We start from the raw sequence: 61,562 nt of genomic DNA, 5'->3' as shown, positions 1-61,562 counted from the left end.
CAGTTGGGTTACTGTTTTTAATATTAGAATATTTATATTGAATATGACCTTGAAATATACAAAGCACCATGAGTATGAGATTGGCAATATGAAGTCAAAATAAATGAACAAATTCATTGAATAAAATGCCAAATAGAATCATCTACCTCCAGTAACTGGAAGCTGTTTACCCAGGTGGTGGTGTAGCTCACTGGTGAATGTATGTTACAGAGTCTCCTCTGTGCCCAGTCCACAGAGGATATGAATTGTTAGCTTTTGCGTTTAGCTCTGGATGTCGCTGGTTCAACTGTCTGCCAGAGGGGTGACCATCACATGGGTATGAATAATTTGTTCAAACGCTGGGGTGGTTGGATGTCGGTGGTTTCTCATATCCTGGAATCTGTCACTTGAAAAGTGCTTTGATCCAGAATGGAAAACTACTACCAATAAGGCAAACACCCAACTATACATGGAAAAAAAATCAGCGTTTTGAGAGGGACAGAAAAAAAATAATACAAATCTTGCTTTCTGAGAGTCTGAAAAGTCATCAGATTTCAGTGGTAGCCGTGTTAGTCTGTAACAGCAAAAAATAATAATAATGAGGAGTCCTTGTGGCACCTTAGAGACTAACAAATGTATTTGGGCATAAGCTTTCGTGGGCTAGAACCCACTTCATCAGATATTGAGCAGCTACAATAATTGTCCCTTTATATGAGTCTAATGGCTAAGGGTTGCATGAGGATGCCATTACACTGCTAGCAAGGGCTGACATTTAGTCCACTTCCCTCTGCAGTTTTCCAGATTCTCACATAAGTTGTTGTTATGTTAAGCCTAAAGAGATCTAGAAAGAAAAAGCAGGGCAAGGGTGGGAGAAAATGTGTGCAAGCTGGAAAGAGAAATGCAGAGACAGAGGAGAGACACTGAAACAATGAAATAGAATTCACTTCCAGAATCATTTGCGGTGGCTGCTCTGGAACCTCTTCTGAAGAATGGCTAAAGCCAGTGCAAAGGCTGCTGGGAACAGCCAAAGGAGTGGTGGGGTGGGAGGCATTACATTTCATCTTTAGTTAGCTGGGCAATGCACTTTGGGCCAGCCCTGGTTGGCAGAGTGGTGTCTAAGGAATGATGGAGTAAAACAAAGGTTGGAGAAGCAAGAAGCGATTAAAGTCCTGATTTAACCAGGAACATAAGCACTGCCTAACTTCAAGGATTTTCAGTAGGCCTACTCTTGTGCCTGAAGCTCAGTACATGCTTAATCCAAGTGGGGAAGAAGAGTGGAAAGCAATGAAGGAAGGTGAGGAAAAGATCGAAAAAGGCAGGGAAACTAAAAAGAGAGGGAAACGGATTGAGGGGGGAAAAAAGAGAGTAAAATGTAGGTGCCTGTTGTGAAGTGCATGAGGATGGAGGAATGGATAGTCTTCATGGAAGCAAGGTCAGAAAGTGGAGAGAGGGGAGAAAGAGTAGGAGATGAGTCAATGAATTGTGGGGAAGGTGGAGAAGGGAAACCGCAAAGAGAAGGGCAGTGGGGCACAGATAAGTCATTTTAAATTAAACTTTTAAAACTGCACATTTAAAACTACTGTAACATTAGAGAGATGAAATACCTACAGAATTAATCTCTAACAAATAGAAATGACATTTAATACATTACACATAACAAAAGATCACTGTTTAGTATTATATATGTATGTTAAACAGTCACAGCTAAATGCTATCCAAGTATTACTAAAGCTTTTTAATGCAATATTTGTGGAGGAGCATTTCAGACAAGTTTCAGACCCTATCTAATCAACATAAGTGGACCTGAGTTGGTAGATGCAGGGAGGGGGGCTGCAGAATAGAGAGCCAACACTTTCCCCTCACACTTCAACTCCTGATACAACAACTGCTTCAAACCTTTTTACAACTGCTTTGAGGATAATTTGTTCCAATATTCCAAATGCAACAGCTGGTTTTCAGTGAAAGAACCAGGGAGAGGCTTTTGCATAAATATTTTGGTACTAGATAATGGAGAAATGAACTACAGAAAGTATGCAACAATTGAATTACTGCTCAGTTATGTATATGTAACATCTGGCAGCGTGGGACAATCCTTGACTTTTGGGAGCCTAGGTAGTTTCAGGAGGACATCACTAATCACTACCCTTTGCCTGTCTCAATATTGTGTATTCCTCTGATGTCAGTGGCGATCAAAAATAGGATAGTAAAGCTGGATTGTGAGCACTGGGTGGCTAAACAACTGATCTGTTCATTTCTATAGGGAAAGGCTAGAGAGAGAAAAGAGAAAAGGTGAACTTTTACTGAACTGTACTTACACTGTGCATAATACAGATTGAGGGATATATTTTTCCTGTTTCAGTGTGGATAGAGAGAAGAACATGCCCTCAGAGTACGCTGTGACGCTCTTTTAAAAGCACTGTGGCGGGGTGAGGACTCACCGGTGTGGCGCCTCCTGTTGGTCATCCTGGTCGGACCTGCTGCCTTTGCCTATCTCTGGGCTGCCCCTCTGAAGCCCCAGTCCCTTTTCATAGGCCCTTTTCAAGGTCTGTAGCCTGGGGTTTTATCAGGCTGGAGCTCCCGAGCTCCCTCTGCCTTTCCCCAGCACTGCACCATACCTCAGGTACCCTTCTGAGCTCTCAGGCAGCCCAGTCCTTCTCTCTCAAAAAGCTAGAGAGAGAATGTCCTCTCTTCAGGCCCACTGCCCTCTTATAAGGGCCAGCTGGGTCCTGATTAATCTAGCCACAGCTGTGGCTGCTTTCTCCATCAGCCTACCTTTTCCCAGGTGTGGCTTTCTCCAGAGCTGCTTTAACCCCTTCAGGGCCGGAGCAGGGTGACCACCTGTCATAAACAGATAGCTAAGGGTTAATGTCTCTTTCACCTGGAAAGGCGTAACCTGAAACACCTGACCAGAGGACCAATCAGGAAATAAGACTTTTTCAAATCTGGGTGGAGGGAAGTTTGTGAGTGAGTCCTTTGTTCTGGTCTTGTGCCTCTCTCTCTCTCGGCTATGAGAGGATTTCTGTCTCTTGCTTTCTAATCTTCTGTTTCCAAGTTGTAAGTACAAATATAGTAAGGCAGTAAGGTTTATATTGTTTTCTTTTGTATTAACATGGGTATAGTTGCTGGAGTGTTTTGAATTGTATTCTTTTTGAATAAGGCTGTTTATTCATATTTCTTTTAAGCAATTGACCCTGTATTTGTTACCTTAATACAGAGAGACCATTTTTATGTACTTTTTCTTTCTTTTTATATAAAGCTTTCTTTTTAAGACCTGTTGGAGTTTTTCTTTAGTGGGGAACTCCAGGGAATTGAGTCTGTGCTCACCAGGGAATTGGTGGGAGGAAGAAGTCAGGGGGAAATCTGTGTGTGTTAGATTTACTAGCCTGACTTTGCATTCCCTCTGGGTGAAGAGGGAAGTACTTCTGTTTCCAGGACTGGAAATAGGGAGGGTGGAATTCCTCTGTTTAGATTCACGGAGCTTGCTTCTGTGTATCTCTCCAGGAACCCAGGGAGGGAACACCTGGAGGGGGGAAGGGAAATGGTTTATTCCCCTTTGTTGTGAGACTCAAGGAATTTGGGTCTTGGGGTCCCCAGGGAAGGCTTTTTGGGGGGACCAGAGTGCCCCAAAACACTCTAATTTTTTGGGTAGTGGCAGCTTTACCAGGTCCAAGCTGGTAACTAAGCTTGGAGGTTTTCATGCTAACCCGCATATTTTGGACGCTAAGGTCCAAATCTGGGAATGACCCCACCCCACTACAAGCACGTAATATTTAACAGATACCTAAATATCTCAAGTTTATTATTGATGTACATGTAACTTTGCTAAGTTATAAAAGATGTGTAAATATAATATGCAGATAGCTAGGTACGTACTGCATATATGTTCAACAGAGGAAAAATTGGGCATAGATCAAGGACTTGTATAATCATCTTAAAACTGATGGCATTTCAGGACACATTGTTCTAAAAATGGGCAAAATTGTACAGAGAAAATTAGAGCTGGCAGAAAGGTAGGTCTTGATCCTGCAAAGTCTTACTCATCTGGAAGTACTTCGGTGAGTTTGAATTTGCATGAAGATAAGATGCATCCATTTTCAGAATGTCTCCTCCCATCTGGGTAACAAATGTTCAGGTGTGATTTTTCCATCTTGATCCCTCCTGAGATTTTAGCAATCAGGTCACCCAATGATAGTTTATAGCGTAAGAGCAAATCCTGGGGTGGAAAGGAGTTGGTAGGAGACAATACTATATCCCTTCTTAAAAGTGCAAAGTAGTTCAATATTTCTGTGAAGAGGATAGAAGAAACAGGGAGGCCTTCTCCATTCCCCACTTAAATACAGTAGAACCTCAGAGTTACGAATACCAGAGTTACGAACTGACTGGTCAACCACACTCGTCATTTGGAATTGGGAGTGTGCAATCAGGCAGCAGAGACAAAAAAAAAGGCAAATAATGTTCAGTACAGTGCTGCATTAAATGAAAACTACTAAAAAGTAAAGAAGTTAAATAAAAAGATTTGACAAGACAAGGAAACTGTTTCTGTGCTTGTTTCATTTAAATTAAGAGGTTAAAAGCAGCATTTTATTTCTGCATAGTAAAATTTCAAAGCTGTATTAAGTCAATGTTCATTTGTAAACTTTTGAAAGAACAACCACAACATTTTGTTCAGAGTTACGAATATTTCAAAGTTACGAATAACCTCCTTTCCTGAGGTGTTTGTAATTCTGATATTCTACTGTATTTACAATTCAAGCCCTCGATACTCTACGTCATTATCAACAGGATACAGACCTTTGCTCTAGCTGTTATGAGTGGTTTTGTTATTTTTTGTTAATTTTGCAACTGTATGGTAAGTGTCTGTGTCTGCTTCATTTTTCTTTGCCTTCAAGTGTCCAAACTGATGTTTCATTGAAGATGCCACAACCTGCCAGTGAATAAACATTTAAAAATCCAGAAGGTTGTTTCACTTCTAATATGTTTAAAGGGCTTTGACTTAAAAAGCAATGGACAAACAAAAAAGCCCTTATCCCCAACCACCCCAGGCACAATCTGAGGTCAGCAGTTTGGCAAAGCACATGAGACAGACAAGACACAGAGAAGTAAATCCAAGAATGGGCCTCCTTCACAGAGTTCCAAAGCCCCTAAGGACTCCCACCCCCCTCAGCCTCTTTTCACCCTTGAAGTCATATGCTAAACACGAGGATTTAGGCAGTGCTAATCCTCCTAATGAGGGCTTCTCCCACCTTTTATATAAATCCTTCAAATCTTGGCAAGCACCACAGAGCAAAGGCCTTTTGAACCACATCCATGGCAGTTAGAGTCAAGGATTAAACAAACACCCCAAATGCCAACACCATAAGCAACGAGGGAAATTATCTCAGGTCAGTCAGTCAGAGCTCAGTCTGCTGAGAATCTGGGAAGAAGTGCAGTCCTCCTCTTGTCCAGAGGCTGTTCATGAAACACTCTCACTCCTGTCATTGATTGCTAGAAGCCAAACCCGGCACAGAGCGTGGTCTCTGCAGCAATGACCTCCCAGCTGCAGTGGACAAGATGGCTCTGCTCTGTTCTCCTGGGCTACCTGAGCTGCTGCTGTGCTCCGCAGGCTGAGGCGCAGTTCCCCCGTGTCTGCATGACAGTAGAGGCACTGCTGGCCAAGCGCTGCTGCCCAGCCTTGGGGCAAGAGCCAGGCAATGTGTGTGGCTCCCAGCAGGGCAGGGGATCGTGCAGGGAGGTGCAGGTGGATGCCAGGCCATGGAGCGGCCCATACACCCTCCACAACGTGGATGACCGGGAACGATGGCCCCTGAAGTTCTTCAATCAGAGCTGCCAGTGCACAGGTGAGAGGAGGAGGAAAGGGATGGACTAACTCTGCTCCAGATAAGAGCAAATCCCTGATTCTGGAAAAGGGATCAGGAAGGGTTATCCCTCCCAGCTGCACTACAAATATGGCCAAGCCATACTCTACCGGTGAGAGAGGAACATGAGCTGGCCTAGACACCAAATAGGGTTAGAGCATGGCTCCCTCTCATGCCTGAATTTTGCTTTTTCCCTCTGTACTTACAGGTCAGGAACTCCCCACCATTATTACGTGGTTTGGCCGTAAGGCTGTTCCATCTCCCCTCTTCCCATGTTTAAATCTGTTTTGTTAGGTAGGAAAGACAGGGTTTGTGACTATAGAAATGTGTATGGATGAAGCTGTACACCTGTATCAGCACATGCCGAGTTGGGATTAATTACTGCCAGAGTAATATTTTGCTCTGTCTGCCCTGAAAATGTCATGGATGTCAGGGATCCCAGCTGGTAAACTTAGTCCTGCTTTGCAGTGCTGACAGGCCCTAATGGTCAGAATTGTGCTAAAGCCAACAGCACTTAGTAGTGCTTTAATAATAGTGCTAAAATTTGGACACATGCCGGGATTTAGTACAGTGCTTACAAGATAACTGATTCCTGTCAGCATTGCAAAATAGAACAGTGGTTTAACTTCGTGGAGAGAAAACTGCACTGTAGTAGCCTCCAATGCAGTTGCATTTGCAGTGCAGACAGAACCTTAGATAAGCAGTCCCATTGACTTCAAGTCCTGAGTACACTATATGAACATCAAGCCCTCAATATCCTATAGCACACTGACTTCAATGGGATGATTCACCTGCCTAAGGACTGCAGAATTAAGCCTTAATCCTGCAAACACATATGCATGTGCCTAACTAACTGTATGTGCATACATAAGCTTTTAGAAGACTAGGGCATTTGACTGTGAACTCTTCTCTTTTTTTCCATGCTATTATATAGAGCTGTGTGTAAAAGATAATGTTAACAGAACACTATTAAGGTTGAAAAGTCAGATGCTTGAAAGTTAGGAAAATGCCAGAATTAAGTTTGCCTGTGCAAACTTAATTTGCCCCCCACCCTTGTGCGTATGCTTTATGATATAGTCTTTAATTACACGGATCACATACTAATTTTTTCACAGGACTCCTGCATCATTCAGTGCACAGGACAGACAGAGCTCACTGAATGAGCAGCTAGTCAATATGTTGCTATATCCTTGTTTTTCAATGTGTGGTCCTAGACCTTATTTACTATACATTATTCAAACCCTTCACTGAAGACAGAATTATTACTTCCCTCATGGGCCTCTCTATGGTACTCATCACTGTAGTATCTGAGTGCTTCAGAAACATTAATTAAAGTTTCTCTCTAACACCCCTGTGAGGTGTGGAGGTGGTATTATCCCTATTTTACAGATGGATAACTGAGGCCCAGATCCAAAAAGATACTTAGGCACCTATGTCTGACTTTTAGGCTTTGCCATGATCCACAAAACCCCTGCTCACTTGTTGACTAAATTTCTACTGTTGAAGTTCCTTAGATTATAGACTCATAGACTCTAGGACTGGAAGGGACCTCAAGAGGTCATCGAGTCCAGTCCCCTGCCCTCATGGCAGGACCAAATACTGTCTAGACCATCCCTAATAGACATTTATCTAACCTACTTTTAAATATCTCCAGAGATGGAGATTCCACAACTTCCCTAGGCAATCTATTCCAGTGTTTAACTACCCTGAGAGTTAGGAACTTTTTCCTAATGTCCAACCTAAATCTCCCTTGCTGCAGTTTAAGACCATTGCTTCTTGTTCTATCATTGGAGGCTAAGCTGAACAAGTTTTCTCCCTCCTCCTGATGACACCCTTTTAGATACCTGAAAACTGCCATCATGTCCCCTCTCAGTCTTCTCTTTTCCAAACTAAACAAACCCAATTCCTTCAGCCTTCCTTCATAGGTCATGTTCTCAAGACCTTTAATCATTCTTGTTGCTCTTCTCTGGACCCTCTCCAATTTCTCCACATCTTTCTTGAAATGCGGTGCCCAGAACTGGACACAATACTCCAGTTGAGGCCTAACCAGCGCAGAGTAAAGTGGAAGAATGACTTCTCGTGTCTTGTTTACAACACACCTGTTAATGCATCCCAGAATCACGTTTGCTTTTTTTGCAACAGTATCACACTGTTGACTCATATTAAGCTTGTGGTCCACTATGACCCCTAGATCTCTTTCTGCCGTACTCCTTCGTAGACAGTCTCTTCCCATTCTGTATGTGTGAAACTGATTGTTCCTTCCTAAGTGGAGCACTTTGCATTTATCTTTATTGAACTTCATCCTGTTTAACTCAGACCATTTCTCCAATTTGTTCAGATCATTTTGAATGTTGACCCTGTCCTCCAAAGCAGTTGCAATCCCTCTCAGTTTGGTATCGTCCGCAAACTTAATAAGCGTACTTTCTATGCCAACATCTAAATCCTTGATGAAGATATTGAACAGAGCTGGTCCCAAAACAGACCCCTGCGGAACCCCACTTGTTATACCTTTCCAGCAGGATTGGGAGCCATTAATAACTACTCTCTGAGTACGGTTATCCAGCCAGTTATGCACCCACCTTATAGTAGCCCCATCTAAATTGTACTTTCCTAGTTTATCTATAAGAATATCATGCGAGACCATATCAAATGCCTTACTAAAGTCTAGGTATATCACATCCACCGCTTCTCCCTTATCCACAAGGCTCATTATCCGATCAAAGAATGCTATCAGATTAGTTTGACACGATTTGTTCTTTACAAGTCCATGCTGGCTATTCCCTATCACCTTACCACCTTCCAAGTGTTTGCAGATGATTTCTTTAATTACTTGCTCCATTATCTTCCCTGGCACAGAAGTTAAACTAACTGGTCTGTAGTTACCTGGGTTGTTTTTATTTCCCATTTTATAGATGGGCACTATATTTGCCCTTTTCCAGTCTTCTGGAATCTCCCCCGTCTCCCATGATTTCCCAAAGATAATAGCTAGAGGCTCAGATACCGCCTCTATTAATTCCTTGAGTATTCTAGGATGCATTTCATCAGACCCTGGTGACTTGCAGGCATCTAACTTTTCTAAGAGATTTTTTACTTGCCCTTTTTTAATTTTATCTTCTAAACCTATCCTCTTCCCGTAAGCATTCACTATATTGGACATTCCTTCAGACTTCTCAGTGAAGACCGAAACAAAGAAGTCATTAAGCATCTCTGCCATTTCAAAGTCTCCCGTTACTCTTACCCCCTCCTCACTGAGCAGTGGGTCTACCCTGTCCTTGGTCTTCCTCTTGCTTCTAATGTATTGATAAAAAGTCGTCTTGTTTCCCTTTATTCCCATAGCTAGTTTGAGCTCATTTGTGCCTTTGCCTTTCTAATCTTGCCTCTGCATTCCTGTGTTGTTTGCCTATATTCATCCTTCGTGATCTGACCTAGTTTCCATTTTTTATATGACACCTTTTTATTTTGTAGGTCACGCAAGATCTCGTGGTTAAGCCAAGGTGGTCTTTTGCCACATTTTCTATCTTTCCTAACCATCGGAATAGCTTGCTTTTGGGCCCTTAATAGTGTCCCTTTGAAAAACTACCAACTCTCCTCAGTTGTTTTTCCCCTCAGTCTTGATTCCCATGGGACCTTACCTATCAGCTCTCTGAGCTTACCAAAATCTGTCTTCCTGAAATCCATTGTCTCTATTTTGCTGTACTCTCTTCTACCTTTCCTTAGAATTGCAAACTCTATGATTTCATGATCACTTTCACCCAAGCTTCCTTCTACTTTCAAATTCTCAACGAATTCCTCCCTATTTGTTAAAATCAAGTCTAGAACAGCTTCCCCCCAGTAGCTTTTTCAACTTTCTGAAATAAAAAGTTGTCTGCAATGCAGTCCAGGAACTTATTGGATAGTCTGTGCCGCTGAGCACATGCACTGCTGCCTCACTTGTATGTGGATGCTTATTTCCCACCTAAGCCCTATTGAAGTCCACAAACTGGGGGAAGATAAGCAAAGGAGAGTGTATCAATGGGGTAGGTATGCTCAGAGGCTGCCTCACCTGTGGGGCTCAACGTGGCAGGTATGCTCAGAGGCTGCCTACTGGATTGGGTTCCATTCAAAATCCAGCCAGTGGAGGGGGTGCCCCCCCTGTAACTTTTAGCTCACTGGTTAGACTGCTTGCCCAGGATGTGTGAGACCCAGTCTCAATTCCCCCTGTGGCTGATGGAGAAAAGTTTTGAAGAGGGTTAACCCACCTCTCAGTAGAATACTTTAACCCTAAACTATGGGAGATTCTGATGTTTGGGTCTCTCATTATCTCCTGGTGAAGTTGTTCCACTGTAGAAAAATGATTAACAAGTTATTAGAGCAGGGAGATTGGCCCTAGGTCTCCCTCCTCTTAGGTGAGTACCCTGACCACCAGGCTACAGACTCATTCCTTCTCTGGCTCCTTTGTTGAGCTAGGCCAGAGAGATTGAGGTTAAAAGTATCCACTAGGTCTGGATGCCCAGGTTGAGATAATTGAGACCTGATTATTCAGAGTATTTGCATTATGTAGCACTTTATATTTTCAAAGCATAGCTCCCATTGACTTCAGCTGGAGCTGCCAGTGCTCTGTGCTCTTGTAAATCACACATCCAGAAAATGGAATACACAGTTAGTGACCACCTGTGAACTGTCTGGTTTCTGACTTGCCCAGCATTATCCAGGAACTCTGTGACAGAGGCAGAGATAGACTTCAGTTCTCCAGGACAGCATTCAACTGCCTTAACCATGAACCTGTCCTTCCTCTTTTTTTGGTTCTCTGCCTTATTCACTGCACACCTTCCACCTTATACAACAAATGAGACAGAGGTCCTGCAAACAACAGCCTCCTTAACTACACAACCCTGCTCCTTCCCCAGAGCCGGTCCATCCTGAACACTGAATCAGGCTGGGGTACTGTGGAAAAAATAGTGTGTGATCATGTTTATAAAATCTGTATCATAATACACATGCACAGGCAACTTTAACTCTGGCATTTCCTAACTTTGGAGAGTTTGACTTTGCAACCTTAATAATGTTCTTTTAATGTAGATTTGTGTGTGTAATTTTCTAGGTATTTAAAACCCCCCAGCAATTCCATCATGTGGAAACCCACATGGGCCATCAGCAGGAGTAGAACCTTTAGATCCACTGCTCAGCCTCTGCTACTTGAGCTAACAGAGTAATTTATAGCAGTTGTAGCACGTCATCCTCTATGAGGGCAGCACTAGCAGGTGATGAGAAGCTCACTAGGCCAGTGAGTTTCACAGATATTTGCTGACAGCAGAGGAATGGTGAGACTCTGGAATCTTGGGTTCCACTCTAGGTTGTATAGGAGAGTGTTCTCTAGTGGGCACAGACACTTCTACCTGTTCCCCTCAAGCTTGACTCCTGCTGCCCAGTCTCCTTGCCCAGCTAGTCCCAGTTCTTCCCTCATAGCTCCTCATCCAGCCTCTCTCTCCCCACTCCAAACTGGCTCCCAGTGTCATCACGCTCTGGACTTCTCATCCATTCTCACTGTTCACCCCACTTCTTGCTCCAGTCTCTCTGTCCAGGTTCACCCACTGCACCATAACTCTTTCACAGTTCTGTCTTGTCTCCTCTCTGCATGACCCCATTCAAATTGGAGAATTGATCTGAAACTCACAAGATGAAATTCCATAAAGACAAGTGCAAAGTACTACATTGAAAAAGAAAAATTCAAATGCACAACTACAAAATGCAGAGCACCTGCTAGGTGGTAGCACTGGTCTGGGGTTACAGTGGATCACAAATGGATCATGAATCAACAATATGATGCAGTTGCAAAAATGCTACTATAATTCTGGGGTGTATTAACAGGAGTGTTGTATGTAAGACATGGGAGATAATAGTCCTGCTCTACTTGGACTGATGAGGCCTCAGCTTGAGTACAGTATCCAGTTCTGGCTGTCACACGTTAGGAAAGGCACATCCATGACATAAAGGCCATTCCGCTGCCAAATTTCAAGTCCCTGCTCCAAAGCATGGGGGTGCTAGAGCTGTCAAAAAAAAAAAAAAAAAAAAGGATGGCAGAATTTTTTAACATGAGAAATACAACATTTTCCCCTAGCCTACCCTCATTCTCATTCAAGGCTGAGCATTTTGTTTGAATATTTAAAAAAAAATTCAGCCTCAGGCAAACATCTGACATGGAAAATTTGAGTCCAAACAGTTGAAATTTCACAAAGTTATAAGCAGGGTTTTGTAATGGGAAGTGTTGAGCAAACTTAATAATTGGTGGCACTACCAGCCCTGTCTAAAATAATAGAAGGCTTATCAGTATAAATCAGTTTTTGTCTCTTGGTCTTTGGCTAGACTGATAATATTAATCCAAGTATCGGGGGCAGCCATGTTAGTCCGTATCCATAAAAACAACAAGGAATCCGGTGGCACCTTAAAGACTAACAGATTTATTTGGGCATAAGCTTTTGTGGGTAAAAAACCTCACTTCTTCAGATGCATATTAATCAGGCATTTCATATTTTCAAAACACTTTACAATAATAATAATAATACATTACATTACTATCTCTCTTTTTATTTTGAAAGATCCCCAGAAGCTTAGCAAACTGAATACAGGTGTCATAGATAGTCATCTGGGTCGTGATTTAGGCAAGCACTTGGGCAAGTGTTTGAGTTTAAGCAAGTGCTTAAATACTTTTCTGTACAGGCAGGCTTTCCTGGATCAGGGCCCTAGTGCACAGCATGCTTACTTATATTCAGTGTGCGGGGTGCACATGGGCAAATGTGAGAGATTGTGTGTGTGTGTGTGTGTGTGTGAGAGAGAGAGAATTCTGGCCAAGAATAGCTTTACCAATCTGACTCTTACTGCAAATAACATGGAATTTTAAATGTGCTTGTAGAACAGAGAGGATCTTGTTTTCTAAGATCTCATGCAAATTATGTAGTGATTTATCTGCTCTGGTTAGGAGCTTTGTCTTATATAAGCAATTATATCCCCCTGAAAAAAAAAGTCCCGATTGTTCACACTTGCTATTTGGTCACCCTAGCTGTGGTAGAATATCTAAGTTGACTGAAACCTTTAATTCTAAAGAATTTAAGTATTCAAAACCTGATGCTTTAAAGTTTAAGGAAACAAGTCCCCAGTCTTACTCATATGCTTAACATTACTTGTATGAGAAGACCCACTGAAGTCAAATCCAGCTGATGTTGGACTACTTATGGAAGTAGGGTTACCAGATAGCAGCTGTGAAAAAACGGGACAAGTAGGGGTGGGGACTGGGTAATAGGTGCCATATAAGAAAAAGTCCCCAAAAATGGGACTGTACTTTTAAAAATGGGACTTATGGTCACCCTATATGGAAGTAAAGTTAAGCATATGAGTAAGTGTTTGCAGGTTTGCGTCCTAAGCTAGCTGACTTGAACTTGACATTGTTTAATCCTTTGTTCTTTCTTTGGAGCAGTCATTTTCCTCACATCTTTACATCCAGCTTTTCTCTTTGCCTTCATTACTGCACTATTTTTCTTCTCTTTTATCTTAGATTCCTTTATACTCCTCCTCTTTACAGTTTCCATTCTGTAAATACAGCAGTGATCAAACACAAAAACAGGAACAACATTTGCTACTCAAAAGATGACTTTAAGAGAAGTCATCTGGACACTATTTAGATTCAGCCAGATTGATACTGAATATAGCGGCTCTTCCAGGGGAATGATAAAAGGTCTGTGCTGACTCAGGAGTCTGATTGGTTTTAATAGTTTCCACAAAGTGATTGTTGGTTGCTGTGTGCATGCTTTTCTCATTCTGCAAATTGGTCCAGTTGCTGAGTGTCCAAGTTTGAAAATTTTTGGCGGGTAACATTTTGTCTTGTCTTCATCAAGTCTCTTAGGCAGCTAGGGTGTAACTCCACTTGCTATGTATGTATGATTGTACTGGGCTAGAATATGCCCGTTAGGCACAGCACATCATTAGTGGCAATTTGTAAGCAGCACTGAAGAAGAATTCTCTAAGAGGCCGTGGCTAAGATTTTCAATGTCCATACAAAGGTCTTGTCTTTAACACACGCTAGAGGGGTGTAAACTGTAGAGCTCTCTAAAGTATTGTGCTCTAACTGCTCTGTGTAGACCCTGCTTCTGACACAGTAAAAGAAGCCTAGTATGCAGTAATGCAGTACTGTTTCAAACGGAACTACAGCAATATGCACTAGATACCTTTTAGAGTGCATCTGCAAGATCTACGCTGGGCAATTAGAGTGCAGCACTTTAGACCACTGTACAGTTTACCCTCTCTGGTGTGTTTTTCTTCACAGTGTAGACAAGCCCTTATGTATCCAGATAAATTGCTTGATTTTACTAATTGCAGAGTACCCAATGGCTCCCACTGTGGTCACTTTTGGAAATTTGGCCGCATCTTTTAGTTGCCTATTAGGGAGTTGAACTCTTTTGAAAGTACACACTACCTCAATATAACGCTGTCCTCGGGAGCCAAAAAATCTTACCGCATTATAGGTGAAACCGCATTATATCAATCTTGCTTTGACCCCCGGAGCACTGCTTTACCGCGTTGTATCCGAGTTTGTGTTGTATTGGGTTGTGTTATATCGGGGTAGTGGTGCATAACTGTTTTGAGTGCTGAGCGCGTTTGAAAAACACTAGTCATTGGTTTTGAGGGGCCCAGGATAAGTAAACTAATAGTTTTCTGAAGTGTGATTGAATTTTTTTGTTGAATCATGCACTTTACTTAATCATACTTACTTTCCTTGTTTTAATTCTAAGCAGATATAATGCTCTAGTTCTATTTCGTTTAATGTAATACTAAACTGTGATCAGTGAAACCCAATGCCTTTCCTTCTTTCCAAAGAGAATTGTGGTCAAAGAACCTACTGAAAAGCTGCTTTCAAAACTTGCTGTCTGTAAAGGATTGACTCAATATGCTGGTAGATGCAAAAATATCAACTCTTTAAAATGGATGTCAAGAACATTTTGACAGAAGTTTAACGGAAAGATAACATACAAACATTAGTTATTTTCAGATGTAAACTTCAAATCAGTTGCATGCTTTTTCCAGTTAATTTAAGTGCACCTACTGTACCTAACGTTTGACTCAGCTTTTGCAAATTCTTAAAATGGAAAGGAGTGATTGCAATTCTTGAGACAGTTCCTCCACTAGAGAGGGGGAAAGAAGCTCATTCCTATTTGAATAAGCTGTGTGTTTTGAATCAGACAAAGCACTTTGGTCTGCTATAGTGTGGCCAGGGAGGTTGAAGTGTTCTTCTACAGGTTTTTGTATATTGCCATTCCTAATATCTGATTTGTGTAGGAGAACACTTCAATCTCCCTGGCCACACAATAGCAGATCTTAAGGTGGCCATACTGTAGCAAAAAAACGTCAGGACCAGACTTCAAAGAGAAACTGCTGAGCTTCAGTTCATCAGCTCAGGATTAAACAAAGACTGTGAATGGCTTCCCAACTACAAAACCAGTTTCTCCTCCCTTGGTTTTCACACCTCAACTGCTAGAACAGGGCCTCATCCTCCCTGATTGAACTAACCTCGTTATCTCTAGCTTGCTTCTTGCTTGCATATATATACACCTGCCCCTGGAAATTTCCACTACATGCATCCGACAAAGTGGGTATTCACCCACAAAAACTCATGCACCAAAACATCTGTTAATTTATAAGGTGCCACAGGATTCTTTACTGCTCTTGCTAGAATAGAAATCTCTAGGGAAAAGACAAACTAACAAACTCAATTCCTTTGCATTTCAGTCTCAGTTTCTTTTGTGTATTGATTAATATAGACACATTTTCCTAATCCCAAACTCTTTCTTAACATAGGAAACTTTGCTGGCTATAACTGTGGTGACTGCAAGTTTGGCTGGACTGGCCCCAGCTGCGATGAAAGGAAGCCAATTCTTGTCCGGAAAAATGTCCATGCCTTGACTGCAGCGGAGAGAGAGCAGTTTTTAGATGCTTTAGACCGTGCAAAGAATACCACTCACCCAGACTATGTGATTGCTACACAGCACTGGCTGAGTCTCCTTGGGCCCAACGGAACTGAACCACAAGTTACAAACTGTAGTATTTATAACTACTTTGTGTGGCTTCATTACTACTCAGTCAGGGACACTCTATTAGGTTGGTACTTTTCTTTACTAAGGCATTTAGAATGTAAAGAAGGTGGTAAAAATGTAATCATTGAACAAAGGTAAGTAATTCGAAAAGTGATCAAGTCATGGTGAAAGGAAGGATGGTCCAGTGGTTAGGGTGCTAGGGCTTATCTACACTGGCAAGTTTTGTCACCAAAAACTGGCTTTTGGTGACAAAACAGGGATAGCTTACACATTGCAAGGTCACTTTTTTTCTGGGAAAAAAACAACCTCTTAGTTTTGGTGACAAAAAACTTCCACCCCTGCGAGAAACTCTTGTCTTTCCCCCTCCCTTTATTGTTGACAAACAGACAATTTTTTTTTTAATTGGCCTCCAGAAAGCATCCCAAATTCCCATGCTGCCGCTCTGGTCAGCGGTTTGAACTCTGCTGCCCTGCAGCCAACCCGCCCCTTCCTCTTGCAAGCCCTGGGAATTTTAAATTTCATTTCTTGTTTGCTAGCTTCCCAGAGGAGCTTCCCAGGTGGCCTCCCAGGTGAGTATGGCTGGCTATCACACCAAACATGCTCCTGCTTGGACCACCGCTGAGTTGTTGGATCTGATCAGTATATGGGGAGAGGAGTCTGTTCAGTCACAGCTGCGAGTGACCCATAGGGATTGGGACACATATGGGCAAATTTCTCGAGGCTTGTGCGAAAAGGGCTATGATTGGGACACGCAGCAGTGCAGAGCAAAGATAAAGGAGCTGAGGCAGGTGTGCCATAAGGCGTGGGAGGTGAACCATCACTCCAGTGGTGCACTTAAGACCTGCCGATTCTATAAGGAGCTGAATGCTATCTTCCTGCTATTGCCCCGTGGATACTTCACATGCAGCAGAAAGAAGGGGTAACATGGAGGCTGAAATTGTGGATGAAGAAGTTGAGCTAGAAAAGATATGATGCTCCCAGTGGGCTCGCCTGGTGGGTCAGGCAGCCAGGAACTTTTCTCCACTCCAGAAGTGCTCAGTGGGGAACAGGAAGCAGATGCTACTCTGGGTAAGTTGCTGTGGCTTGTGTAGAGAATCAAAAAGTGGAAGTCAGGTAGTGTTTTCTGTAAACTGGACATTGCCCTGTGTAGCTAATCTGCATGGCCAAGCAGGGTGCCGATGGACATCGAGACCTGCAGGGAATCCTCCAGAGAAAGGCTCTGGAAAGTTTCCAAGAGGTACTTGTTAATCCTCTGCTGCAGATTCCAAGTGATTGCAGCCTTGTTAGTTCCCCCATTGTAGGAAACTGTACTGTGCCATTTAGCAATCACTGGATCTGGGACCAAAGCAGCACATAGCTGAGCTGCATATAGACCGGGGTGAAAGCTGCAAGTTTTCAGCAGCTGAGTCTTGGTTTTTTTGGTCCCCCACATCAGCGAGATGTCAGCCAGCAAGTTGGCCACCTATGAAAACGTGTGGGATAATTTTAGTATGAGTTCCCTGCAAAGCTGCCCTGCAAGTCATGACCTTTTGTCCATACGGACAACTGCCTTCCCCTACTCCCGAAACTCACCATTATTGGGGTGCTCACGGAGCTGTGTGCCTGCTTAGAATCTCAGAGAGAAAATGATTTCTACTAGCAAAATGCCCTTTTTACTAAAATGTTTCAATCGTTTGCTGGAATGTAACAATCCCACTTCTGTTCAGCATAGACCTTGAAGAACACATCATGCACCCATGTGGACTGGCTGTGGCAAATAAGAAAAAAACCTTGGTTCAGCAAAGAAGACATGTTCTGCAACGTGCTGCAATGCGATGAGAGACAGACCAGGGAATGGAAAGAGTGCCGGGAAGCCGAAAGGCAGGACAGAAAAGAGAATGCTGCTTTTGCTAGGCAAGCAACAGAGCGAATGATAAAAGTTATGGAGGATCAGATAGAGATGCTCAAGTCCTTGATACAGCTGCGACTGAGCAGATCCGATTTCAAACGCCACTGCAGCAGATGCACAATTCTTTGCCAACCCCACCCCCCTCTAGGCCCACACATTCCTTTTCACCTCACAGCACTCCTGAGTTCCCCTATCACTCCACCCCCTCTCACAGCTTGCACAGTGATTGCTGGAGCTACACACAGTTGTGAGGTTTTATCCTTTTTAACAATAAATAAAGGCTAAGGTATTTAACGGTACAGCGTTTTTATTCTGTGTTCTACAAAAGCGTATAGCAATCAATTCATTCTCGGGAACAGGCTTCTAAAGCATTGTGTTGTACGGATCTTGGGCCCCAAAAGGAAACCAGAGACCTTTGAAGGGGTGGGACACAAGCGGTGCATGACGGTACATTTTGCACATCCTGGGATGTGCAGCTCTCCATTTCCGCATTCCCACAACACCTAGCACTGGATGGTGTTGCCAGGCACTATAGGATACACACTCACAGTCCATTGCTCTCATTGTTGACAAAGGTGCCCCAAATATGGACATGATCTGTTGACACAGGGAGCAAATGTAGACATGCTTTGGCGACTTTGTTTTCATCAATTTTTCCTTGGCAACATTAGTTTCATTGAAAAAACTTGCCAGTGTAGACAAGCAGGGCCGGCTTTAGGAAGTGCGGGGTCCAATTCGAACATTTTCGGCAGGGACCTGGCAGGGATGACTTAAAAAAAAAAGTGGAAAAAAAAGCCTTTCATTTCTTTCATGTATTATTTACTTTCCATAACTATACGAATAATAAAATTATATATTATATACATTGCATCACATATGCTGTTGATTGGCTATTAATGACCGCCATTTCACATGTGTGGGTCCCCGCCACTCCCTTGGGGTGTGCACATGTGTTGGTCCCGGCTGCTCCCTGCCCCCCTCATTGAAGCAGATGTGCAGGGTTACTGCCCTGGAAACTGCAGGGCAGCAGTGGACATGGGGCTGGCTGGAGGCAGGGCAGAGGCTGACTGGAGGTAGGGTCTGGCTGCAGGCAGGGCAAGGGGTGTGGGGCTGGTTGGAGACAGGATGTGGGGCGGGCTGGCTTCAGGCAGGGCCGCAGGGGGGTGCAGCAGGGGTTTGCAGGTCTGGAGACAGCGGAGTGTGGAACTGGCTGGCTTCAGGCAGTGGGGTGCAGCAGGGGTTGACTGGAGACAGGGCAGAGGGTGCGGGCTGACCAGGGTGTGCAGGGCTGGTGCGGGCAGCAGTGTGTGTGGGGCTGGCTAGCTTTGGGCAGGGCTGCAGGAGTGTGGGGCAGGGGTTGGCTGGAGACAGGACAGGGGGTTTGGCAGGGGCTGGCTGTGGGCACGGGGTGCAGAGCTGGCTGCAGGCAGGGGGGGCCGGACTGGTGTGGGCAGGTCAGGGGGTGCAGCAGAGGCAGCTGGAACCCCAGCCCTTTAAGTAGCCCCCAAACCCTCTTCTAGCCTGCCTCGGACCTTTTAAATAGCCGCGGGAGCGCTGGGGAATGCATGGGGGAGGCGGGGCTCCAGCGGCTATTTAAAGGACCGGGGTGGCAAAGGCAGCTCGAACCCTGGGCCCTTTAAATAGCTCCTGGAGCCCCTCACTGCCCCAGGGATCTGGGGGTTATTTAAAGGGCCCAAAGCTCCAGCGGGGGTCGGGGGGCTTTCCTTGCTCCGGCTGGAGCGTGGCAAGCCCCGCGGCCTCGCTCTCCCGGCCGGAGCGCGGCAAAGCGCCGCTGCCCCAGCTGGAGCGCTAGCTGGGAGAGCAGGGCTGCGCCGCGCTGCCGCAGGCGCTTCGCTCAAAGGAGCGGGACCATGGAAGACCCCGGAGCAGACCGCAGCCGGAGACCGGGATAAGTTTAAAAAAAAATTAAAAAGGTGCCTAAGGCGCGGGGCCCTCTTAGGCGCGGGGCCCAATTCCCCAGAATCGGTCGAATCAGCCTAAAGCCGGCCCTGTAGACAAGCCTGATATCTGGATTCAAGTCCTTGCTCTGCCATAGATTTCCTGTGTGACCTTGTGTAAATCTGTTAGTTTGAGATCCTCATAGGTATTTTGGCATCTAACTCCCGTTGGCTTAATCAATTTCAGTGGGAGTTAGGCATCTAAACATTTTGGAGGCTCTAGGCCTGTGGTGGGCAATCTGCAGCCCATGGGCTGCATGTGGCCCATCAGAGTAATCCTCTGGCGGGCCGCCAGGCAGTTTGTTTACATTTGCACAGCCACCCACAGCTCCCAGTAGCTGCGGTTCACCATTCCCGGCCAATGGGAGCTGCAGGAAGCTGCACTATTTTACCATTGAATAACATAGTGATACCATGTTGTACATACAAGACAATAACTATGATTTATGACACAATGAAGATTAATGAAGGGATTCCTTTCAAATTATAGCTGGTCAAACATGAGGAAAATGTGCAAAGTGTTGTCTAACTGCCTCCCTTTTTTGGAATGACACATTTTGGTGAACATTTTAATCAATTTCAAAATTTTAAAAAATTCCCACCAACCCTTTAAAAATATTTATATTTCTTGATGGATACCATTCTAGCATGAACTCCATTTAATGGAGCTTTAAACTCATAAAACTGGCTATGTAAAGTACTCTTTGTCTATTTAACATTAATTGGATGCTGTAGTTCTTACTGTGCCTTCCTTTTTGTAGGACCTGGCCGCCCATTCACAGCTATAGATTTCTCCCACCAAGGACCTGCCTTTGTTACTTGGCATAGGTACCATTTGCTGCTGCTGGAAAGAGATCTCCAGGTTAGCAACACGTTCTATCTTGGCACATTCAAAGATGCTTGCATGACTCTTACTATTGTGATTTTCCCATATTACTTTGAATCTCTATTATGTCAACACCAAGTTCCCTGGCATAACTGAATATCTGGGCTACATTCCCTAGACAATGAAATTTCAGGAATGGTCACTCACTAGCCCTGTTTTAAAAGTGAATTTAGCACTCAAGAGGTGCTGATTGGTTTGAAGACTCCAGTCTTCTATCCCCTGTCCCCACACCCCCTTTAAAAAGAAAAGAACAGGTATTACAAAAGCAGGTGCAATGTAATTTTTTTACATAGTCAGCATGCCTCACAGTTCATCAAAAGGGGATTCAGCCTCTACATTTATTCAGGTTATTTCTGTCGTCATGCTGGGCCACTCTGTGCCCTTGGTCTCTTTGCTGACTCCCAGGAATGTCAGAATCATGACTTTTTGGGCCATCAGCACTTTCAGTAGGCATCAGAACAAGGAACCACTTAACATACGAGGCCATCAGATGGTACAGTGTTTAGTTAAGGTACCAATTTGAATCAGTGACCTAATAGTCTGAAGGAAATTGAAACAGTATTCTGAAAAAACTGCAGCGTGGTTTCAAATATTAAAATATAGATAAGCCAGGCATAAGTAACCTCTCTCTCTTTCTCTTTTTAAAGAATGATTTCTTGCTAATAAGTTTCTTTTCATTATAGAGACTGATTGGCAATGAATCCTTTGCATTGCCCTATTGGAATTTTGCCACAGGTAGAAATGAGTGCGATGTGTGTACAGATCAGCTTTTTGGAGCATCAAGACCAGAAGATCCAAGCCTCATAAGTCAGAAATCAAGGTTCTCACGCTGGGCAATAGTGTGCAATAGGTAATAGAATGCGTAGGGGAAACCAGCATTTTAACTAACACTTGTTTTCATTAGCCACTAACAGCATGAACTGCTCTTTCAGCTTGCACAAACTGCAAGAAAAAGAACCTAGATTTCCTTGTAAAAATTGTGAAACTTAGTGGATAGGCTAAAGGTGGGTGTCATTCAAGATTTCCTCAGATATAGTCTGCATTTTTATACTGTTTTTTTTTAAAATTTGATACAGGACTTTACTTAAAGACAGTAATTTTAAGACTGGCTAAGGTGTTAGAAGTGTTTGCCATACTAGAGACTAACTATTTAGAGGTGCAGTACTAGTATGCTAGCTCACTGTGCCAAACAAGAGCTCTTGAAAATTCTGTCAATAGGAATTTGTCTGTGTGTTTAATAGTGAGCTCATATTAGACTGAAAAATCTGTGCCTCTTCAATTGGACAGGAAATACCAGACATGAGATTCTAGCCCTATTGCAATCTATGGGAATTTTTGCATTAACTTCAGTGCGGCCAGAATGTCACCTCAGATTTAGAAATAGTTTTTTAAAAATGAGATTGAACTATTTTTCGCAAAATAAGGCTGTGATCTTGCAAATGACTATAGTTAGGCATTTCCTATTTGGAGTTAATGGGGCTTTGTGTGAGTGCAGCGACCTGACTGTGGATTCACATGCAGGATTGGGACCTTAAGATGTACAAGTGGACATTGAGTTAGACAGCAAAATATAATACTCGTGTAGCACTTTTCATCCAAGCTTGGAGTGGCATGAAGGCCTTGGGAGCTGCTCAGCACAGGGGTGAGAGATTCTCTCTAAAAGTGCAGTTGCCATGAGGCCCCACCCTGTCTGTGGCCCTTACCCCATCCCCTTTCTCTGGTCCATGAAGCCCTGCCCCATGGCTAAGTTGGAAGCTGGAGCTAGATTGGGGAGCCGGGGCCCTCCACCTGCCCACAGCTGCCTGCATGGTCTTATCTGACTCTGGCTTCTGGCCTGGCCAGGAGGCAGGGTCTTGGAGGCTGAAGAGTCACCTGGACAGCTATGAGGAGCTGTGTACCCTCCATCTACCCTAGGCAGCAGGGTAGAGGTGGGGACATGGGCCGAGGACTGATCTCAGCCCTCCCCCACCAGGCAGATGGACGATCCACAGCTACCTAGGCTCCCTAGACCACTCTTATCCAGGCCGGGCTTCAGCTTCCGGCCTGGCTGGGGAGCGAGGCTTTAGGGGGAAGAGAGGGGCAGGGAGCCAGGCCCATGGCAAAAAGTGGAAGGGCTATGGTCCCTTGGCACACCCTTTTCTGACACCCCTGGGTCAGCATTTTTAGAAATCAGGCCACTTATATGAGTACCTAAATATCTACTCCAAAGCCTAACTTTAGGCACTGATTTTTTGAAAATCTTGGCCTTTTCATATAGCTGCTGCCCTCATCTTGTCAGTAACATGAAGAATGGTATGGGGTTTTTACTTGAATACTGAAATTTCTAAAATCTTCCTTCACTAGTGTTACAGGAGAGCAGTTTTTACTCTTTTATTTCAGTAGTCTGTGAATATGCATTTTAATTTTAAATTAAATAGAATCTTCTGGATTCTTTGCAACTGTCATATGAGACTTGTGCTTCACTTCACATCTCCCATGGGGCACAGGTTACTTGCAGGTTTAAACTAGTGTAAATGGTGAATTCTCTGTGACTTGAAGTCTTTAAACCATGATTTTAGGACTTCAGTAACTGAGCCAGAGGTTAGGGGTCTATTGCAGGTTCCGTGGCCTGCAATGTGGAGAAGATCAGACTAGATGATCACAATGGTCCCTTCTGACCCTAAAGTCTCTTCACCTCTTCTATCCCAGGTGTTACAGGACTCCTCACACTAATAGATATACAAACAACACGTGATGCTAGCGGATAACAGCATGCCTGATAAAATAGGATGCAATGCTGTTCATATTCCTTCTCTCTCCCCCCCTAAAAAGGGTGAAGTCTGGAACACCGAATAACTGTTTACCCATCAGCCAATTCCTGCATTTTCACAGCCCACCACCATCCTTACTGCATCGCTCTGGGACAACGGCGCAAGTGAGACCGTGTCTACTTTAAGGAAATTTGTGCCAGTGTAAAGATATAGTTACACTGGTGCAACCCCCTGATGTTTACGTGCTGCACCCACGCAAAGCAGGGCTTATATCAGTGCACTACCAGCATCAGCATAACCCTTGCTTTGCACAGTGCAGTACTTCTGCATTAGGGGTTTGCACTAGTATAACTACAGTCTATAGAGTCAGGCTGCTGTGATATTTCAGCCCAAACGATTAAATTTGCAGACGTATCTAAGCAACTGAAAATCAACCATAATGGAAGCCCTGCTGTAACTTCAACTGCCATATAGCAGGTGGAAGACAGAGCTTCCTCAGGGCAAGTCTGTGAACTCTGCAAGAGGGGAGAGCCTTGTAAACTCATCTACTGGAACTTGAAAACGCTGGATTTTCCTTTTAACTTTTTGGGGAGAAAACAAGAAAATCAAAATACAAAAACATATGTACACTTAGTGGTAAAGCTATACACTGAAACCTCAAATGACAGGAAATGAGAAAGCTGAGGCTGAACATGTGACCATAATACTGTGCTGTGTATAGTATGGTCTTTAATTACATGATCATACATGTGTCAAAGAATACAATATCGTAGACTGTCCTCTAAATCTTAACCACATCCATGTGGCAGCTGGTAATATAGTTCTCATTTTTGAGGTACATAGACAATTCTTTTGTCATATATTAGCAAAAGACCCAATCCTGCATCTGACCTCATGTGGACAGACACCTGCCCTTGCTTGGATTACACTGCAGTTTTATGTTAAGTATTTGGGGCTTTGTGAAGGTGCAGGTATCCGCACACATGGAATCCCGTTGCATTTGAAATGAATGGGAGTTTTGCCATTGACCTCAATGGGAGAAGAATATTCCCATATCCAATGGCCTGTTGATGGGGCCACCAGTTGGGGTACAGTGTGGGAGAAACAAGCACAAATATTGTCCCAAGCTTGGGCTGAACAGTGAACAAAGGAAGAAGTGGTGCTTAATTTCCTTCCCAATGCAAAGTGCTGGGCAGCAGCAGTAAAGACTCTGGCTTGTGCTACAATAACTCTCTCCATCCTTGCCACATAGGAGGTGGGGAAGTGTAGGAGGGGCTGCTATGACATGGGCCAGCAGTAATTGTTTTTGGTTGGGCAGCTATGCTACATGTCAGCTAAGGAAGCATAATTGCCAGTAAATTAGTGGAACCACTGACATTTAATTAGCCACATTATCCTGTTGAAAGATGTGGAACCCACTTGCTAACATCCATTTCAATCTCCTTAATGAGATTTTTAAAGGCAGAAATGTGAAAGTTGGAGCCAGTTCAAAGATGATTCATTTACAAGCAGACTTATGATTCCAGCTCAGATTAGTGACATGACCATTTGCTTTTCTGGTACAAAACTTCTGTAGCCATCTGAGGTTCTGATCCTGCAAACACTTGCATGTATGTTTAACATCAGGGATGTGAGCCATCCCAGTGGTTTTCATGAGGGACTGAGTGTACAGCGTCTATTGACTCTGACAGAGAGAACCCCCTCCCCTCCAACATTGTATTCTAATTGTTCCATGCAACTTTGATTTTAATCTAAGCTTGGATGATTACAACCGACTGGTTACACTGTGTAATGGGACTAATGAAGGGATTCTACAGAGGAACCCACCAGGGAAGTCTGGTGAGCAGCTGCCAACCATGGAAGATATCCAGAACTGCCTTTCACTTCAAGAGTTTGATAATCCTCCTTTTTTCTGGAATTCTAATTTCAGCTTCAGGTTTGTGCCCCAACTCCTATAACTTGCTCAGCCCAATGATAGCCTTTTATACATATATTTGGAGGTAGTGCTGGTCAATAAGAGGTTACTTAACTCTTGTCTTATCACACACACAGGAATGCACTGGAAGGGTTTGGTAAACCAGATGGAACTTTTGTCTCCCCAGTGGTGAGCCTGCATAACTTGGTTCACGCTTTCCTGAATGGAACCAGCGCTTCCCCTCATGCTGCAGCCAATGATCCCATTTTTGTGGTATGTCATTTTCCTAATGTAATTGCAACTGAATATACCTCTGCTGTGTTAATTTAGATGGACTATATGGGCCAATGGTGTTCTCATAACCCAGTCACTGTCCAACATTAAACAGTCTTAAACAAGGCCTGGGGTTTGGCATACAGAGATCCCAATATACTTTTGGCCCATGGCAAATAAACCATTAAAAATCCTTCTAACCTTTTATTAAAGATACAGAAAAGAAGGAAAACAGTGATAGCTTTTGAAATGTTAAGTATTGAGTAAACCTCTAATTTTAAAAGCAGCAAAGAGTCCTGTGGCACCTTATAGACTATCAGACGTATTGGAGCATGAGCTTTCGTGGGTGAATACCCACTTCGTCGGATGACATGCATCCGATGAAGTGGGTATTCACCCATGAAAGCTCATGCTCCAATACGTCTGTTAGTCTATAAGGTGCCACAGGACTCTTTGCTGCATTTACAGAACCAGACTAACACGGCTACCCCTCTGATACTCTAATTTTAACAATGTCCCTTGTTCCTTTGCACTGTTAGCTGGAGTGAGTTTTCAGAAGGAAACCCCGCCCGTGCCTCTTAGATGATATCAAAGATGGTAATAATGGTCTTTTTGGGGAAAAGAGAAGAAGTTAGTTAAAATGGGCTAGAGATGTTGTGTTGCTGCTGTTGCTAAAGTCTGATCCAGTTTCATCCCAGATGGTTTTGGGATTCAGTTGGAGCCATAGAGGTGGGAGTGTCATCTGGATCCCCCTCTCTGGCCTGGACATCTCTGAGGATTAGGAGGATGAAGGCAAGTGCCCCAGAGATGGTGGGGGTGGCAGCCATGATGATGAAGCTTTGCTCCAATAGCTAATTTTTCTCCCTAAAGTCTATTTCTTTAAGGACCTATCAAGAGAATGGTGGGTAGAATAGCTCATCTCCTCATTACTATGTCCACCAGTTAGGTCTAGTTTATGACACACCAATGTTGGTTCATTGATTTTCGGTCCTACACTTTACTTGTTTGCTAAGAATGATCTTAACACCGCCCTTGATTAGATCAGTAGTTCACTTTGTTTTGACTAATCCAGTCTTTCTGTCACACTTTTGCATCTTGTCCCATCAGCATTTATTGTTACAGGTTATGGTGACATCTTTTGAACTTATATTCACTTTTTACAGCTGAACTCACAATTAGGGTAAATTTGAAGGCCCAATTATCACAACACCTCTAAGGCAGTTTTCTCACCAAGAATTGGAGGATAGAAGTGAAGGCTAAAAATGACTACTTCAAATATAAAATAAAAGTTTCTCCTCTTGTATTTTATATTGCCACATCTACTAGTAGTTAAATAAAGTGGGAAGAATTGTCAAGACAGTTAGTGCAATCCAAAGTCATAGAATCATAGAAGATTAGGGTTGGAAGAGACCTCAGGAGGTCATCTAGTCCAATCCCTTGCTCAAAGCAGGACTAACGCAACAAATCATCCCAGCCAGGGCTTTGTCAAGCCAGGCCTTAAAAACCTCTAAGGATGGAGATTCCACCACCTCCCTAGGTAACCCATTCCAGTGCTTCACCACACTTCTAGTGAAATAGTGTTTCCTAATATCCAACCGAGACCTCCCTCACTGCAACTTGAGACCGTTGCTTCTTATTCTGTCATCTGCCACCGCTGAGAACAGCCAAGCTCCATCCTCTTTGGAAAACTCCTTCAGGTAGTTGAAGGCTACTATCAAATTCCCCCTCACTCTTCTCTTCTGCAGACTAAATAACCCCAGTTCCCTCAGCCTCTCCTCGTAGGTCATGTGCCCCAGCCCCCTTAATCATTTTTGTTGTCCTCTGCTGGACTCTCTCCAATTTTTCCACATCCTTTCTGTAGTGGGGGGGACCAAAACTGGACACAATATTCCAGGTGTGGCCTCACCAGTGCCGAATAGAGGGGAATAATCACTTCCCTTGATCTGCTGGCAGTACTCCTACTAATACAGCCAAATATGCCTTTGACCTTCTTGGCAACAAGGGCACACTGCTGACTCATATCCAGCTTCTGTCCACTGTTATCCCCAGCTCCTTATCTGCAGGCCTGCTAAGTCATCTTTTAGGGAAGAACAGCGGCCATTCGAAGCGGAAGAGCTGCTGGTCTGACACAGCTTGAATTTTAATTTTACATTTAGCTCATCTTATTCCTGCCAATATCTCAGCAGAAGGAGATTTTGAGTGTAGGACTGTATATTTTAGGATATGAAGCCCAGATCCTCAGAAGTAGTTACACACCTAACTTTCACTGAAATCAGATTTAGCCTGGCTTTGTGTCAGTAGTTTATTTGTTTGTTTAAAACTCAGCTCACTGGGATAGGCTGAGGAGCTACATCTCATTTTCGGAGTGTTCTGGGGGATAAAAATCATATAATTTTACTGGTACTTCAGTACAACACAGAACTCTAAAAATGAAGCAGACAGCAGTGAGCAAATGTAATTTCAGTAGCGGAGCTGTTACACATTTTGGTCGTCACGCAGCTACTTGCCAAATTAACTGAAAAGCTGTATAACATTACATGTTTCCAGAGCTGGCTGCCTTTGGTAGATGAAGTGATAATTATTGTGTGTAGGTATTAGCCCAAATGACCAATTAAAGTCTCATCTCCATGTGAGGGGAGAAGGCGTTTCAACAAGGATCTGTTATCTCACAGGTGAGTGCACAAACTGGGCTGTGGGATAGTCTGATGTGAGGCTTCTCAAGTCTCTCCTGTTGACGCTTTGGATAACTAATTTTTAAAAAGTTACTACAGCAGGGGGCTGGAACCTAGGCCTCTCAGGTGAATGTGCTAATCACCAGAGTACAGAGTCGTTCTCCCACTTGCTCTTTCTGTCCTAATGTTGAAGCTGTTCCACTGTGGATAAATAATGGAAGAATCATGGGGCCAGCAAGTGAGAGCAAGCGAGCAAGTGTGAGAAGGTCTCTGTTGCCAATTGGCTATAACAGTCACCTGGGAGACCCAGGATCCAGGCCCCCCGCTCCCATTGCTCTTTCATGATTTAGCCAAAGTAGAGCAGCTTCAAAAGGAGAAGGCTGAGGGAGATTCCCATCGGAATATCCCATCGCTCAGTAGTTACAGCACTTCCCTGTTCCCCTCAGGCAAAGTGGGGACACCCCAGATTAATACCCTAACAACTGGGCTAAAAGTTAAGAGGGAAGGTGTCCTCTTCCACAGGGCCCTGGTCTAGTAGGTGAGCTCTAAGCATGCTTATTTGATTGGGCTCTGCAGGCAAAATAGGTGGATGAATTAATCTGCCCTGGTTACTGCACCATCTGGGGCTTAGGCTGGCCTTCTCAGAGGTCCAGAGAGGCCCGGGCCACTTCTAGCTTTGAGGCCCCTAGCCACAATAAAAATAAAAAATGACCACACATGAAAACAAAATAAGGCACCAAAAAAGAGTGAGACATAATTTGAATACTTTTTTATTTAACTGTAACCCTTCTGCCCCTCTGAGTTGGCAGCAACAAGGGCTGGGTTCAGTATCCAGGGGTTCCGTTCAATAACCCAATGCCAAACCAGCTCGAGCCCCCACCCAGTGACCTGGGAAAATCTTACACAGCCCTCTAGGCGCCTCAAAGAGGCAATGCTTCCCCTCTCGCAAGCACAGAGTCTCGGTGTAGCAGAAAAGGTTTAATACATGAGATAAACAACAAACACTAAATTGGGAAAAACACCTCAACTAGAGTTCATAGACCAAACCGTGAGCAAAGACTCACCCCAGGAAATTGGGCTGTGTCCTCTTTCCTGGGCTCTTGAGTCCAGCAACCCCCCAAATCACCCACAGTCCCAAAAGTCTCTGTCCTGGGTCAGTGCAGCCCCAAAGTTCAAGAGTCTATCTGCAGAGGTCCCCCCCCCAGCCTGGGCAGAAAGGGGCACCTTACGTGTCTGGGGCCAACTGCCCTGCCTCTCCGTGGGTTCTGCTCCCGCCTTCTCCACGAACTGCTCTGCTTTACCAGCCGCTCCACTCTGCTCCTCCAGCCGTCCTTACAAACTGCTCTGCTCCACCAGCTGCTCTGCTCCACCAGCTGTCCCGTGAGCTGCTCTAGTTGTCCCTGCAAACTGCTCGCTCTGTGGGCCGCTCCACCCGTCTCACAGCTACTCTGCTCTGCCAGCCGCTCTGCTCCACCAGCCGTCCGCACAAACTGCTCCACTCTGCCAGTGGCTCTGTTCCACAGTATAGCTTTGGGCTCCCCACTAGTTAGCACAGTACTCAGTGCTCTCAGCTCAGTAATTTCAGCTCTTTAGTGATTTTCAGCTCATAGTAGGGGAGCCCCAGTGCTAGTGCACCATTAGCCCAAAGTGAGTTCAGCTCAGTAACCTGTATTTAGATTCTTAAGGGAATAAAAAAATCAACTCTAACATTCCACAGTGGAGAGAGGAGGGGCTAGAACTGGTGCTTCTGGCTCCACAAGGAGACTGCACCACCAGACACAGATATCTGTCCCCAGCCTCTTTCAATTCTCTGGGTTTTGGAACCCATGTCCCTTGTCTAGCAAGTACCACCCAACTGAGGGTGAGTCATTTGTCACCAAGCAGTCCCACAGCTTGGCAGTCTGGGATAGGGTAGGCGTGCCTATGCAAATACTCTCTGAAATTCTTTCCACCAGATGTCAGTGTAGAGCTTATCCTGACACTGCTTACATAACAAATGCTTTTCTAGTTCAATAGAGATGCACATAAAAACAAGTTGTCAAACTTATCAAATGCCAAAAAATTAACAAGTGTCTAAATCTGAGGTCCCCTTTGAGCTTGAGGCCCAGGCCAAATGGCCTTCCTGCCCTTCCCCAATTGGCCTTGGGCTTAGGCATGCACTAGTGTGGGACTGCAGTACATGTGCTCATAGCCAGAACCATGGTATTTAAGGAACTTTAATTACAAAAATAGGGGTGCTTGCAGACTTTGGGGGCAGCCGAGTCAGGCCTTTGTGAATTCCAGTGAGGCCTAATTCTGGGACACCTAAGTCCTTTTGTGAATCTAGTCCAAAGAATCTTGCTACCGTTGCTATCTGAGCAGCCGGAACAGCCAAGGATGAAGTACTTCTCTATAGCTAGCTCATCTTAAGGAACATGAGAATTGTCATTATGTTGAAAAGGACTGGATGTTGTAAACGTTTCTATAAACTTTGTTCTAAACCCCTCTTCCTCCCTGCTATATGTCCATTTTGAGAGTCTCTCTTTCTCTGGAGTGTATGGGCTCCCTCTGGCGGCTAACCAAAAACTTTCTCTCTGAAGAAATACTGGCATTTGAAAAGCTGAGCTCAGCCCGTTTTAACCCAAAGTCATAAATTCCTAGGCCAAGCTTTGCAAAAGTAAGTGCCTAGATTTAAGATTTTTAGGCACCTAAATAAGTAGCCTGATTTTCAAATGTGCTGAGCACCCAGAGAGAAAATTAGTGAGGAGGGAAAACAGGAAAAGCGAATGGAAAATTATGTATTCAAAAATTGCATTGTGTGGAAAATAGTTCACATTAAACAATACTGGAAAACGCTTTTCTTCTCTGGCAGCTCCTAAATCTTTTGTACCATAGCTGAAGATTTTGAACTTGGCATTATCGATTTGACAGACCACTTTCCAGATCTTCTTCTTGCCCACATACAGAGATTACCTTAGCTCTTTTCCAGGTCATCGGGACCTTCTGCTTCCAGAGAATTTTTTAAAAAATGCAGAACAATTTGTTTTTGTGTCTTTGCTGCTTCGGAGTTCTGGGAGGGTTGGTAATGCTAATTGAAAGATTGTTTCCTGAAGACTAAAGCCAAAGAGTGAGGACTCCTATGGCCAAATTCAGAAGCGAGTTTAAGTTGAGAAAGAGAATAAGTTGATGTAATTGACACCTTCACTGGCCCCTAAAACATGTATGTTACATCCACTTAGACTTCATAGAGACTCTCCTAGACTTGATTTTTAACTCATATCCATTTACCAAGGTGTAACTGACACCCTCCACTCTTTACACATCGCCTCGGAATTTGATCCACTTAATATGAGTCTCCGCAAGCCTAGGAGTACGTCTACATTTGAGCTGGAGGGTGCGATTCCCAGCTTGTGGAGATGCATTCATGCTAGCACTACTTGAGCTAGTGCCTAGAAGTAGCAGCGTGGCTTCCGCAACACAGCTGGCAGCTCAGGGTATCTGCCTGACTATGTACACAGGGGGCCAGGTGGGATTATACTTGGAGTGGCCAGGCTGAGCCACCACCTGTGCCACTGTGGATACATTTTGAAATGCAGAGCTAGCTCAGATACATCAGCGTGATGTAGATGCACCCTAAGAATGTCCAGTTTGGTGTAATGCAGACTTCCAGGGTCAGAGGGATCAGTATAGCAAGAAACACACCAGAGTAGAATAAAACAGCCTCCATTCTACTTCAATTGACATCTTGATAACACCTTTTACTGGCTCCGTGGCATGTAAACTAGACCAGCATAGCTTCCCTGCCCTTACCAGTGAAAGGCTGAGCCAATGGGCTGGAAAGTCTGGCCCTCATTTCTCTTGATTCTTTGTCTTAGATTAGGGCTCAATTTTAAACTGTTTTATGAGCCCATGTAGGGGAATGTACATCCCCTACTCAATGCATGGGCTACTTGCATTGCAGGTTACATTATATGGAGCTAACAGTCGCCACCAGGTTGCTACTCTACAGCCAGCACAGGTGGGTACGGAGTGGGCTGGCATGGTGAGGGAACCAGCAGAACCAAGGCTCTGCTGTCTCAGTACACTGGTCAACACAGCTGACCCACCACCTTGGGGAAAGTAGGTGCACAAGGAGAAGGACTGGCCAAGCTTTCTTCCCCTGTGGGACTGAATTGTGACACTTGGTGAGTCACAGCTTGGGCCTTGCTGGGCTCCTAAAGCAGTGCAACGAAGTGAAGGGCAGATGACAAGGGGCCAATCCAGCTTCTAGGGAGTTCAGCACTCTTCAGTGCTCCAGCGTCCGCATGCCTAATTTGTATTATCTACTGCTATTTCCTACTTCCAAACTGATCCTGTCCTGGAGATTTTTTTAAAAGCACAAAATGTTGGAAGCTGTTGGAATCAGAAAGGTGTTTATGTGTGTGTGTGTAATTGAATTGACAGGTCCTTCATTCTTTTACGGATGCCATCTTTGATGAGTGGATGAAACAATTTAACCCCTCTGCCAGTGCTTGGCCTCTGGAGCTGGCCCCTATTGGGCACAACAGGATGTTCAACATGGTCCCTTTCTTCCCTCCTGTGACCAACGCTCAACTCTTTCTAGCTGCAGAACAACTTGGCTACAGCTATGCCATTGACCTGCCAGGTAACTAACAGAAGTGCTAAAGAAATTGCAGAGTAAGAGACTGGGCCACTCAACTTTTCACATAAAGGTCTTCAGATAACTGAGTATTAAGAGCAACATTTTCATAAGCACCTAAGTCACATTTTTCAAAAAGGGCTTAGGGAACCAAGGTGCCCAAGTCTCACTGAAAGTCAGTGTAGGGAGAAGATGGCAGTAACTGACATCAGGAATACATAGTATAAAATTGTCAGAAATGTGTAAGTGACTTAGAAGCCTAAGTCCCCATTTTCAAAAGAATCGCAGGCACTTAAGGAGCTTACTTTTGAAAATGAGACTTAGGGTACGGCTACGCTGCAAAAAAATCAACCCCCCAAAAACAAGAGCAGCAAGTTTCAGAGCACGTGTCAGGCTCACACTGTAGGGGATAAAACTAGCAGTGTAGCTATTCGGGCTTAGGCTGGAGCCCAGATTCTGAAATGTAGGGAGCTGGGAGGGTCCTAGAGACTGGACTCCAGCCTGAGCCCAAATATCTACACTGCTATTTTCTGCCCTGCAGCAGAGCCCTGCAAGGCCGAGTCAGGTGACTTGGGTTCTGCAACTTGCTGCTGCAGGTCTTTTTCTACCGTATAGACGTACCCGTCGGCTTCTAAATCACTGAGATGCTTCTGAATATTTTACCCAAAATAATCTTCTGAAAGGGACAGTCAAAAGACCAAGTAAAGATGTTCTGCCAAGTGGGGGTGGGATGGACAGATTGATAAGAACATATTGTGTTCTAGCACTTCACACTAGTGAGTATTGCTGAGATCATTCATTTTTCCTTATTTATCTCAAAGCTACCTAAATAAATAAAATCCTGACCCGAAACTTGCCAATTGTGCATCGCGAGGCTTTTTAACTCTGTGCTCCTGTCCTTCTTTCCATTGTCCCTTCTGTCTCATTCCCTTCATTTGTTACACTCCATTCTTGTATCTAGTCTTCAATTAGATTATAAACACTTGCAGCAAGGACTGTGTTTTATTGTATGTTTGCACGTTGCCTACACAATGGGGCCCTGACCCTGACTGTGGCCTTTGGGTGCTATGGCAATACCAGTAATAATAGTCCTACTGTTGTTAAAGCAGAGTCTAGTATTTGCTCCTCCTCCTTTGTGACTTTACAAGCAAAATTATTTCCATTCGACAGCTCAGATGTTGTTTCTGTATTTACAGATTCACTTGAAGAAACGCATGCTTGGGCTATTATGGTTGGATCCGCGATTGGAGGAGCACTAATAGCTCTAGTTGTACTAGTTATGCTGCTTGTGCTCTTTCAGCACCGAAGATACAGGAAAGGTTTTGAACCACTGCTGAATGCAAGATTCAGCAAAAAAAATTATACAGAGGAGGCCTAGTGCTGTAGCATTGCGTCATCAGATTTACCTGTAGGAAACTAACCTGATTAGTCGTTCAACTCTTAGCTAAGTGCTGAACTAACAACTTGACCCACATTCCCTTGCTAGACAGCTAGCTACATTGTTCTCACCTCAATGGCCCTGTACTTTTCCTGTCATTTGGGGTCATCAGTCTCATGTCTTCAAACATTTTGAAACAACATATGAGTTACATGTGCAGCCTAAGACAGGACAGAATTTTCCTTTTGCCAAAGATTGATTGATTGATTGTGATGCCCAGGTTTGGGTCACGTCATCTGACAATCCTGAAGCCCAAAAAAAGAAAAATAAGAACAAATGCAAATCTTTTTCCTAAATGTGTTTCTAAACTAACAGTACTGTGATAGGCAGAATTTCACTGACTATATATCTTTGGATAGTAGATTATATACAGGGATAAAACAATATTTCAAGTAAGAGATGTTACTTTAAAAAAAGGACTCAAATATTCCACATACGATTCCTCAAATGCTCTTCTGGGGGTGTGGCTAGATGGAATATTGTAAGGAATATGTGGGGACAGCTTAAGCCACAGAATCGGCCCTTAATTTAAATTGCATAAGAAATAAAATAAACACCAGGAAACTCCCTAATTCAGATTCCCCATGTCAAAGTAAGTAATGACCAGGAATTCATTTCCAACTAAACAGACGCACAAGGATCCTGTGGCAGAGCCTGAATCCTGCCCCTGCCATTCTGCACAAGGAAACTTCTCAGACTATGCTGAGAGGAAAGAGGTGAGTTGGGGGGTCAGACACAGCTGAAGTGGTTGAGGATTTCAGGAAATTGTCAGGAGATGGCAGTGTTGTGAGTATCAGAAAAGCAGGGATGAATGTGTGTGTGTGTATGGAGGGCAGAAATTAGATCATAGATATGTAGGACCCCATGTGGTCCTTTCCAAATGGCCTCACAAAACCTTTAAGACCAATCCCAGCAGACAGAGGCAACACCTGGGGGTGAGGAGGGTGGGAAGGCAGGATCCCACCCCCACCCCAGATTTGCTGCTTGCTTTTACTGAGCATGCTCACTAGGGTTGCCAACTTTCTAATTGCACAAAACTGAACATGCCTTTCTCCACCCTGCCCCGTCCTTTCCCTGAGGCCCCACCCCTGCTCCACTCCACCTCCCCCCTGTCGCTCACTCTCCCTCATCCTCACTCACTTGCTCATTTTTACCAGGCTGGAGCAGGAGATTGGGGTGCAGGAGAGGTTGAGAGCTCCAACTGGGGGTGTGGGCTCTGGGATGGGACTAGAAATGAGTGGTTCAGGATGTGGGAGGGGGTTCTGAGCCGGGACAGGGGGTTGGTGAGTGGGAGGGGGTTCGGGATGCAGGCTCTGGGTGGCGCTTACCTCAGGTGGCTCCACGAAAGTGGTGACATGTCTCAGCTCCGAGGCGGAGGCAGAGCCAGGCAGCGCTGTGCAGTGCACACTGCTTCTGCCCACAGGCACCACCCCTCCAGCTCCGATTGGCTGTGGTTCCTGGCCAATGGACGATGTGGAGCCGGCACTCGGGGTGAGGGCAGTGCACGGAGCCACCCCTGCTGTGCCTCTGCTTAGGAACCAAGGGACATATCATCACTTCCGAGGAGCTGAGGTAGGGATCCTGCCTTAGCCCTGCTGCACTGCCAACCAGACTTTTAAAGGTCTGGTCAGCAGTGCTGACTGGAGCCACCGGGGTCCCTTTTCAGTCAAAAACCGGACATCTGGTAACCCTAATGCTCACATGGACTGAACATGCTCAGGTTTCAGAGCAGCAGCCGTGTTAGTCCGTATCCACAAAAAGAACAGGATTGCTTTGTTAGTCTTTAAGATGCCACAAGTAGTCCTGTTCTTTTTGAACATGCTCAGTTACACTGCTGAAGCTGGCTGCCCTCACTCTGCCCCCTGCCCCCGTGTCCCCATCATAGGCAGACATAGGTCCTCTCCAGAGGCAGCAGTAGAGAGCAAAAACATTTTCAGTCTTTTGCTGTAGCTACCTCTTACTCAGGGGTGAAAGTAACTTACAGGGACTTACCGGTACTGCCGGAGTCCTGAGGGGGGCGTGGCCTCATCCAGAAGAGGCATGGCCTGTCAAAATTAAAGGCCTTGGGGAACCAGCTGTGGCTGGGAGACCCAGAGCCTTTAAATCAACCAGGGGCTCCCAGCTGCAGAGGTGGCTGGGAGCCCCCAGAGCCTCAGGGGCAAATTAAAGGGCCTGGGGCTCTGGCCACCAGGGGGAACCCTGAACTTTGCGGGGCTGGTGCAGGGATTTAAAGGGCCCAGAGCTCCTGCCACTGAGGGAAGCCCGGAGCCCTTTAAATCCTGGCCCCAGCCAGGCCTCCAGAGCCATGGCTGGGGTTCATAGAGCTCTGGGCTGCCCGCAGCTGTGGGGAACTCTGAGCCCTTTAAATCCCAGCTGCAGCAGGGATTCAAAGGGCTCTGGGCTGCCCGCAGCAGCAGAGAGCTCTGAGCCCTTTAAATCTCAGCCGTGGCCGGGATTCAAAGGGCTCTGGGCTGCCTGCAGCCGCGGAGAACTCTAAGCCCTTTAAATCCCGGCCCCAGCCCAGCCATCAGAGCCGCAGCCGGGATTTAAAGGGCTCTGGGCTGCCCACCGTGGCAGCCCAGAGCCCTTTCAGTCACCGCCGTGGAAGTCGATGCGATCTGGCACGGCTTACTGGCTCTTGCCAGTATGCTGTACTGGACTGTACCAGCTTACTTTCATCTCTACTCTTACTCCAGGTGCTACTCTTCCGTACCCATGTCACTGGCACTTTATGCATACATTCACATTATGGAATAGCATGTTATTTTACAGCCTCAACAGCTAAATCCTCACATCAGAAAGAATTTAGCTCTAGAAAGTTCTCCGATAGGCTTTCTGTACTGAACAATCTCAGCTAGAGAAGGAGTCTGGTATTTCTAATTTCCCTCTAAATTTTGTAGTCTCTTCATTTTAACCTATATAGATTCTCCTACATTAATGACTTGAAAAAGTGTTAGTCTGAGTGTTGAACAAATTAGTCCTAAAACATTTTTCAAAGTGTGGGATGCAGAAATTAAGCCTCTCACCTGGAATGTCTGAAATGCTCTTTAGTTTTCCAAGCCTCTGGGTATGTGAGGAGGATTAAAACAGGATTTGGTGTTCCCCACTCTTCCCTCTTGCTTTCTTCACTAATCTGTAAGTAGCTTGGCTTAATATTGCATTTGTATCAGGGTTTTGCCATATGTTCTTGAGATCACCTGTGTTCCCATAATTTATTAAGTCCTGGCTGGATCTTGTAGGCTTCAGTGGATAGTACATTATAGTGTTGGAACTACTCACTGCTATTTACCTATGGTATCTTTTATGGTACAATTTACTGTGTTGATTTCTAGAAAAATTAAGCTCTGTTTTAACTATCTGAATAAACATTTAGCATATTAAAGGATGTAGCATTTTGACAGTGGTAGTATAAATCTAACTGTAAAGCACACTAATCATGGAAGATATATGCAAATCTTGTTATATACTTAGCTTTCTTTGCATACATATGGCCCTATTGCTAAGTGCAAAATTTATTCCTAAAATACTGACTTTGAGGATACGGGGATGTTGTATACGATACATTAAATATATGTCATTACATGCAATGAGTCATATTTTAAAGTATATCAGCTTTGATTACATGAGTAAAATATCCTAACTCAACATATATCATTCAGTCACATGATGCATTCTAAATGTGGGGTTTTTTTGGCTCTCCAATAGCTCTTTGTGCTCTGTCTTACTATTACATTTTTCTTAATCAGTACATATAGCATTCCAACTTCCATTGAAAGTTCTAATGTCTGTAGTAATAAATACAAAGTTGTTTGTTTATTACCTATCTACCATCTCTTCATCATTTAATGTGAAGTACAACTAGCCTCACAAACAGGGCAAAGAGAAACCAATGCTGCAATGAGAGTTGAGCCAAAGTAAATTTGTGAACCATTCAGTTGTACTTTCATAGGTTAGACTTAGATTCCATTTCTCTGTAAAGAGCTCTTGCTGATTTGTTTTAAATTCCTGGCGTGCTGAGTGGAGTTTAAGTGTTGATGCTACAGTGTACAATAATCAGCACCAGCACAGGTCAGTGAGTAACATATTCTAGCTGCTGTGGACTCAAAAAAAGTAGTGAACATAAAACTCCAGCAACCAATTGACCTACCTTTACTGGAAACTAAATACCCAGGAGTGGAGAACATTAAGGGCGACATTTCTTCCACTCCTGGGAAAGGATTTCTTCGGCCGGCCCACTCTTTTCTCTTTCTTCCTTGCTATCCAACCACGGGGGCTGAATTCTGGCTGGTACTGTGCACAAACCTATAGCAAAAAAACCTGCCATCAGGAATTCAGGTTGGAGTCTGGGGCCTCTGAAACGTGGTGAAGAGACTATCTGCCCTATGACAGGAACTGTGGATGGTCATTCTGGGGCATGGCCTAAGTGCCAGTGGGATGGTCAATGTGCTTTATGTACATACACGCCCCGATCTGCAATGATCTATATACACAGGCTCTCAGCCAAATTATTCTTATTCTTAATGGGATTTAAGCCCACACTGGGGAAGTTGATGCCATCACCCATTCTTCGGGTTTTCTACTGTATGGGGAGCAGCTTTAATTGCTGCTGAGTATTTCACAGAAGCCCTGACTTCATAGGAGACTGCTAGAGGGAATGCACGCAATCAGTGTACTCCCTGGCTACTTTCAATTCTTAACGAAGGCCACCAGTTCTTGAGCTGTGAGCTTGCTCCCCACAGGCTCCTCAGCTAGGGGAGGTGGCAGTCACTTATAGCACCACCCTTGTTTCCCACCAGCAGCCTTTTAACTCCCCCAGGCCTCTGTAAGTTCTAGACTAGCCAAATGCTGACCCACCATGGGATGTGCTACCTCCTGCCACCTGTGCGAGATGGAGCGTAAGGTGCATGAGCAGCAATCTCACAGTGGTGGTGAGCTGGGAAGCTACTTTCAAATTAAAATGTCATTTTCTCTCCTGGACACAGGCCACCCAGTTTACAAGATAGTGCCTTCCCACCATGCTAGCCTGGTGGGCTTTCTAATGGCACAAGCTGAGAAAAAAATGCCACAAGCATTCATTCCCATTCTGCTTTTCTTCCTAGCAGCCTGCGGCTGGACTGAAGGGCAGTGATAGGATGCAGTCAGGAAAAGGGCTAAAAATGTGACACACTAGAAAAGGTTTTTAGAAGAGACCTTCACTAAGGGCAAGGGAGTAAATCTGGCAAATGTCTGTGCTCATTCAGTCCTTTTCTGTTTGCTGAGAGAAGCCACTGCGATGGTTGTTTTTGTGATCTGGACTCTAGTATCTCAGGAGTGCAATTAATGCATAAGACTTAAGTTCTGCCCATTAAGTAATAAAAAAAAAAACCCTTATGCCAAGCAATCCAGTTTCAATCCCTCTTTGCCTATGTCCTTGGCATCATAGCTGCAGCTTTAAAGCTGTCCTCATTGTCACAGTTACTCATACTAATAGTGAAAGCATGGCATAATCTGCTGTACATAAAAGCACTACATGCCCTCTTGTGGCTTACTTGAAAACCACCTGGAGACACTGTAAAGTTCTCTGCCTCATTTTTCTTTAAAGTAGTTTCCCAGTATAGCAGCTGAGGAAGGATTGAAAGGCAGTGGCTCTCAACCTTTTCAGACCAGCATACCCCTTTCAGGCATCTGATTTGTCGTGCATATCCCCAAATTACACCTCACTTAAAATCAGACATAAAAATACAAAAATCAGACATAAAAATACAAGTGTCACAGCACACTATTAGTGAAAAATTGCTTACTTTTTCATTTTTACCATATAATTATCAAATAAATCAATCGGACTATAAATATTGTATTTATATTTCAGTGTATAGTCTGTAGAGCTGTATAAACAAGTTATTGCCTGTATGAATTTTTAGTTTGTACTTATTTCAGGCTACAGAAAAAGCATGAGTGTTGTAAAACTAGACAGTTATTTAGAAGAGTTGATGTACCACCTGGAAGACCTCTGCATACCCCAGTTGAGAACCACTGTTGTAAGGAATAACATTGCATTTGGCTCAGGAACAGGGCTGTATCGCATTAAAAAAATTGACCAGACAAAATTTACATGAAGCACTTTTAGGAACAAAGCACGATTCATATGCAAATAAAAAAGTGATGCAGTGAGTCTGTAACCATTTTGATTTTCATGCATGGTTGAGAGGGTTTAGCTTGATGGCTCGATCAAACTATAAAAAAAAGAGAACATTTTATGCCACAAGACCCAAATATTGGCAAATGTCTATAAGTTTTTCTAGTTAATGATGGCATAATTACCTTGCAGCTCCAAGAGGCTAAATCCTTCTGTAGGAAAGTTGATAGTGAAAATGGAAGCTCTGAAAGAATCTGTGAGAACCTGCCTGGTAAATTAAACCCTGACCAACTAGTTGGATAGGAATGGTCAGGGTTCTGGTGGGGCCTTCTGGGAAAGCGGCAGCAGCAGCCATGGAACAGCTCCACTTCAGAATGTTAGTTATGACTTTGACTGGAGAAGTTGCAAAACAATTCTCAACTACCTGATTTCATTAACTTCTGCTGAATTTTCTTTGGGGCAGAGGTTTTACAGCCACTACAGTCATGGAACCAAATGAGGAGTGAGAGAGAGAGAGAGAGAGAGAGAGAGAGAGAGAGAGAGAGAGAGAGACACACACACACACACACACACACACACACACACACACACACACACACTTCTTCTCAGTTGACGGGTGATTGTTTAAATGGAAAAATGTGATTAAAATCCATATAATTATTTTTGAGTTATGCAGGCTGAAAAATACCTTCCTTACTTTAAAAAAAAGGGGCTATGTTCTTATTATCCATTTATTTTACTGAGTGACACAGCATGCTGGCAATTTTCACAGACAGGCAGCAGCCCTGCCCTGAAGAGCTAAGGCCTTGCAATGAGCTTCACACAGGTAGGCTGCTGGGCCTACATGAAAATCTTTGCAGAATCAAGGCGACAGAGCTCAATCTTGCAAACAGTTCCTCCAGTGAATACTATTACCAACATGGAGTCATGTTATGCCAATGGGAATTCCCAGGGAACCAGCAAACCTTTACTGGACAGCACACAATCGGAGAAGGAGAATGGTGAAAGCAATGGGCTCAAGTGATGTTATTAAGCAGATATTTTTGTTAGTTTCATGACTGTATGTTGTGAGCACATACATCCAATTCAATAGGCTTTACAAAGATTTGCTATTTCTACAATGCTTTCAACCGTGGTCATGCACAAGTAGAATTAATAAAAGCCAAGAAAACAAACAACTAACTTATCCTTTCCTTTGAGTTTCCCAGAGCGTCCTTCTTGTCCCTGCCAATGTCTTTTAGAACTGGGATTTGCAAACTTGTCATCTGGGGGTGGGGGTGGGGGGTGCACATCTAAAGAGAGAAATGTTCTCACAGAGACTGCCCCCGCAATGCTCAAGCACACAGACTATTTCCCTCTCCCAGATGACTGTGTCATATTGCTGTGGCAGGTATAGCATTTATTTACATAGAAAAGGTAGATGAGGAAACGATTTAGGCCTTTTTAGCTGCCTTTAATGCAGTACTCAGACAGCTAGCAGAACAACTGGAAACTAGGCGAGTTGGAACCATCTGATCTGAAAGACCTCTGCACAACCTGGCTGAAGGGCAACCAGCCAGCTTGTGGAGAGAGTTTGCAAGGGCACTGAAAGTGTTAAAATCAGCTTAGAATGCATTTTGCTTTTATTTCATTTGACCAAATCTGACTTGTTGTGCTTTGACTTATAATCACTTAAAATCTATCCTTTGTAGTTAATACATTTGTTTGTTTATTCTACCTGAAGCAGTTGGTTTGAAGTGTGTCAGTGTATCCCCTTGGGATAACAAGTCTGGTACATATCAACTTCCTTGTTAAATTGACGAACTCATATGAGCTTGCAGCGTCCAGTAGGCATAACTGGACACTGTAAGATGGAGGTTCCTAGAGTTGTGTCTGGGACCAGAGATATTGGCTAGTGTCATTCGGTTGCACAATCCAAGCAGCGGCTAGCCGAAAGTGCTCAATCACATAGCTGGGAGCAGCTTACATGCTAGAGGCTGTGCATGAACAGCCCAGGAGTGGGAGTTCTCACAGCAGAGCAGGGTAAGGCTGCCTCCCAGAGTCAAGGACTGGAGTGACCTAGCAGATCACTGTTCCAGATAACACCAGTGGAACATCATAACCAGTTTTTCTGGAAACAAGAAAATGTGGGATTTTGAACAGAATGACAATTTGTCCTTTCATTAAGACCAAATGTATCTTCTCTGCCCTATGGTGAAATGCAATCGCAAGAAGACAAACTTCACAATTCTGCAAATAAATATCCCATTTTATGAATTTTTCCATTTTTTTAGAACTCATCATTTTTCAAATGCCACATTCTAATGAAAACAATCTGAGCTGGGGCATATGCAGAGAGATAACATAACTCAAATGTTCAGTTGCACTGTCTCTTATCTGCTAGCAGAGAGGAACTGTCCCCTGGCAGGGGCTGGACTGCAATAGAAGAGCAGAGAAAGAGAAATACATTTCTATTAAAAACCAGAAAAAGCTTCCTGGAAAAAAAACAGATGCTTTTTCCCCACCCTTGCTCCTTCCCTGCCCTATTATAACAGGTCTGCGGAGTGATTACATCCGGTTTAGATGTATGCCTCATACTGTTATACTGGCAGATGAAACTGACTAGCTTTCAGTCAACACCTTTATACTGTCTGCCTACTACTTCACTCCTTGGTGTTTCTGCCTCACTGGCCATCAATCATTTGACAGCAGCCTAGCTCCTATCGATATAATCCATTTCAGTGTAGCAGCATACAAAAACACGCTCTCTGCGTCTCTTTAATATTACACAATTCATTTTACACAGAAGCAAAGTAGGGTCAGGTTGTACTGAGCATTATGAATGTGCATGTTATTGCATAAATAAAATAACTACTCAAAATCCTGACTGACAAATTGCTGTAAACTCACTTGGCAGTCAGGAAACAGCAAGCTTCTTTCCCCCTCCTTCTGCCCCCCAGTCAATTCCGCAGAACAGAAATCTGTTCGTTTTTGTTGTGGCTGTCACCCAGATTAGGACATTTTAAATTGTTGGGTTCTTCTGGAACAGTTCAGTGCACTGTAATGTACATCAGCCAATTATTATTGTGTGGGGGAAACATAGACATCACAGAAGTCAGAGAAGGAAAAGGCCTATTAGAACTTTGAGTATATCTCCCTCACAAGGCAGAACTGTTTCAACAATACATTTTCTAATGCTTTAGGTAGACTAGTTTGAAAAGTACCCCATGATTATGATTCTACAACTTCCCATGTAGACTAATCTACAGCTTTGTGCTTTCACTGGCAGAAAATATTTACTGCGAGTCAGCCCAAATGTCCCCTCTTTGTTTCATGCTGTTAGACCAGTGTTTCTCAAACACGGGTCGCTGCTTGTGTAGGGAAAGCCCCTGGCTGGCCGGGCCAGTTTGTTTACCTGCCCCGTCCACAGGTCCAGCTGATCACGGCTCCCACTGGTCACGGTTCGCTGCTCCAGGCCAATGAGAGCTGCTGGAAGTGGCAACCAGTAGTCCCTTAGCCCGCGCCGCTTCCAGCTGCTCCCATTGGCCCAGAGCAGCGAACTGTGACCAGTGAGAGCTGCGATCGGCTGGACCTGCGGACGGGGCAGGTAAACAAACCGGCCTGGCCTGCCAGGAGCTTTCCCTACACAAGTGGCTACTCCAGTTTGAGAAACACTGACCTAGTTAGACCCTCCCTTTTCCAGCCCTTCTTCCTCACTATATTTACAAATATCAAATATTTGAAGATTTTCTCCCTCTCAGTGAGTCCTTCACCAAGCTATTCAGAATTTACTCTCTTTATTTTTTCCTCATAAATCAGTCACTGCAGCCCTCAGGTCATTTTTGTTGCTGGTGCCTGAACTCTCTCCAATTTGTCAATAGCATTGTGGTAACGTCATGTCCAGAACTGAAAAACAATACACCTGGTGGCACCCACCACCTTGCTTGATGTTGACCCAGACTGATTAGCACATTAAAATGGGTGGTCTAAAAGGGTTTGTATTTAACTGAAACCCATGTAGGCCAAGGTCCATTGTGCTTCAGTAGAAGCCGTGGGAACTACAAGTTGTGGACTCCAAACGACTCCATGCTGGGAGATCTGTGTTCCTGCCAGGAAGTAGCCTCTCCTGAGGCCCAGCAGGATGTTTCAGCACTGAAGGTGGGAGTCTGAGGCAGGCAGAGGGGAGGATGCTGGACTGTAAACCTGATCTATATTTCCTTACAGAATACAACTTTGTTCCTCATGGTTTGGTCAGGGGGGTCTGCTCTGAGGTGAATCCGCACTGGGACACAATGCAGAGCACACTGAGGAACCTCAAGCCCAGTCCCCCAGTGTTGCATGAAAAATCACAAGGCAGCAGGGGTGCCATTTAGGGAGGGTGGGGGAGGCACCTGCCTCCCCCAAGTTTTGTACAGGAGGGTTGCTCACAGGACATGCCCCAGCACCAGGTGGAGCTCTAAGCGGTAGTGCCGCGCAGCCAGGTCCCCTTCTCCAGGAGTCGGGGTTCTCTGGCTATGGCTCTTGTGGTCAGTTTCCTCTGCTGCACTAGCTCATCCACCCCACTCCCTTGTCTGCCTCCACCAGTCATCTGCCTCTGGAGCGGGGCAGGGAAGGAATCAATCAGGGTGGGAGGGGGGGAAGCACAGAGTTCCCAGTAGCGGTTGTGGTGGGAGCATACAGTACCCCGTTGGGGGTGTGTGCAAAGGACAGGGGAAGCTGCCAGTGGTGAAAGGGGTGTGTTGGAGCCGGGGGGGGGCGTTTGTGGGGCGAAAGGGGAGTCAATCTCCAGGGGAAGGGAGAGGTGAGGGCATAGGGCTGTGCCCTGATGGAGGGGGCAGTGAGTGTGGGAAGAGCAGCTGAGGGGGAACAGTCCCTGGACGAGGATCCTGAGGGAGGGGGAGCTGAAGTAGGGTTGGGGGCTAGGCGCAGGTAAGTGGATCTTGGGCCCCATTTGCCCTCACAGAAGCAGGGAGCCCTCTCACTTGTGCCTGCAAAGAGATCAGAGACAGACCTTTCTGGTCCAGAGTCATCATATTCACTAGCAGTTGCAGCTTTAAGGGCAGGTGTGTTTCCGTGCTGTGCTGCAAACTCTACCAGCAAGTGCTGAGCTCACAGGGGATGAGGGCTGTGCTGACGGCCAACACAGAGGGTCACCAGTACTCCACCGACATCCCACTTAAGTGACTTGCCACAAGATATCAGAACGTGTTTGTATTAGAGCTGGAAACGTATTGCAGCTCTGATCCCCATTCCGCTACACTACCCTCAAGACTGCACATGTACCTAGCTAATATCTTAGATGACGGGTAATGAGATTGTTAAATGGCGTATCTTGGATGTACAGCCTGACAAAAATAAATGTTTTTCTTTAAAGTCCAGTTGTGGTCAGAAAAGTAGCTCTGTAAAAATGTCACCACAATCAAATACATTTACTTTCTCTGTTTCAAGTCAGATCTGTTTATATTATGTATACAAATATGTTTTTATTCTTAATGATGCAGGAACCAACATCAGTCAAGGAAAGCAAGCTGTATTCTTTTTGGTCGCATATGTCAACAGAATTGTTGCATTCATTACTGGTGAAGATGAAAGAAGCAGAAAGAACCCAATTTGGCATTCAGGGTTAAGCAAGAGCAGGACTTAAAAATTTTTTCTTGTACATTGATCATATTTAATCTGGAGTCAGAGGATGAGTAATGTGTGTTTCTGATATCTGTGTTAAAGCTCCAAAACTGATATCTCAAGGCTTGGGATTGGGAATATTTTGCTGTATTATCTCTTGATTGTTCTAAATTTACATATAAACTTAAAATATGGCTTCAATTGGTGTCTGTATATTTTTCTCTCTTTATATAGGTATCACATACATTGTGCCTATCAGCTAATTTCTAAGTTATTATTTTAAAAAATATGAGAGTTTTCAGGGGCCTAAGTAACTCTTGGAATCATGGCTAAAGTTTACTCCCCCCAAAAGTCTGAAATGGCTCCCTAAGGTAGATGTTTTCTACCTTGATCAATTTCATTCTTAGGATTGCCAGTTTTGGTTGGATATATTCCCGAAGGTTTCATTACATGACATAATTGTTAATTAAAGATTCATCTCTTATTCCTGGAGGGTTGGCAACTACCAGGCTGGTGAACAAGATTGGGGGTGGTTACACCTCAGAGTGATGTTATTGCCTTTTAAGAAACTTTCCTGACAGTTAATATTGGTCATGGTAGCAAAGTCATTAGCAATAGTGCAAGAGCTGCCTGCTGTGTCACAAAGTGTGTGATAGGAACATTTGTGAACAGTCCCTCTGCTCAGAGGGACTGTTCACAAATGTTCCTATCACACACTTTGTGCTGGACAGATGTGCTGGACAGCATGCACCTTCAGCATATGCTTTGTATGTGAGGATTCAAAAATCTGGTTTGAAAACCAGATAGGTGTTCCTATCACACACTTTGTGCTGGACAGATGTGCTGGACAGCATGCACCTTCAGCATATGCTTTGCACATGAGGATTCAAAAATCTGGTTGAAAACAGCTTCTCTAGGCAGTTTATGGCAGCCAAATTCATAGACAGATCGTGTCTAGACTTGTAACTACTTTACACTGGGCATTGGTGGCTGCTGAGAGTGCCTAAATGCTGTGTTTGACTTTCTGGGCTGGGAAGCCAGGATTGCTGCTATTGGTAGTTGTAATACTTACAAAAAAGAACAGTAGTACTGAGCCATTACACGCATTGAATCTATTTCCCCATGTTATGTATCCTCACACTTTCTTGTCAAGTTGTCTTAAATGGGTCATCTTGATTATCACTACAAAAGTTTTTTTCTCCTGCTGACAATAGCTCATCTTAATTAATTAGCCTCATAGAGTTGGTAGGGGAACTCCCACCTTTTCATGTTCTCTGTATGCGTATATATATCTCCTCACTATATATTCCATTCCATGCATCCGAAGAAGTGGGCTGTAGCCAATGAAAGCTTATGCTCAAATAAATTTGTTAGTCTCTAAGGTGCCACAAGTACTCCTGTTCTTTTTGCGGATACAGATTAACACGGCTGCAACTCTGAAACCTATAATACTTACAGTCACATCTAGAGCACTTTATAGTACCTGCAAAGAATGTTTTCAAACAGTAATGAATGCATTAATAACTTCTTACAACCTCGCTGCCAGAGAGGGGAGTGTGATTTGATCTTGTTGATGCCATTCTACAGACCTGTGTTTTGTGTGATCCGCATTAAAACAAGACCCTTATAGGCTTCTGTAGTAATAGTGTTTTGGGTCTTGGGTGGAGCACTAATGACCTAACAGTCAGAGGGATGTTTGTGAATGCTGTGTCAAATAAAGATGGACAAGGAAACGCAGCTTTCTTACTCCCTTGGCCAAAGGCTGGATATGATGATTGTGGCTAGTAGCAAAAAAAATAGAGTAGTGAAGGCAGAAAAAATAAAAATGAGTCTTTCTTGAAAGGCAGTAGCTGTTATCATGTTAGAGTCAAATGCAGTAACTGAAATGGGGCAAAAAAAATAAAAGACCAGAATTTTGGATTATGATAAACTCTGCTTAATGGCCACATTCCCACATTCCTTAAAGCATCAAGTCCTAACTTACAATTAAAATTCTACTGTTGGTCTACTGTATATACCCAGATAAAAGCTGATGACCCATGTATAGTAAACTTATGAACAAACTACCATACACTTGCCAAGACAGATATTTATTAAAAGGCACAAAAGACAAACTAAAATATCAACATAAAATGAGTCCTCAAATTCTTTGATTCAGAATGTAATTGGAAATCTAATTTTTTGATGGCATCATTATAAAAGTGTCTTCTCAGTTGTAGTCACAGGCAGCTGTCTTCATTATTTTCAGTGGCAGCAGTCCCTTGTAATAATCCCTTAAATAAGCGGAATCTGCAAATTCTGTCTGAAAATTTAGACCTGATATCTTAGTTTATGTCAATATAGATTGTATATTTTGGAATGGGGGCATGGAGCATCAGGGCACCTCCATAGTTCTTCATTTCCCTAAAATACTTTACAGTAACATACCTTACTCATGAATATAACTCATCCATCGCAGCGGATACTGCAGAAAGAGACAAAGAGTCCTGTGGGACCTTATAGACTAACACATGTATTGGAGCATAAGCTTTCGTGGGTGAATACCCTCTTCATCGGATGTAGAAAGAGATCATAAAGGATTTGGAAGATTTGTCTTATCTCATCACTCTTCCAGTGGCTGTGAATCATGGGCTTAGTAGACTGTAGAGAACACCTTTCTTATTTAGCTAAGAAGAAACCACAAGACACAAGCCACATACTTACTTTAGATATTTATTGTAGTCCATCAGAGGGTACTGAAAGCCCTGTTTTCAACCCACCAGAATACATTTCCTTCATGGAGTAAAATGAAGGTGATCAGATGAAGAATGGGGAGAGCTGATGAACATGGACAGCTTTGTATTAAATAGAAATGAATAGGACAATTGTAATGTCAGAGCAGTTACAGTTTTATTCTTTTTATGGTAAAGCAATCTAACAAAACCATACCATAAAAATAGCTAGAATGAATAAGGCATGTCAAAGTCTTCACTGAGGTGTCAAGTATATATATACATACAGTACTGAATATATTAGCAACAGTGTAAAAGATTGCCCCACACTTTCTTACTGTTGTTATTAGGAGCTAATAAAATAAGCATTATATATGTAGTTCTGCAAATGGACACTGAGGAAATAAGCACAGAACTTGCTAGCATCAACTCACTGGGCCCACTTCTCTCCACCTTGGAGTCAATCGCAACATTCACGTGGGCTTCAATGGAAGCAGGACTGGAAGCCCATTCAGCTTCGCTAACAAAGATAGAAAAGAAAAATGCATATTTCTTTGTGAACCCACCATTTAACTGAAACTTCCACTGAGAGGTGGTGTCACAGGTTTTCTGATCCTCCACCACTTGGCAACCCCAGACTGGGAGCCCATTGTCTCCATTTTGGTAAATCATTTGGCCATGGATTATAGCATTGTTTTCTAAAATGATCATCACGGCTGAAGGAGCTCACGGAGGGAATTGCCCAATGGGGTCCCAGTCAGCTGGTGGGGAATGGTTTTCCTTGGTCTATGTCATCCTCGTACCCCTGAAACCATCTCTGATCAGAGACTACTTTAATATTTGGAACTTATGACTGTCTTTTCCCAGTAAATACTTTTCATAATAGCAACAAGGACTTTTCAGCTGAGTTCCTGATACCTTTGGATTTAGAGGTACTTAACCATGTTTCCCACCTTTTAATGCTTTAGAGGTCTGATTATCTCAAGATAACATCACCCTCCACTGCATCTTATTACTTAAGTGAGAAAAGTCCCACCATTTCTCCTAATCAGATTCAGGCTAACTGGAAAAAAAAATCTTTTAAAACATGTGCTAACATGTCTTTGTGGCAATACACTGCTAGAGAGTGTTTAGTATCTGTTCTGAAATGTGCCCTTTGGGGTCTTATCACCACAATTAAAATATATTACTTAATGTTGTCTTCACAAAAGATAGGCCTCTTATAGTGGTCAGGTGACTATCGACTTGGCTGTCCAACAAGTCATTATAAATGATTAACCTTTCAAATATGCACACATGTAAGCAGTAGAGTAAGACTATGGCAGAAATAATTTTGCCTTACACTGTTGTCAGTGAAAACACATATCCATGAATATATGTATAGTATGAAGCAGGAAAACTAACAAGGTACGATCTGTCTGACAAGCATTATGCTGGCAAAGGTTGCAGGCAAAAGGCAGGGCAAATCAAATTATTCTTTGGGAACACTAGTTATTGGCTCCATCTGTTGCTGAATATTTGAATTGGACCTTAACTCTCAAACTGTGCTTTAAGCACTTCAAAGGGCTTTCCCAAAGGCAACAAAATAAAGTATTGGTTTTGCAAATAAAATGTGTAGCCTCTTCCGAATGCCTTTGTCTAACAACATGACATTGCACCAGGCTTGGCTGCCTTGCCTGGAAAGCAAGATCGAATAGTACATGCCTATATTTTAGGAAGATGCCCAGTTACCAGACGTGAGTGTGTGTTAACAGGATGTTAATGTCAAAGTGCATGAACAAAACAGGCTCAGCAAGAAAAATATAATGAATGTAAATACACCTCCTCCCCCTGCCAAAAGATCCCTGCAGTCAAACTCTTACTAATGGACAGGAGCACAGCATTTCAGGGTCTAGCTGCTTTGTGGTTCCCAAATATACTGGCTTGGACATATTTGACATGACAAATCACGAGACAAACAGGCTTGAGAAGCACAACGTTAATAATATGCCTTGAGGGAAGAAATGATTCTTACATTACCGAACATAGCCTTGTGAAACCCTTATAAACTTTCCCGTGCTGGACTTAGTAAAAACTCACAGATAAATGGAAAAATAATGGGCCAAACAGTGTCCATCTGAGGATATCTGGAAAATGTCAAGTGCTTCCCTTCCTTGTATTTGCTGAGGATTCTGAATTCATTTTTACTAGTCAAACCTCTCTGGAGCAGAATGTTAGGTAAGGGAAAAAAGTGTGATTAAGAAAATCTGGTAGCTGCAGAGGTAATTTATTGTGTAGCTTTTCTGTAATGTAGTTCAGGCTCTTGGATAATGGATAGGGAGAGTATGATTATAAAGCTGTAATTCAGTTGAGGGGTCAGATACTATCATTAGCAGTGAGAGCAAACCTCATGTGGATTATGCATGCTATCATCAGAATCTCAAAACAGAACGAGGGCTTTGATCATCAATATCTCACTATATTAGCTTTCTGGGAACATATTTTTTAAAAAATAGGTCATTTGAACAATTGTTCCAGCATGAAAATGGAGATTTTTTTTGGAGGGGTTGGTGAGCTTTTACATTTTTTTTATTCAAAATGAGAGCAAGAAAGGACAAACTTTATAATGGCAAAGCACAAAGATGTACAAGAATGGGATGATTGCTAGGTTGTTTCCTTTTTTCTTTTCTTTGTGTGTGTGTGCCGGGAGGGGGCGGGGGACAGTATACTTACCAGCACCGCAGATACTATTAATAGCTGCAGTCTTATTATTTTCCACAATTATTCTACAGTTGCTGTGAGAAGTCTGTCAGACCCAAGCTCTAAACGCCTATAAACATCAAATTCCAGTCCAAGCTTCTATTGACCTATTAGGGCTCTGTCAGGAAAGTGATGGCAAAATAAAATCCTTTCAGTGACCCTTTTCTAGTGCAGACTGGGTTGTGTGTGTGTATGTAAACGAGAATGTGCCCTCTCCTCAGGAATAAGAAATGGAAAACATAACAGGCACAAAGAACACTTACTTGCTGGAAAAGGAGGAGCTACAGCAAGCATCAGTCAGATGCAGAATGGACATATTTAGGCTACAGCTGTTGGTTCTAACTAATTTAAAAGGCCAGCTGCACAAAGGCATGTTGGAAACAGAGGATAACTCCACTGAGGGGGCTCCATACCTAACAATCTGCATAACTAGTGAAAATCAGATATGTTCAATTTCTGTGACTATGAAATTTCTAGTGGCTATAAACCCGACTGACTGGCTAGCTATTTCCCTGTAGCTGAAGCAGTAGAGACTGTTTTTTTGACAAATGAGCAGAATTTACTTGTAACAAACAAATTAAAACGTAACTGTCATTATCTGAGTGCCAGTGCTCTCACTCTCTGGGTGTTATATTAATCCCCCTCTTTAGCATCTCTGCCTCTTATTGATTGGCCCCTTTGTCACATTAACACCTCGTTAAGGCAGCCACCTGTAGGGACTGTGCTTCAGCCCACTGCACTGCAGCCCTTGACCTACCTCTTGGCAGCTGCCATTTCAGGACAGCTGGTCTTGAGATCCATTCTTCATGCCACGCGTATGCTGTTTGGAGGGCAGCCATGGTGTGTGTTGGTGGCCAGGAATTCATTACGTAGTTAGCCAGTAAAAAAGAAAAGTTCACAGCTGCATGAGTCTGGATGTACTGGCTGATGGGTGAGTGTCTAAGGATAGCAGGGACCTGATCCAGCCTTGCATCCTGTGTAATCATTTACATCTAGCGAACCAGGGTCAATATGTCAGCACTTTACACTCAGCGTACAAAGGGGTATGGCCCAGATCCACAAAGGTACTTAGGCACCCAAACCCCAGATTTGGGTGCCCAAATCTGGGGTTTAGGTGCTTAAGTCCTAGTTTGGCGCCACTCTAAGCCACAGAACCTTCATTAAACCTTGTAGGCATCTGAACCCACTCGGTGTCTATGTTTTTAAGGTAAAAGTTCTCTAAGTGCCTCTGTTTCAGCCTCTGGGCATGTGCACTGCTGCAGTCCTCTCATCTAAGTCCCAGAGTGAGTCACAAACTGGAGGAAGATAGATGCTTGGCCACCTAAGCTGTGTGGGGGGTCCCAATCTGGTAGGCAGTCTCTGAGCATACCTATCAACTCAGGCCCTATCTGAAATCTGGTGACAGTAGTGCCCACCTTATAACTCTTAGCCCAGTGGTCAGAGTATTCTCCAGGCACATGGGAGATCCAGACTCAGTTCCCCCTCAGGAGTGTACCCCTCCGTTGATCTATGGGATAGCCTGATATGGGACTCCCTCATTCTCTGTGGAAACTGTTCCATTATGGATAACTAATGACAGAGTGATTGGTGCAGAGAGACTGGGCCCCCCAGCTTCTCCTGCCTGCTGGATGGGTGCACTAACCACTGCCCTACAGAGTCATTCTCTCCTTCTCATGCTCTCTCCCTGGCTCAATGGCTGTTTAAGTACTTAGTCACAGTGGAAAAGCTTCAACAGGAAAGACAGGGATTCTCTCACACTGGAATATCCCATTGCTCAGTGGTTAGTGCACTGTCCTGAGAGGTTTGAACTTCCTGATCAAATTTTTTGTTCCCTGTCTCTGGCAAAGAATGTGGGTTTCTCATATCCCGGGGGAGCACTCTAACCACTAGACTAAAAATGATAAAGTGGGGCATGGCACCTCCCCTGCCTGTTTTGTGTGGAGGTATCTAACTCATTCCTATAAGAAGTGGCTAAGGTGCCAGATTCCAGGTGGGGAGGTTATGCTTTGTTGATCACTAAGCAGAGACAGGCACCTCCCTGAACCTATCTCCATGAGGGGGAGGGGCTTAGGGCACATCCCTCTCATCAGCATCTCCCACTGGGTAGCTTAGGTGGCTCCTCACCTCACATGCTGGTTTTTGTGGATTGCAGTCTGAAGTGCCTATCTCTTCCTCTCTCCTTGTAAGTTAGGCATTGTGATGCTCAGTGTTGCAATGCCTACATCTCTTTGTGGATGTGGGCCTGGCTGCTGAGCACTATTGAATAGTTAGTCCTGCCACAAGTGCAGAGGACTGCTCTAGATGACCTCTTGAGGTCCCTTCCAGTCCTATGATTCTATCTGGCTGACTCATTTAAGTGCCTAATGACCCATAGAGGTATGTATAATGTATCCGTATAACATAACGCTCACACATAAACATAAAAGGACAGGCACTCAGGATGAAACCCTAAAAACAACCCCAAAGAGAAAACCAAAACATATCACACAGTATTGACTGAAAACTTCTGCTGTTGTTGTGGTATTTTGAGCTAACTCTGGTTTCAGCAAATTGGCAAATTCTCCGCTATTGGTTTTGCTGGATGACTAGAACAGGACAGTCCAAAACACAAGGCAAGAGAAAGAAACAATATTTTGCCACAGTGGAACCAATGATGCAGAGTGTTTTCTGACAGCTATAGTACTACACCCAGCTGTCTGAGTTTGGAAAATAAGGGGTGAAGGTGGAGGCGGAATAGATCCTGTCAAGAAGAAAAAGACGTGAACAGGATTTTAACTGTTATTATCTCTTCTGGCTGCAGCATGTTGCTAAATTAAACATTGATGCAGAGCTCTCCAGAGGCTATTTAGAAGGAAGATAGAAAGTCACCTCTGTGCTGTTCTGTGAAGTGGATATGACCAGCATATGCACTAGTCTTCATTCTAGATGAGATGAAGGGTTCAGGAAAATTGGCCATTCAAGCCAGACAAGATTAAGTGACACTGAGAAGTGAGTGAAACAAGGTGGAGATAAATTGATAGCTGCCTTCTCTCTCTCTCTAATAGCCCGCAAACCGTGCTAAAGTGGGCGCAAGAAATACACCGTTTGCTGGGCAAAGCTTGTTTTTGTATTTCAGTTTGACCTATATTGAACTACAGAGTGACAATGGGCAAATGGTGCTTAGCGTATTTCCTTAACAGACATTCATATAATTAGTTTTTAGTTTCCAAACACACATCCCCAGGGGTTTTCTCTGTAACTCACATTTCTCTCAGTTACCTGGGGTGAGGTCAGTATTACCTTCAGCTACCAGTTTGAGCATCAGCTAGGAAGATGCAACACCTTCTCAACCATTGCATTAGGGCAGCAGGGATGTGTAAATAAGGTCTACTGTGGGCTTTAGAAGCCAGCTCACCGGACACACTTTGGAAATGAGTCATTCAAATAAACTTTGGGGCTTACATTATTTATGTTTCTTAGAACAGAGACTTCAGAATCACATCCTTCTGTTTCAGAGAGCAGAGCTACTGCCAGGGACAGAAAGATACAGGACCAGATAGTGTGCCTGCAAGGCCTAGCATCAGCCTAGCAAACTTCTCTGAGCTAGGAACCCTCCAGCTTCTCGCATGTGGGGGAGCTGCCAGTTAGGCTGTAAAATCAAGTGTGAAATGAAAGCTATCCAGCCAGGAGAAGCAAAGCAAAAGCTGGACGGTGGTGTTGTATCTGCCTTAGTCCTCATGCAATCCCGTTGATTCTAACTCCTTTCTCTCTGTACATCACAAACTTGCTGCGTTTCATTCTGAAATCGCTGCTTCTCCCAATTAGCCACTGACTATCCCTCCAGCCTCTTTGGAGGAACAGAATTTGGATACACTACAAGGATTCCTGTCTCACATGATTTGAGTGGGAGTGCCAAGGTCAGCAGAGACATAAGAGCAGCTCACGGAGTGACACCCGCACAGCTGTCTAAATGACTGGCCTCTAAGGGCTGGTTTACACTACCGCTTAAGTAGATGTGACTTACATTGGTCAGTGGTGTGAAAAAGACACTCTCCTGAGCGATGCAAGTTACATTGATTTAAATGCTGTCTATACTGGCACTATGCTGGTGGGAGACACTCTCCCGCTGATGTAGCTTCCGCCTCTCGCAGAGGTGGAGAAATGATGCCACGGGGAGAGCGCTCTCCCATTGGCATAGTGCGTTGTCACCAGCAAAGTGGCTGGAACAATTTTTATAGTGGGGCTCCTGAGAGCCATTGCACCAAACTATAAACCTTGTATAATGGAAACCACCTCAAGCCAGGTGTGCGGTAGCACCCAGCACCTGTAGTTCCGGTACCTATGGTCATCAGATATGCTACAGCGGCACAGCTGCATCGGTGCTGCTGGGCTGATGTAGCGCTGTAGTGTAGCCTTGCTCCAATTCTTGAGAAGTTGCATTTCTTCTCTTCTCTGCTACTCAAAACTGAAAGTCAAATACTGCACTCCTTTCTCAGGTCAAACGCTTACTGACTTTCAGGGAGACTGGATTTGTCTTCCCTGGGAGTTTTGCTTAAGTAAGGTCCAAGGAAAGTCCAGTAGATTGCAGCTTAATGTATTTTAGCTCAAGGGAAAGAGAAAGAACAGTCCTTCCATTACCGCTTTCCCCCTCAGTGATGAATGAAAACAGAAAAGAGCCAACTTCTGATCCCTCAGTGACAGAAAACCCCCTTCACCACTAGATGCTGCCTGCTTCCTGAAGGATGTAGCCTGACAGATTTACTAGGGCTGGAATAGGACTAAGGGAATGGAGAGAGTGAGAGCGAGAGAGAGAGCACTTCCAGTGCACTATGAGACAAAAATCCCTCATGCATCTGTGACTCAGCATAAAGCTGAAGCTGCGTGGTCAGATACAGGTTAAAATTAGAGCTGGTCAGAAAAATTCCACAAACATTTTTTCATTGGACTTTGCCAATGCAACAAAATAGACATGATTCATGGAACCAGTTCGGTTTAAACCCAGGCAGGGTTCCATGGGAAACTTGCCTGGTTTCCTGTCAGCCCACCTGCTTGGCTCCTCTGCAGCCTAACTGGCATGCTGAGGGGAGCCTGTCAGGCAGATTGCCTCAGAGTCAGGGACCCAGGTTTCCAGGGTCTGTGGCTGAGAGGTAGCCTGCCAGGCAGATTGTCTGGAGTCTGGGATCTGCTCCTTTCGCAGAGAAGTTTAAAATGTTTGGTTTTGGTTCTGAATCAGAATGCAAGCAAATAGCAATGTTCTCTGCAAAATGGAATTACCTTTCTCATTGAAATCTTGGTCTCTTCGAAGTCAGTGGCAAAATTCTCATTGACTTCAGTGGGGCCAGGATTTCACCCATAAAATGTAGCTGACACAAATTAGTTCCTTATTTGAAATGTAAAAACAGAGTTGTAAACTACATGGTCCATTTATTAGAAACATTAACTCTAGTCTGAGGACAATTCATATTACCACTATCAAGTGATCATCAGATAACTATGCAAATAATCTGGGTCAATAAATAAGACCATAACATTACAAGAGGCTCTTGAAAAAGTTTCCAGCAGGAATATCTCTAAATCTTCTCCCTTTCTTCTGTCTAAAAGTTTTGTTTTTAACTACAGCTTCATGAATGCACTAGATTAGGAGCGCAGGCCTGCTTTCTTGTTTCTCCATTTGGTTTCCTGTGCTATAGAAAAGATGAGAAAGCGGTTAATAGCAAATGCCATTTGTCTTTTGCTTCGTACTGCATGTTACCAGCAATTCTAGATCTTTGTGTATGCCATTTGCTGATTCAACAAGGGTGGATAGTTGCACATTAATCTGATCATCACAGTGAGTGTGTCTGTGTAGAATGGAAATGTTATTCCATTCCGTGCACTGTTGGTCTTTAGTTAGTAGGATGTACGCATCGTGTGCTCTCTCTCTGACAATGTATCCACAACACTCTGTAGCTAATCCTCAGTATTTTAATGTTCTGTCTCCCTTTGAAACTGTGTCAGTCTGAGGATTTCACAATGCCACTTGATACTGTACTCTCGGCTCTCTTCCTTCTTATCCATCAGGCATAGCAAAGTAGAGACTTTGTGGATTAGTGTAACAAATGCCAGCTTTGTGGGTTTTAAAATTTGGCATTCTTGTTAATAACTGCAATCTGTATGCATTCTTTTGTTTCCATAAATACATTTGTGGCAATTTGATTTTCATGGCTGGAATCAATCTAAAACATTCTTTATTTGGTCTTAATGGGTTTTCTGTATGTGTAAAGTGAAAGGAGGAGCGTCACAGGAGACGTTCTGTGTTTTTGTTTTTTGTTAAAATCAACACTGAAAAAAGTGTTTAAATGGTCATTTAATTATATTGACATTTGAGCATGATCTTTGGGTTGATTTGCAGCTAAGGACAAGTGATGCTTCTTGTGACCTGGCTTAGCATGTGATTTAGAGTTCTCCATGAGCAGTTCTAAATTTTCTAACTCTAATTTTCTAACCATTGCATGGAACTGGTGAGGGTCAGTTCAAACAATAGTGGGAAACCTTGCATCTGTAAGGGTGCTCCACAGGACATGGAGACCACCCAGTGCTTGGCTGATCTTTACCATTCATACTCAGATGCTAAAAAAGTGTGGAGAATGATGTGAGCAAAGCGCTGCAATGATAATAACACAAGCTCTCTAGGGAACTGGGAAATCTTGGCCTTTACCATGACCTTGTCTAGGGCACATTGTCAGAGTAAGGAGGTGAGACAATGATTAGGTGAACTTACTTCATATAAAATGGTAAAGGCCTACATGTATTTAATGGATAATATATACTTTACATATCAGCTAGCAATATATAAGCAAATGCATAAGCCATATAAATGCGGGCTTAGTTTAATAGTTTGGTTCATAAGACCTTTGAATACTTATTTTTGGGAATGAGTGCAAAACAAAGCCATTTAGTGTATTACATATCCTCTTCAGTTCTTGACATGTCTCTGATATGGGTACAGAACACGGCCGAGGTTACAAGGATGAAAATACAATGAAAGGTTAAGAGGATCCTGCCAAATATAATTAGGATAAACAAGAAAAGTCTCCATATCCCTGTCAAATATTCAGATAAATAGTTTTGTTATGGTCTGGAAGTAGATAATTTTGGGTGTAATGAGGAATCTTATATTTGGTCACAGAACATTATTAATTATTATGTAATAAATCAGAGGAGGAGGTGTTGATAATCGAGTATGGTATCGTCTTGTGTATAAAGGAGTCCACAGAGACTTAAGTCTTTGCCTTTCTTTGTGTACAGCTGTGCACTCAGCCAGATCATTGGCTGGTCACCTCGGCTGAACACTGGAAAATGGCACATTGTACCTATGCTAAAATTTGATTTGAACTCTGGAGTTAGCAGTGGTTTTGTCTACTACAGCAAGCAGTGATTGTCTCCTTTGCGAGGGTCACAAAGAAAACTGTGGGCCGGTTGGTGGTCCTGAAAACCTCCTTACACTAGGTTCCCCCATTCCTCCAGTTTAAGATGAAATCTCAATCCACTATTCCCCAACTTCCTCCTACTCAACTGCTGCGTCCTCCAGCGTCTCCCCAACAACCTCTATGATACAGTGATGAGTTGTCAATACAAAAATCTGCAGCATTCTGACAAGGTGGGGACAGGGTAAAATAAATGGAATTAATACCAAAATAAAAAATACAGCGTGCCGACTACATTATTCATTACCATATATAATTCATTCAAATCCTCCATTTATAAACTGTACACAAAGCTGCACAGAATTTCAGGATTATGCGACACTGGAAGGCTGTGTAATCCAGAGATTTTGCCTCAGATTCTAGGTCCAGACTGCTGAAAAGTTTATCGGTGTCATTCATTCTCTCTTACTTTAACAACCATTAACAGAAGTTAATTTCAGTTGTGGCACACAAAAAAATCACCAAAATACTTATCAGAAGTAAAGTGGATGTAAGTAGAGGCACATTAAATGATCTAGATTCTTGCATTTATAAACACCACTGTTTGTTTTATTTCTTAATCCCCAACTTCATATGTTCTGTTGTTTTAATAGCTCCTTTAAATCTCAGCAAAATGTGATTTGTGGGCGAAACATTCAAGCTAGGGACTCTCCAATAGCTATGCGCTTGACCTCTCATACAGAGGGATCTCCATGTTCTGACTTTTAAAAAAATAATAGGGAAACAGGGAAATACTATGGGGAAAATTCACTCCTGGCATAACTCTAATGAAGCCAATTAAGTTAAACTAAGGATGAATTTGGTTCGGCAGAGCAGATCTTCTGCCACCATCCACTTCTTTTGCTCTCTGCAAATTGAGCTGACACCTCCTGCAAGTCTCCTGCTGGGGATTCTGCTGGGTATGGGAAGATTCACCAGCAGGCATAGCTGGCCCTTATGTCTCCCTCCCTGCCAAAAAGACATATTGAGGTGAGTGGAGGTGTGTGCTGGGCCAAGACAGTGGGATAGGTGGCAAAAGCGTGCGGACTCCAGTTACGTGCTTCAGCCAGCATGCCGCCCTAACCAGTGCCAGGGCTAGTGCAGAGAATCAGGGAACCTCAAGAGGCTTGTTTGCAGTCTACCCCAGCTCTGCTTTACCCAGCAGAAGTTGGATGCAGCAGTGAAAGCGCCTCAATATATCTGGGTTGATTTCATTACATAAACTTCTTGACAGAGAGTAATCAGGTGAAATTGATATCATTTACTGCAGGAAAACGCTGAATTGTAAAAGTCAAATTGAATCCCTCGTGCTCTGAAAGAGGACTTGTGAAGTGCAGCAGTGCAAGTAGGGCCAGTAGATGTGTAGAATGAGAAGGCTGAGGACTAGGGGAGTCCTAGGGATTTCAAAGAAAACTCCCACATGCTTCACAGTATGTATAAATCAATGAAAAAATCCAGAGGAAAGAACTTCTTAGTGTGGAGCATACCAGGGGTCAACCAAATCTGCTGTATGGGTTGGCTTTGACTGATATGGACTGTGTCCACACTAGAGACCTTACAGTAGAGACCTTACAGTAACACTACTGTAAGGTCTCCATGTAGCTGCTAGGTTAGGGGTTTGTTGCAGGAGTGGGTGGGTGAGATTCTGTGGCCTGCGTTGTGCAGGGGGTCAGACTAGATGATCATAATGGTCCCTTCTGACCTTAAAGTCTATGAGTCTATGAAGTGAGAGAGCTCTCCTGCCAGCATAATTAAACCTCCCGCAATGAGCAGCAGTAGCTATGTTAGTGGGAGAGCGTCTCTCAGTGACCTAGCACTGTCCATAGCAGCGCTTCTGTCCATGTAACTTCTCTCAGTCAGGGGTGTGCTTTTTTCACACCTCGACCAACAAAAGTTTTACAGACAAAAGTGCTAGTGTAGACATAGCCTGAGTTAATGAAGAAATTCAACTTTAGCCACTAAGTGTTGTAAAGTGAAATATGAAGATGGCTGCCCAGATCTAGCTATGAAATGTAGGCTATTAACACAGAGCCTGGCTATAAAACGGAGAGTTTCTCCACAAAGCATGTGATACTGAATTGGGCCAACAATGCTGAATTTTATAAAGTTTTAAATAAACAACAACAACAAAAAATTGAATACAGGGTCTTAAAAACTGATATTTTGTTTTTCTTATTAGACAATATAGTGATAATAGTTTGTAAATATATATATACTGGTAAAAGTGCTTAAATATACTTTATCCTATTGTGCTGTGTGTTTATTACTTTAATTTAATGGCTAAATTGATAGCTAATTATAATTTGATAAGAAAATGAGTTTGGAACATGTAAGATTTACATGTTCAACATCTTAACTGTAACGTGTCTGGTTTACTTTAAAGTGTTTTCATATTTTGTCCTTAACAACTCTAGAATCATTATAAGAACCAGGAAGTATATTTGTAGAAAATCATTTCAATATCGCTCAGAATTTTCCCAGAAGCCCTTTGTTTCTTGTTGCGTGGGGAAGGAAGGATTTTGATATCTGCCTACTTGCTGACACTCATTTACCCATGCTTTAAAATAGCCTCTATACTCAGGTCATGCAATCCAATGCAAACCAGGGACATTCTACCCAGAGCCATATCCATGTGGGCAATGATCATTAAAGTGACATACTCTTGAAGCATGAGAGAGT

The 61,562-nt window shown here is 43.7% G+C and overlaps 1 protein-coding gene across 1 annotated transcript; it reads left to right on the top strand.

Annotated features, from left to right (window-relative positions):
- Positions 1–5,503: 5,503 nt before the first annotated feature.
- On the top strand, positions 5,504–34,233 carry DCT (dopachrome tautomerase). Its single transcript, XM_030551544.1, has 8 exons — positions 5,504–5,816; positions 15,660–15,959; positions 20,503–20,603; positions 21,311–21,477; positions 25,134–25,313; positions 25,430–25,565; positions 32,660–32,861; positions 34,052–34,233. Exons 1-8 carry the CDS (start codon positions 5,504–5,506, stop codon positions 34,231–34,233), a joined length of 1,581 nt encoding a protein of 526 aa, XP_030407404.1.
- The last annotated feature ends 27,329 nt before the right edge of the window (positions 34,234–61,562 follow it).

This window comes from Gopherus evgoodei, chromosome 1 (assembly GCF_007399415.2).
Source record: "Gopherus evgoodei ecotype Sinaloan lineage chromosome 1, rGopEvg1_v1.p, whole genome shotgun sequence".
In the NCBI taxonomy this organism is placed as follows: domain Eukaryota; kingdom Metazoa; phylum Chordata; order Testudines; family Testudinidae; genus Gopherus; species Gopherus evgoodei.
The sequence above is the reverse complement of the archived record's forward strand: the minus strand, read 5'-3'. Positions and strand labels throughout refer to the sequence as shown.

Excerpts from the sequence above, each read along its gene's own strand:
- DCT (XM_030551544.1), top strand. The coding sequence starts at position 5,504 with ATGACCTCCCAGCTGCAGTGGACAAGATGGCTCTGCTCTGTTCTCCTG. Across the intron at positions 15,960-20,502 it reads AGTCAGGGACACTCTATTAG|GACCTGGCCGCCCATTCACA; the intron begins GTTGGTACTTTT and ends TCCTTTTTGTAG. Across the intron at positions 25,314-25,429 it reads AATTCTAATTTCAGCTTCAG|GAATGCACTGGAAGGGTTTG; the intron begins GTTTGTGCCCCA and ends TCACACACACAG.